At 36.4% G+C, this 56,849-nt stretch overlaps 4 protein-coding genes and 1 pseudogene across 4 annotated transcripts; 3 read left to right on the top strand and 2 right to left on the bottom strand.

The window, feature by feature from the left end:
• The first annotated feature begins 1,172 nt into the window (after positions 1-1,172).
• LOC131317848 (aspartic proteinase nepenthesin-1-like) lies at positions 1,173-2,687 on the top strand. The gene has a single exon (XM_058347519.1). It carries the CDS (start codon positions 1,195-1,197, stop codon positions 2,527-2,529), a length of 1,335 nt encoding a protein of 444 aa, XP_058203502.1. The 5' UTR covers positions 1,173-1,194; the 3' UTR covers positions 2,530-2,687.
• Positions 2,688-15,091: 12,404 nt separating this feature from the next.
• LOC131317847 (uncharacterized) lies at positions 15,092-16,366 on the bottom strand. The gene is made up of 2 exons (XM_058347518.1): positions 16,288-16,366; positions 15,092-16,092 (listed from the first exon to the last, which is right to left on the bottom strand). The coding sequence occupies exons 1-2, from the start codon at positions 16,324-16,326 to the stop codon at positions 15,511-15,513; spliced, it is 621 nt and encodes a 206-aa protein (XP_058203501.1). The 5' UTR covers positions 16,327-16,366; the 3' UTR covers positions 15,092-15,510.
• A 20,108-nt stretch (positions 16,367-36,474) lies between these two features.
• Positions 36,475-38,053, top strand: LOC131317846 (aspartic proteinase nepenthesin-1-like). The gene is made up of 2 exons (XM_058347517.1): positions 36,475-37,906; positions 37,939-38,053. The coding sequence occupies exon 1, from the start codon at positions 36,501-36,503 to the stop codon at positions 37,821-37,823; it is 1,323 nt and encodes a 440-aa protein (XP_058203500.1). The 5' UTR covers positions 36,475-36,500; the 3' UTR covers positions 37,824-37,906; positions 37,939-38,053.
• Positions 38,054-48,125: 10,072 nt separating this feature from the next.
• LOC131317555 (aspartic proteinase nepenthesin-1-like) lies at positions 48,126-54,739 on the top strand (annotated as a pseudogene).
• LOC131317845 (zinc finger BED domain-containing protein RICESLEEPER 1-like) lies at positions 50,303-52,592 on the bottom strand. The gene is made up of 3 exons (XM_058347516.1): positions 50,786-52,592; positions 50,569-50,689; positions 50,303-50,481 (listed from the first exon to the last, which is right to left on the bottom strand). Exon 1 carries the CDS (start codon positions 51,878-51,880, stop codon positions 50,987-50,989), a length of 894 nt encoding a protein of 297 aa, XP_058203499.1. The 5' UTR covers positions 51,881-52,592; the 3' UTR covers positions 50,303-50,481; positions 50,569-50,689; positions 50,786-50,986.
• Positions 54,740-56,849: the final 2,110 nt, after the last annotated feature.

Raw genomic sequence — 56,849 nt, 5'->3', positions numbered from 1 at the left:
ATAGGGATCCCGCCAGTGTCGTACTATGGTATAATGGATACCGGCAGCGACCAAATTAAAAATTTTGGGAAAAATACCAGACATTCTCGTCATTTAGAATGACTTTTTGGTTAATCTTGTTAAAAGTTTTATTTCAAAGAATATGAATTCTATGGTAATTAGATTTATAGAGTAACTTTGAGTATTATTCTTGTAGATGTTTGTACATCTGGTATTTAGTGGATTTTTTTAGTTTGTTTTCAAAATATATAGTCAGGATTAAAAATTGGGCTCAAAGAGTAGCTAGAATTGAAAAAATAGACAATTACAATGTGAGATGAACCAATCCTCTCGAGCTTCTACTCTCCTCTCACCTCCTGGCCGGTGTATCCGGCAACCCCCTAAGGGGCTATACACTTACCCTTTCTCCTTTTTCACACTCGGCACATGCTCCTTTTACACACCCGTGACATAAAAGCCCTTCAACTGCCAAAGAAGAATTTAGAGCCCAACAAATGTACCCTTTTTTTCGGAAAAATGACGGCTTAATACCTGACAAAGATATTTTTAGCATTAATAAATATTTTCTGCATGTCATTGACTGGTATTAATTATTAAAACACATCATTGATCGTCATTTTCCCTTTTTTCTCTTCCACCCAAAAGTCCAAAGCCCATGGCACAGCTGGCTTTTGCTTTCTTTTCTCCTTTTCACTAGATGTTCTCCTTTTCACATTGGGGCAAGAGGGATGCTACATACACTATCATCCATCCACTACATCTTCTGTGGGGCTCATCCTGTGTTCCAAAAAAATACAGAAAAATGTCCATAAATTTTAGAATAATATTTTATGTGATCCTGTAAAAAATCAGCTCCAACGAATATTGGTAAGTATTATTTCTTGATTTGTAGGGGCGAAACTGCTCAACTGTTCAATTTTGCCCCTATGAATTAAGAAATAATACTTATCGATATTTGTTGGAGCTAATTTTTTATATGATCCCATAATATATTATTTTAAAATTTATGAATATTTTTATGTATTTTTTTGGGACCCGAGGTGGACCCTACAAAAAATGTAGTAGATGGTGTAGTGGTTGGAGGTAGTGTACGTAGCCTTATTGTTGGGGGGGCCAAAACACAACAGATGTTCCATTTCATTCATTATAAATACTGATATGCCTATGTCTTACTTCTCACACCACTCATCATATATGGCTTCATCACCACCATCTCTATCCTCCCACCTCTTTCTTACCCTAGCTTTGATTCTCATATCTATTTCACCCGCATTTTCCACGTCACGTCAAGCTCTCGATGATCATCAGGATCAACTGATGAAAACTGGTTTCAAAATTACTCTAAATCACATTGATTCGGGTGGAAACTTCACTAACTCTGAACGTTTATATCGGGCAGTGAAGCGTTCCAGCCGCAGACTCCAAATGTTCAATGAAATGGTTTTGAGAGCTAAACATCCAAAACTCAGGACCACGGTTTATGCAGGAGAAGGCGAATACCTTATGAACTTTTCGATAGGAACCCCGCCAATGTCCTACTCCGGTATAATGGATACCGGCAGCGACCTCATATGGACTCAATGCCAGCCTTGTCTCAAGTGTGCTCCTCAGCCCGATCCGTTGTTTGATCCAAAGAAATCCTCCTCTTTTTCAAATGTGTCATGCACCAGCCAATTTTGCCGAGACCTGCCAGAGTCAGATTGCAACCCCTTCTACGGGTGCGTGTATAACTACACATACGGAACTGGGTTAACTTTAGGTTTTTTAGGCACCGAGACCTTAACTTTGGGGAAGGTCAAGGTGCCGAAAGTAACGTTTGGTTGTGGTCTATTTAATTTGGGATTCGGGACCGAGGGCCTGATAGGCTTCGGACGCGGACCCTTGTCGCTCGTCTCCCAGTTGGGTGAGCCCACGTTCTCATATTGCTTGACTTCCTGGACTGGAAGTAAACCCAGTACTCTTTTGATAGGCTCCCATGCAAGTGTGAATTCCTCAGGTGGTGGTGGGGAGATCAAAACCACCCCTTTGATTCAAAACCCAGATTTTTATTATCTTTCTCTCGAAGGAATCACGATTGGTAGCACTAGGTTGCCCGTAAACAAAACAACTTTTGCTCTCAATGCTGATGGGTCTGGGGGCCTGATCATAGACTCGGGCACGTCAATTACACGCTTGGCGGAAAGTGCTTATACTCATGTTAAGGAAGAGTTCAAACGTCAGGCAAAGCTTCCAGTAGTCGACGTTTTAGACTCCAACGGGCTTGAACTTTGCTTCGAGTTGCCATCCGATCCTTCTGATCATGTGGAGATACCCTCGCTGGTATTCCATTTTACGCATGCAGATTTAGATTTACCGACGGAAAACTATATGCTCCCGAACTCCAGTTTGGGGGTGACGTGTTTGGCCATGCTTGGTTCAGGTGATACTAGCTCCATATTTGGGAATATACAGCAGCAAAACTTCCTGGTGGTGCATGACTTATACAAAGAAACCCTGTCATTTATGCCAACGGAGTGTGACAAGTTTTGAGCTCTTCTATCACATGATAAACTTGGCAACGCAATAAACAACCATTGCCGGCCAAGTTTATCATATATTTTAAATAAACTCACTGTTTTCATCAGTGGTCTGGCTAATTGAATGAAATTTCAGTGATATGAATATTTAAAGCATCTTTTCTTCGACTACTTCAGAAAAGATTTCAACATCTTTACTTCTATTTGTTCTCTCGATCTCTGTTCCATTGTACTAGAACTATATATACTAAAAATTTTGTTTTTGAGTTACTTTTGGAGGGGAAAGCCATGAGACTGCCAAATGGCAATTCCGATTAGTACTGCAATTACAAGAAAAATAATACTATAGATATTGAGATTTTCAATATGGAGTAAATTTCACTGACCTCCCCTGAGGTTTCTGAAATGTCACTGACTTTCCTTAAGGTTTGCTGGCATTGTCAAGATTCCCCTTTCCGTTAATTTAACCTTAGGCGGCGTTAACTATTGTGACAAAATGACATATATGCCCTCTACTTGTATCTCCATTTGCCCTCTACTGAATAATTCTTCCCCTTTGTCGAAAAATCCAACGGAAATTGCCAATTTGGATGCCGGCATAAGCAAAAAATATAATGGGAGAGAAATAATTAAACCTCACTTGGGTGGATTTGGATTAAAAATTCAAAAGTGACTCTTTTTTTTTTTGGGAAAAATTCAAAATACCCCCCAACTTTTACACCAAAATTCAATTAGACTCCCAACCTTTTAAAAATTTCAATTTTACTCCCAACGTTATCTTCCGTTAATCAAATTGCCCCCTTCCATCCGAATAACTAACAGATTCCGTTAAAGGCTCCGTTAAATATCGTCCCAATCGAATTTTGATTATCCGAGCAGCTTAATGTGTTCAAAACATGATTTTAAGGTACCCTTGAAATCAGCAAAAAAAATGACCGGGAAGGGCTTCATCTGAAAAGTTTTTTATTGAAGCCCTTCCTGGTCATTTTTTTTGTAGATTTTTCGCCGGTACCCTTAAAATCACGTTCTAATCACATTGAGCGGCTCGGATCATCGAAATTCGATCAAAAAAGATGAGGTGCAGACCAAAGCAAAATCCAGACGTTCGGACTTGAACAAAATCTATATCAAGCAATATAGATTTTGTTTGATAGATCTCATTGAGATCTTTTGAACGATGCAAAAAAAATAAAAACAAAAAATTATTTTTTATTTACATTATTTTTAAATTTAAAAATGTAAAACAAGTTGCTTATTTTTTAAGAAGGTTTGTAGAGCGATGGCCAAAACCCAACTTTACAACCCCAAAGAAATAAAACAAACCCTAAAGCCCACAAATAAAATAAACCCTAATTGAAAAGGAGGGGAAAAAACAGCGCAGTAGAAGAACGTCGTTCTACAACGACTGCGGCGACGATTTTTTTTTTTGCCGGGTCCCGGACGTATCCCGCACTTGTGTTGTGTCATGTCGACAGGAGTACTTTGTCAAAACTCGCAGATCTGTGTATCCTAGTCTCCACCACCCCTTACCTCCACATCAGTCCTTCCATCAGTCCTGACTGGCAATTGGTATAATATTGAGGACCAAAATGGCACGAAGGAAATACTTTGGGGACCAAAGTGGCACGGCGGAAATACTTTGGGGACCAAAAAAAGAAAATAAAGCTATGGGGGTGGTGAAATACCAAATTTGCCCTTCATTTTGACGGAGGGAATGAACGGGGTGACCTCCAGGGACCATTTAAACACAAAATTGATACGTTGGGAATGCAATGTTTACAATTGGAATATTGGGGACTAAAGTGGCACGATGGAAATACTTTGGAGACCCAAAAAGTAAATAAGCCGATTTTAATTTCATAAACCTTTTTTTTTGTCGAGCGATAGAAGGATATACAAGTATGAGAATTACATGAAGCTGTAAACAATTCTACAATCACTATAAGTCTAACGGCAAGCAGAGGTCTACGACAAATGTCCGGAATGGCTGTGGACACGAGCACCAGGTCGGAGCTTTGCTGGCGATTTCTAGGCGGTGGCGGATGATGATTATTTATCGGTTTCCCATCGTCTAAGGATCTGGTGGTGTAGTCGTTCACGGCCGGGATTGGTGGTCAGATCTTGTGCATGGGTAATGGTTTGTTTTGTCTGGTGTGAAAGTCGGCGGCATGTGGTGGTGCGGTGGTTGCTGGATTTGTTTTAGTTTTGGGACGGGTTTTGGTGTTTTTTGCCGGTGATGCGAGGTGTGGCAGTCTGACGTGGATGCCTCTACGGCCGGCGATTCTCCTAGCGTTTTTGGGATCGGTGACATACGATGGGTTCACAGCGTTTTGACTCTTCGCGGCGGTGGCTTGGCGTCTGGATTCCAGATACGTGCATTAGGGTTTCTGTGTATTTGGGCTTAATTATTGGGCTTTGGCCTTCTCTTTGGGCATTTAGGTCTTTTTGGGGGTTGGGCTATGTTCCTTTTGCGCTTTATTATTTTATTCGGGCATTGAGGCCTCTTAGGTTTTGGACTCTGTCCTTTGGGGTGTCCCTTTGATTGGTACCTTGCCAATCAAAGGCTTAGGTCTCGGATGTGCATTTGTTGTCCTTTTCCTTCCTCCTTTTGGTCTTTATATTCACATTTAAAGATTAATAAAATTCTTTTTCGCCGTTCAAAAAATATATATTAGTCGCATTAGGGGGAGTAACAATCCCAAATAATTCCACAATCGTTATAAGCTCAATCCAACTACTAGCTACATTAGCAAGAGAAATATTCACAAAAAATACCAAGACAAGAACACCCACATGCAAATGTGAAGATTTGAGCTCCTGGTCTCATAGAGAAATACAAAAGTCATATCCAACTAATTGGTTTAATTTCATATACTGAGCGATAATGCCACAATTGAGTTTATTAACGCCACCACTGATTGCAACAGCATAATAACTTTACCCACCAACACCCCACCTCTTTCCCTCGCTCTCTCACTCTCCCTCTTTTTATATATATTTTTTATAACTAAGGTGTCTGGGCCATCTTACGCTTACCTCGTCTAATTCCAAGGGTCTATTCCCACTGCCCGCTAATCAAGAATCCAGCCACTATCGCTTGCCAAGGGAAAGGACAGCATGAGTGATCTTCGAATCCAGTACTAACCCCATCGTCAGGGTTCTTCAAATGAAGCAAGACTACCGTTGGGGATCTCCAATCAATAAATAATGCCATAGTTGTTGGGATGTTTTCTCCTTATTGTGATGCCTTTTTTCACGTGTTTTCTTTAATCTTTATAACTCTATTTTCAAAGATTAATAAAATTTCTTTTGCCTTTCAAAAAAAAAAAAAACGCCATAGTTTACCCTTGACTGAAACTCTTATTTTTGATACGTACATTCTGTTATTGAAGCTCAAACTCATTACGATCTCTTAGGAGCATACCCCAGCTATACAAAAACCAGCCAATCACTGGGGACAAAACAAAGAAAACCATACAATCAACCAATAGGACCAAAAATCTTCTCAGAAAGACCGAAACTGGAGTTTGGAGGTTGAAAATTTTATATTCATCTCAAAACTAATTGGCAATGAGTGGAAAGGTCTCAAAAGTAAATTAGTGATTACACATCCAAATCCCAAGTAATGTGGGACTATATTTTCCTTAACACTAAACACTGAAACTCGTTTTGTTTAATCTGTAGAGGTCTACCACATAAAGAGCGACTAATTTTGAAAAATAAACACAAAATATGGAGATAAAATGGACAAGAGACATAACCTAAATTTGGTTTTGATTGTTTTTCTTGGAGAAGAGAGAGATGGAAATAGATTGGACGCAACCACAGCGGGACATTATTTGAAGTATAAGATAAGAAAGAGGATCGGGCATTCGAGTTGGAAGAGGGGCATCCAAATATGACTACAACAAAAGCTGTACAGACAGCTGTACAGATCAATTCTAGACTTGTCTCGGATCCCACAAAGAAGGTTGGACCTGCTCATTTTGTTTTTCGTCCTAGTAAAAATCAACTCAATCCGATATCAGTAAGGGCGTTTACGTAACATCCAATTTTGCTTTAGAATTTGGCCTGAATTCTGAAGCAAAGTTGGATGTTTTGTAAATACTATTACAGATATCAGATTAAGCTAATTTTCCACACGAATTCTGGAAAAATATTTTAAACAAAATGAGCAGTTCTGATCAATTTTGTGAAACTCGAGACGGGTCTAAAGTTGATATGTACCCGCTATCTATACAGCCTTTGTTGTACCCAGAGAAAAAAAGAGTGACAAACCCAGGCAAAGCTATACCAATTTCTCAGTACAAAGAATCTCGGGTGTCAAAAGTCACCCCTCCCTTATATTCCCATGCATATAGATAGGGTTCAATTCCCATAAAAATCTCTCTCCAAATCCCGTAGGATCGATAGAGTAGGTTAAATTTAATGAATAATGGCAAAATAAAAAAAAAATGTTACCCCTCCCATGATTTGTGGTAACTAATTAATCGTTGAAATGGAAATGCGAATATGGTTAAAAAAAACTCACAAATCCAATATGTGGCACAGCAACTACTGTAAAGACAACGCGTACAACGTGTTTTTGGGCCTGCCTCAGGTCCAAAAAAGATAATCGGAGCCACTCATTTTGTTGAAAATATTTTGTTTAGAGTCTCCGTGAAAATCAGCTCTATCCGATATCGTTAAGGGTGTTTACGAAACGTTCATATTTGCTAGCCTAAATTTTGAAGCAAAATTGGACATTTCATAAATGCTGTTACCAATATCGAATGGAGTTGATTTTTTACACAGAGACCCTAAGTAAAATATTTTAAACAAAATGAGCAGTTCTAATTATCTTTTTTAGACTCTAGACGGGCTCAAAAGCATGTTGTGCGTATTGTCTGTACATCAGTTGTTGTTCTAGTAGCAATTCTTATATGGTACAAAGAATTTCGGGTGTCAATAGTCAACCCCTTGCGTTTTGGTAACTAATTAATAGGTTAAATGGAAATGCGAAGGGGGAATTACCAGACAGTGGGAGGTGGGGCAAACATTTTGCAACTCATGGACAAGTTTAATTTTCAAAAAATTACTCTAGAAATGAAAAGGGAAAAAGTAATTGAGAATACATGGAAAGAGCCAAGCAAAATGTCTAATATACCCCCACATGTATTCTCAATTAATCTACTTTCCAATCCAACACCCTCCAAATCTCTATTTGAGAGGATCAAATTAATCTATTTTATTTGAAAAGTAGATTTAGAGAATTGTACTATTTATCTCAACTCCAACCCAACATTCTATTTCTCAACTCCAACACATATTTGGAGGAGATCCTCTATTTTTTCCTTCATCCTCTATATTTAGAGAATCAAAGTTCATCCTTCCAAATGGATGAGAGTTTTAGAAGATGGGTTGGAGAATGTTTTTCCTTCAAAATGAAGAAATGGAGTATGGGTTGGAGATGCTCTAACCCAAATTAATCACTTCCTCCTCTTTTCCCCCTTTTCCCTCCTTGCCGCCAAACAGATCGAGAGGGTTGTGGCTGCTCTCTCTCTCTCTCTCTCTCTCTCTCAATTGCTATTACACTAACCAATTAACAAAACCCAAAAACAACTCCAGCATTTCCCACCTCCAATGGCATCCATGGCCGTTCTTTTCACCCAAACCCTATCTCTCTCCTCCCATAAAACCCACAAACCCCAATACACCAAACCCACCAAAATCTCCTTCTCTCCCAAGCCAGACACAAGAAAACACCAAAGAGGGCTCACAGTGAAGGAGCCCCACAGGTACGAGAAGAGGAGGAAAGCCCATTCCATGCCCAAGATTGAGCTAACCCGGATCGACATGGAGTGGGTCCACATGCCGAGCGAAGGGTGGGCTAGCCCGCTCCGTGAGTTCATGAGAAAGTCGAAGTTCCTCCAAACTCTTCATTTCAACTCGCTCCTGAGTTGAGGGCTTTTGGGCAGGGCTTTTGTGATTAATGCACAACTAACAATGTATTTTGGTTGTGAAAATGATAATGATGCTTGTGAACCTATGTTTTTCCGTGTAAGAATCTAAGTTGTCCCGTGTATGAACCTAAATTGTCTGGTATATGAACTTATGTTGTCCCGTATATAAACTTAAGTTATCCCGTGTATGAACCTAAATTGCCCCTGTATGAATCTAAATTGCCTCGTATATGAACTTAAGTTGCCCCTAAGTTGTCCCTTATATGAACCTAAGTTGCTCTATAGGTTGCCTTATGTATGAACCTAAGTTGCCCTTGATTCAAGATAAGAGGGAGGGGTATTTTTGTCTTCAAAATCATGTTATAGGAATTATTGTTTTTCTTCCCATGACTGGACAATTCCGAAAAAGTGGTCCATGAGTGAGGATTTTTTTGCCCCTCTTACCAATGAAATGCAATTCCCCCAAATGCGAATATGCTTAAATGGAATTAAAGTTAATTACTAGTATTTAATTTGCACCGTATCATCATACCATAAATGGCCGATTTCTTTTCTTTTTTATTTTTTGTAAATAATGACTGTAATTATTAAGTCAATCAAAGATTTACATCATCTCTTTCTTCAATTACACACATTATTTTTCTTTGTTCTGTTTTTGACCGGTTTTTATTTGTTCGTCAAAGTATATTATTTTATTTATAATGTATCCATCCACATTACCACAAACATGAGCAAATAATATTCGCTGATTTGGATGACCATACATATATCCGCTGATCTGGATGACCATACATATTTATTGACAATTGACAAAATAAGCTAGATAGAGTAACTGTCCGAGAAAAGAGTTGTGATCGCGTTGATCTACCATAAATATGAGCTATAATATCCGTTGATCTGGATCGATGAGCATACGTATTAATTGACAAAATAAGATTGAGTAACTTTCCAGGAAAAAAGCTGTGATCGCGTCGATCTATATAGGGTTGTTTGTTTTGACTGGTTTTATATTGTATTAATTTTTTAATTTTGTGATAAATGAACCTATCAAATTTAGTAGTAATTAGTATATATAGACCCCATGGTGTCATCACACACAAAATTTTTCCCAAAGTGTTAAAAAAAAACCCCGGACACACACATTCTCACTCTCTCTAAATAATCTAAGATACTCTAATTTGAGCTTATATTCGCTGGATAAAAGCTTGTTCGAGTCAGATAGTGACATAAACAAATCATGAATATTCAAAACCCTCAAGCTTTCAAACAAAATTTCACCTACATACTTGAGATTAGCTTGTAATTATTACCCCCGAAAGTTAGTTTGAGATCAAGGTGAGTCATTAACGACTCAAACTTGAAGCTATTAAAAAAAAAACGATGAGTCAAACTTGAAATTATCTTATTAAGATTCCAAATTGTGTTACTCATTCAACGATCGTTGGGTCACATATATTGAAAAGATCACGTTTTATGCTTTCAACAATGAGGTTATTATTTGAAATTTCCAAAACATGAAGTGCGCCTTGTCGAATACAATTGTAGAAGCTCATATAGTTAGTTATATGTTGTTTTTTTTTTGTGTGTGTGTAAAAAAATGGGAAATTTAGTTGAGCTTTTACTTTGTACGTAGTTTAGAGAAAATAATTAATCCATTTTTTCATTAGCATCGATAATGATTTTTCCTATTATAATTGGTATATTTTAAGTAAATGAACAATCCCGTGCTTACAAGTTTCTGGAGTCACCACTGTTTTTTGTTATAATTGCTAATATGCTAGTGATAGTAAATGACTAAATGTATACTCTGTTTCTTGATATTTTCAGTTTTCACTTGAGCTTTGGGACTCCACTGCCTTTCTTTTCTCCAGTGGGATATGCTTGGTCTCTCATCCTATCCGACTCGCACAATTTCTTCAAAGGTTATTAAGAACCTGTGTCACACACTTGACACCTATATGATAGTGGGATGATTTTTAAAATTTTTAATTTAGTTGGTCATTCACCCAGGAAGCATACTTAGTATAAAGATTACTGTAGAACCATGCCGAAAACTCTAAAATTTGTGCAGGAAATGGTCTATTAAATATCTTGGGTTATCTTTGGGAGCTAATCTTTGGAACAAAATTCCAAGGGATCCAGTGATAGAGACGGTGAAAAGGGATATATGTCCTTATGGCAAAGAAGATCGTTTTGCAGGTAGGATTACACTGATTAAATTCACTCTTACTATCATGCCAGTTCATGAGGCTAATGCTAAGATTCAAAGGAGCTTTTTATGAGGTTATGGAAACTTTATATCCATCTCAAAACCAATTGGCAATGAGTGGAGAGGTCCAAGATGTTATTAAGTGATCATCCATTCCACTCCCAAGCAATGTGGGATTCAATTCCTTAACAGTGACTTTGTCAATGGAAAGGTGCAAAACTTCGACAAAAAATTGATGAACTGTTGTGCAAATGTAAGGGTCATCATTTAGCCCGTCGGCTCGTGACCCGTCCGAAGCCCGCCCGGCTATTGTCCGGCCTGAGCCCGTCCAACGGGCTGGCTAGCCTAGCCCGAATTCTTCATGGGCTAGACTTAGGCCTAGAGATTTTTGCTTGACCCGCGCGCCCGCCTGCAATACCCACCCGATAGCCCAAAAATTACTCAAAACCCATTTTTTTAAGCAAACATGCACTGATGCACAGTATAATCTTCTTGGAGTCGTGGACAAGGCATTCATTTGTTTTCTGCCTACACCGCACAGTATGCACATGGCTCTATTTTTGTTTGTGTGTTGGGTTCTTGGGTGGATGTGGACAAGGCATGGCATGCATTTTTTCTTCATGTATAAAGATCATTTTTTGCTTATGTTTTGTAATTTACAAATTATAGGGGTTGAGTAGTGCACATGATTGACATGTGTTTAGGTGCTAACCTACTTGGGATGTACATATTTATAGTGATGCAATCCCTTGCCTCTCTCTTTGTGTAATAATTTATGCATTTTTTTCATCTTTTGATTAAAAAACATTCAATTCGATTGTGCAAATGCAATTATTAGTTATTTACTTTTTTCCATTTCTCTTTTGAACGTTGCTAACTGACTAACTGGTAGTATGGTAGAGCTTTTTTATTTGGTGCAACAGAAAATTTATGTTAGGGTTACTTTTACAAGTAGTCGTTTGCCCAACTACTGTAATGAGAATCTTATTATGAGATCAAAATTCTAGTCCAACTACTCTAATGAGATGAAAGCCCAACTATTGTAATGACATCAGTCGGTCTGCCCGGATTTTGGCCCGTCAGCCCGTCAATTGGGCTAGCCCGTGGGCGGGCTTGAGCTTCAATTTAAGGTATGTAGCCTGGCCTGAGAAAAAGAATAAGCCCGATCGATCGGCCCAGCCAGTGGATAGGCTTAGGTAGTGAGTTGGCCCGGTCCAGCCCGATGATGACCCTTATGCAAATGGCAATGGACATTTGGATCAACAAATCATCACTGCAAAAGGAAGTTACGCCATGTTAGGATCGTCACACACACACATACACGATTTACGAGTATAAAACAGTAAAGAATTAACACAGAGATATACGTGGTTTTCCAAAACCGAGTACGTCCACGGGAGCGAGAGCGGCTACTGTTCTTTATTATCACAGTATAAATTAGGGTTTACAACATAGAGTATTTATAACTACTCTATTCTAACTTTAACTAGATTTGGCTGTATCCAAAAAATACCCTTGTATGATACTGTACCATGCCACATCCCCTGCACCCCCCAATTACAGAGCGCTTGGGCCGAAGGCCTATTCTACTTTCACTGGATCATCGGCGATTGGCTAGATAACGTCGCTCCGCTCCACCATCTGGCCTTCTTTTTAGAACTCCTTAGTATCTCTTCATACTTAACATATGAGTTACAGTTCCAACACGCCAAAAATGATGTTCTGAATATTTTCGCCCACGTACACAACTAAACTGCAGGTTCTAAATAGTGCACTTTTTTTTTATTTTTTGCTAAGTAATAGTGTAAACAATATAGAAAGAAATTTATTTGCTTGGGAGGAGGAGCAACAGCAACAACAGCGCATGAACTTATTAAATCTTTTGAATGAAATCGATCTTTTGGAATCTGATTATGTTGGCAATGATATTGGATAGCTAAATGTTTACGTATGTTTTCCTATCAAGTCTCTTGTTTAATGTAACATGTACCAATTAAACATAGGGGGTGTTTGAGAGCTTATTTTTTGACTTTTTATTTTCAGTTTTTTGAATTATGGCCAGAATGTATTTTGAGTATGGTAGAAACTAGGGGTGTTATTCGGTCGGTTCGGTTTGGTTTGGGGTGAATTTACCGCACCCCGATCGGGTTCGGGGTACATCATCCGGATACCGATCCCGACCGTTTTAATTTCGGTTCGGTTCGGTTCGGGGTGAGTTCGGGGCAGTCGGGGACTTCAGTCCACCCCGAATGGGCCTAATGGGCCATTTGGGCCCATTTAAAAAACCTAAGTTTCTAATGACTGTTTGACCTTTTTCCACCCTCATTTGGGTCATTTTCAGCCATTTTAGGCTATTTTCACCTATTTTATGTGAGCTACTTTTGGGCATTTTTTTTACCTAGTTTTGGGCCTTTTTTATATGGGCAATTTTTTCCAAATCAAACAGTTTACATAAAAGAAAATTTACAGTGAAAAAAAGAAACCCTCCAACGTTTTACAAATTTGTAAAGGAAAAAAAAAAAACAGAACCACCTACTAACTGAACCACATATTCACAGAACCACATACTAACATTTTACCTATTCACATACATGAGAATGAAATTTTTTCCCAATCAAATAGTCCACCAACTAACAGATCAGGAAAGAAAAGAAAAAAACAAAGTTCAAAGAGTTCTCAAACAGTTCATACAGTAGCTTAAAGCCTTCAACCAGAAGCAACAACTTAGTACCAGTTAAACCTAAAATAGTCCTCAATAAAACAGTTAATACCAACTGTCCCCCCTTAGTAAAACAGATAATACAGTCATCCAAAATTCCAAATGTCCAGATAAACAGTTCAGGAGAAAAAAAAAATCCAGAGAATTTCCAAAATGTTGAGATTGTCACCCTTCCATATAGCTACTTAAAGCCTTCAACTCTTGCAAAAAGTTGTTCCACAGCTCTACATTGTCACAGAGTCAAAAAGCAACAAAATTAAGTCACTAAAAAACTACTCAATGACAAATTCCAACAAAAAATATGTAAACATTACAGATTTGTGTACCCATGATAGAACTCTTCAATCCAAGCACCAACCCCTTAGTTCTTGTCACTTGATTCCAAGACAACTAAACACATAAAGAAAAAAACAAAGAAAACATACAAGTAAGACATTCAACATAAAATATATTTAAGAACCATAAAATAATTGTCAATAAAAACCAAAAGTAAAATTAGTACCCGAATCTAATGCCTCTAATTCATCAAATTGTTCTCTTATATTGATCTTGTTTGGTTTCCTAATCCATTATTGTGTGCAAATTAGTGCTTCCATGGTCTTCGGAAAGAGAGAACTTCGATAAGGATCAATAACATCCACCTGTGCTAAAAGCAGACTCGGAGGCAACCGTGGACACGGGAATTGCTAGCACATCTCATGTCATTTGAGAGACAATTGGATACTTTGAAGAGTTTAACTTCCACCAACGAAGTACATCAAAATTATCACAATCATCCTCACTAGTTTCCGCAAGATACTTTTCCAATTCCGTTTTGCTTGCCATGTTGCCCTCCTTTTGTTTGTGCATTTTAAATTATGATTTCAAAGATTTATGATTACCAATGTTCGTTTCAAGTCCATCCAAATCTACGGTGTCCGATGATTCCCCAACCTCTTTGTTACGCACATTCACGCTACCATTATGCTTCTCAAACTATCCAAATAAACGGGTAATTTCACTTTTTAGCTTATCCATGAACTCACCAACTATTGCCTTATCATAACCCAAGGTATTTTGCAAGCAATACTCAAAAAATGCAACTTTGCATTGAGGATCAAGAACAACCGCAAACATCATCATTTGATTAATCTTATCAAAATTACCCCAATACTTGTCAAATTTGGTACGCATACTCATTGCCAAATCATACAAATCACTATCCTCGTTTTCACTCAACTTCATAATGTCTTGTTGAATCAACACCATTTCATCAAAAAAAACATTACAAGTGACGTGCAAAGAACCCAAAAATTTCAAAATTGTAACGTAAAACACTCAAAGAAACTTTACGTACAACTTAATCTTCTCCCAATCCTTTGAACTTGGAAGCCCAACGTACTCCTTCCGGCCTTCCCCCCCCCCCCCCCCCCCCCCCCCTTCGCTTTTTCTTTCTCTTCTCAATTTCAATTACCCTATTTATACCCTCAAAACTATCAACATCATCGAAATCCTCGTCCATCTCCTCCTCTATTACATTTAATTTAAAGCTCAGGTCATCACACAATCGATCAAAGGCCTTTTGATAAGTTAAAGCTCTCTCCAACATGAAATATGTATAGTTCCGCCGAATAGACACATCCAAACAAGATTTAAGCCTACATACAATTTTTTCCTTCTCAACACATGACCAAAACTCCGTCATTCTAGATGAAGAAGACCTCACATATCTCACCATATTGTGCACCCTTGCAATCGGGACATCAATCTCTTGCAATCCCTCACGTACAATTAGATTTAAAATGTGTGCCGAACATCTCACATGCAAGAACTCGTGATTTAAAATGGTGGTCTTCCTATCCTTGGTCTTTCTCTCCAAGTATTTAATCAAAAGATTATTTGAGGATGCATTATCAACCGTAACGGTTAGAAACTTGTCAATTCTCCAATCCAATAAGCATTCTTCAACCATCCTACCAAGAGTATCACCTTTGTGATTAGGAACAACACAAAAATTTAGAATTTTCTTTTGGTACCTCCAATTCTCATCAATAAAATGACCCGTAAGACACATGTAATTCAGATTTTGGACCGAAGTCCAAGTGTCCGTTGTAAGACAAACCCTTTGATGCTTGAGTGTATGTTTCAATGTTTTTTTCTCTTCCTCATACATGACCATGATTTGTTTTGCCATCGCAAGCCTATGAGGAGGATTCCACATTGGTTGAACAACACTAATAAAATCTTTGAATCCTTCACCTTCAACAAATGAAAAGACAACTTATCAATTATTATCATCCTCACTAGTGCCCTTTTACAAGCGTCAGCACTAAAGGCCACAGGAACAAGGCTTGCACTTGTTTCACCATTGTGTTTTTTCTTTTGAAAACTAAGGAGCTTTTGCCTAGAACCCATAAATTTCTTACTTGGTGGATATTTGGTACACTGATACGCTAGATGATGAGTTAGTGATTTAGTACCATTTAACTTCGAGTGACAAGCATAATCTGTCCCACACCAATTGCATGCAGCCTTAGGTTTTGGATGACCTTCCGGTGTAAGAAGTGTAAAATATTTCCAACATGGAGCCCTTTTTTTCAGATCAACAACCTTCTTTCTTTTAGACTCGTTATTAATTTCAGGCATGAGCTCATCATTTAGTTCGGCATTTTGAGGGATATCAAACTCAACACCTTTATCCATAATGTCATCATCCATTTCATCACTCTAACACAACAGAAAATTAAAAATAACATAATCACAATTTGATTTTCTTGTTGTTCGTGCACTAATCTAATTTTCAATCCATCAACTCAAAATTAGGTAGTATGTAAATTGCAAACACTAAATCCATTAAACTCATGCACTATATTCAATAAAGATCTTATTTTCAAGCCAATATAGGATTTTGAGATTGAATACCTCATGCTCATGGTCAGACATTTCGCCGGCATTGTCCATTCTGATAGTGATTTTCGCCCCTTCCTCACGCTAGCCTCTCTGCATACACATAAACAAACATTACAACAAATTACACCATTCCCGACTAACATTTTAGTCGCCAAATGTCCACTCTTTGGTCGGCAAAGGGTTTTCCCGACTAAAATTTGGTCGGCAATTTAGTCGGGGAATGAGAGTCGGCAAATGTAATTGCCGACTAAATATGGTTTAGTCGGCAAATGTAACGTTTTAGCGACTAACGATTTAGTCGCCAAATGTCTTTTTTACCGAATAAAAAACTTTGTCGCCAATTCTATTAGTCGCTGAATATACATTATTAGCGACCAAATCCTTTAGTTGCCAATAATAATTTTCATGTGACATCATCATTGGAAAAAGGATGTGCCACGTTGGCATAATGTAGCCCCCTGACCAGCCACGTGTAATTTAGAATTGCCCCTTTTTATCATCAAAGTGTCAGTCTTAGGAGTCAAAACCCCAACCTTGTGTTCACATGTCCAAGCCACTTGACCATTTAGCTAGCAACGCATATGTGCTCAAGAATGAAATTTTAATTTATATATTCTATACTACTTCAGTGAATGCATCAACACCATTTCTGATTGCGCGCTTTATACAAAAAATTAACTTTAAATGCTTTTCATTTTTAATTTGAATATCATTCTGATAATGTTTTATTCTAATTAATTTTTGTCTCCAGACTCTCAAGTATATAGTCGGCTAAATAAGTCAACTAGTTTGTTTTTTTGTCCTTATTCAATTTTTTTTGTATTTATTAGTTTTTAGTCAATCTTTTGGGGATTATTATATCGTCATGACGAGAAGAATCTAAAAAGTAAAAAATTATGATCGAAATCCAATTTTTTTGAATAAAGACAAAAAAATTTACTTTCAATCGGGAAAAAAATTGAACGGTTTCGATCGGGAAAGTTTCATCGTGTGATCAATGTCGTTGCAACAAATATTTCCTTTATTGAAATTTGGTTTAAAAGAAAGGAAAAATTAATATTCGCCGACCAAATGTAAATTTAGTCGGCAAATATTACTATTCCCTACTAAATTATTTTGTCGGAAATATTTTTCATTTATTAATTTTTTAAATTTTGGAAAAAATTGATATTTGCCGACTAAATATAATTTTAGTCGGAAAATATTGATATTCTCTACTAAATTATTTAGTCGGGAAATGTTTTCCATTTATTAATTTTTTTAAATTTCGGAAAAAATTGATATTCGCCGACTAAATCTAATTTTAGTCGGAAAATATAACTATTCCCTACTAAATTATTTATTCGGAAAATATTTTTCATTTATTAATTTTTTTAAATTTCGGAAAAAATTGATATTCGCCGACTAAATCTAATTTTTGTCGGAAAATATAACTATTCCGTACTAAATTATTTAGTCGGGAAATGTTTTTCATTTATTGGGTTTTAAATTAGTGGGAAAATTGATATTCGCCGACCAAATTTATTTATTAGTCGGAAAATATTATTATTTCCCGACTAAAATTTATTTTAGTCGACAAACATAATGATTTCCCGACGAAATAATTTTAGTCGGCAATTGTTCAATAATTGGCGACTAAAATAATTTTAGTCGGGAATTGTGTAATTTCTTGTAGTGAAGACAGAGATAAACCACATTCAGTTACACACAGACTACACAGTAATCAAGCAAAAAAAAAAAACAGTAAGAAATTATTTTACTAAAAAAAATGACATATACACTACAAATGGAATCATTATTTGTCAACGTAAGTAAATGGCCAGTCTGTTAGAAGGCCAAGGAATTGTTTTACTACAATGTTAACTTGTTTTTTTTTTGGAAAATGGAAGGAATTATTCCTTAAAGAACTACAATGTACAAATGCCCTGTTTGTTTTTTGGTACTGGTAAAAGGAAGGAATATTCAAAAGAAAGAAAGAAAGCTGATTTTTCAGCCCAATCTCTCTTTTCTTTTTCCTCTACATTTTTGTTTGTCATCTTTTGAAGTAGGCAATAGAGCAGGAAAAAAAAATTCACAGTCTACACCCTTAAAAACTAAACCACAGAAACTGAAAATAAAACTCAAAAAAGGGAAAAGAAATCAAGCAACCATTTTCATATGCACATCATTTTTGGATACGGAACCCTTTGACACAACACAAGCATCGAGTATTTTTGAATCAGTTCCCATTCCACTCCTCTTGAAAAAAATTCAAAATTCAAACTTCCAAAAAAAATACTACGCCATTACACACACACACACACACACACACACACCCACAGACAGAGAGAGAATAGATTTGAGGGCGGCAGCAGAATGGAGAGTAAAATCCGCTTACCGATGTGGTGGCGGACTGGGGATCGATTGCGGTGCCGATGTTGATAATTGGGGAGGGTGGACAAGGCGGCGGCCGCGGCGTACGTGGTGGGGGCGACGGAGGTGAGGACGGCGCTGGTGGAGGACGGCGGTGCAGATCGTTGAGGATTCGTGGAGTAACAGAGAGAAGGGAGACTGGGAGAGAACTGAGGGGAAAATGGAAATAGCGAATGGCTGCGTGTCTGGAGGAATGGGGAGAGTAAAAGACAGATAGGGTAGGGTTTAGGAGTGGACGGTCAAGATTAAAACACCAAATGGATTGACGGTCAAGATTAAAACGATTTATATAAATATATATAATATATGATTCGGTCGGTTCGGTCCAATTTCGGTTCAGTCAGTTCGGTGCGTAATCGGTTCGGTTCGGTCCGTATAAATTTTAGGAAAACCGAGACCGAACCGAACCTAGGTCGGTTCGGTTCGGGGTGGACCGAACCGCCAAAAACTGTCCGTGGACCGACCGAAGACCGAACATATCGGTCGGTTTTTTCGATTTTTTTCGGTCTGGTCGGATTCGTAACACCCCTAGTAGAAACGTTTGGGAGATATGTGCAGAATATATTTTGGAAACTATAGTAGTGTTTGGTAGATGAATGATGAAAATGAATTATGGATTGATTTTTACCAAGTTGCCCTTGATCTTTATTATTGTGTTAAAAGGTGTGTGTGTGTATATATATATATATATAAAAACGAAAGCATAGTTTTCGCCGAACGACGAAGTAGTTTTGATAAAAATGGTCGAGTTTTACGTGGATCTTTTCTAGATCTTCTTTCCCCAAACCTATGATCTACAGAAGGTTGTCGGGATTTCTGAGTGCGATTATAAGATCCTGTTAGGTATATATATTTTGTCTACGGAGGGAATCATACATTGTTGTAAAGAATCGTAATATTTTAATCCTCAACAAATAATATCTAATGTCTTGGTGGTGTTTAACTATTTCATTTCGTTTAGTTATTCTTTTAAATTTCCTTATTATATATATATATCTCGGGGCGGTTCCGGAGACCTCTAAAAAAACCCTCCAAATCTTAATTTCATAGTTTCCGATTAAATTTTGATGATCCGAGCAGCTCAATGTGTTCAAAACTTGATTTTAAGGGTGCCCACGAGAAATTGGCAAAAAATATAACCACGAGAGGCTTGATTTGAACAGTTTTTTATTGAACCGTTCAATAAAGTTCATTAAAAAATTGTTCGGATGAAACCCTTCCAGGTCATTTTTTTTTATTGATTTCTCTCGAGTACCCTTAAAATCACGTTCTAATTACATTGAGTGACTCGAATCATCAAAATTCGATCGAAAACTTTGAGGGGCGAGGGGGAGGGTTTAGAGGTATTTTTAGGGGTCTCCGGAACCGCCCTGTATATATATATTGTGTTTGGCCTTTATTATTGTGTTAAAAGATGTAAAAAAAAAAAAAAAAATTTGGTGTTCTCTCTCTCTTTGTACTGCGTCTGCTTTCACAGGTGAAGAAGTAGATAAGAAGTGTTAAAGGTAGGGCAAAAGTGATAAATAGATAATAATAGTATGGGTATTTTGGTAATTGTACGGAAAATGGCAAAATGGCAAACCATGAAAAGATCTCATGCCTTGATTCTCCGTTTTTTGCTTCTTCAAGGAGAATCTGAGAACGGGTTTTCAAAATGGGCTTGCCAAAATGGGAAAATGGAAAAATGGGGTTGCCAAACACCCCCATAACTTTTCTCCATTTTAGCTGGAAAGTATTCAACAAACTACACGATTTTCCTTTAGAGCTCTTGTAAAGCCACAAAAATTTGGGCCTCAAGCAATTTCTTCAAAGGCCTTAGCCCAGTGAATTTTCCGCTTGACCGAAAAAAAAAAAAAGGCCTTAGCCCAGTGCCTTGGGTTTCCGAAGCAAGGCCCATTAGAATCTCTTTGTTAGGGGTGTAAATTTGAACCCGGGCCCAAAATCTTCAGGATTGGGTCAGCCCAGTCCAGGTCATCGGGCTCCCTCCAAAATTTGTCCTCAGGCCAAGCCTATCTATGTCAACAAAATCTAGGCCCTTGTACAGCCCAATACCCTAACATATTCGGGCTTGGGCGCGACACTCATGGCTCATTGCCTTCTTTCTTGTACGCTAGTAAGATGAATGATATCCTTTGCCTTTTTTGCAACTTTTGGAGTCTACTTTTGGACGCTTGAATTAGTTCAATAAAAAGTTATTAAAAAATCTCTCAGTTGGGCTGTCTTTAAGCAAGCTCTTAACTTTCACTATAAAGATCACAAAAAAAGTTGAGTTTCTTAACTTTCACTATAAAGATCACAAAAAAAGTTGAGTTTCCGAATCAGGAAAAGAATTTCATTTAAAATTTACTAATGATTTCGTAGAATTTTTGCCAAAGGAAGAAATGAGGAAATTGCCATATAGGGCCCTTTTTTTTAGATGTACTTTTGGAGGAGTAAATTATATTTGCTAATATTTGAATATAAGTAGTTAGTTTAGTTACTATAAAAATGGAGAGACTATATATATATATATATATATATATATATATATATATATATATATATATATATATATATATATATATATATATATATATATATATATTTTAAATCTTCATGAATTGCATGAAGTGTTTTTATTGCATGACTCAAAGTGCCTAAAATATTATTGAAAATTGATGTAGGCAAAAAAAGTATTGACTAAAAATACTTTTTTTTGGGTGAAATTGACTAAAGTAGTACTTCTTCCTACGATATGCAAACCATGAATGTGTGCTACAAAATTTTGTACTTTTGACAAAAGAGTGAATAAATCATGTTTCACACATAAAATCACAGCCAAGCACTACTACAAGACGCTAAGTATGTTGGGCTTTTTGCTTTCAAAATTCAAATTTTGGACTTTACTTTAGATCTTCAACACAGAACAGTAGAGTTTGCATTTTAGATGAAACAAGCATATCTAGTTTGGACTTTGAACATACAAATTCATTATCTATAGACATATTACTGATGATTGGTATGGATCCGGCTTTGAAGGGATAAAATCTTAGGAAAATGACGGCCCAGGATGTATTTTGATAATTAATACCCGCCAAGAACATGCTGAGAACATTTGTTAATGCTGAAAATGTCCTTGGAGGGTATTAATTACCAAACATGTCATTGGCCGTCATTTTTCCTAAAATCTTCGGACTTGAGATCAGGTTAGTCGGTAGCTCAACGGGCCGAGCTTTGCGTAGGGCCAGGCTTCAAAACCTATAGCCCAAGTACCAACCATATGGATCAGGACTAAATTTCAACGGCCTTCGAGCAGGCTTTGGGCAAAATTTACACTCCTACTCTATGTAATTATACACTGTGCTTCATGCATTGTAAACTCCAAAATCAAGAAAATGCAGCCCCTCACTTTAAATTATTTGCATAGATTAGTATCATTTGCTCTAGGCCTTTGCTGTAATAGATTGATCATGAGTATGCAGCCCATCACGTTTGGGCTTTTGAATTGGCCTGATCAGATAATCTGATACACCAGTGCGATAGTCCCTGCAAATTCTGGCTCCGCCACCTAGCTAGCCTGGGTCTCACCATCATCAGTTAGTGAACTTTTCGGTTGGTGGGTACAACTTTGAGTTTGTCAAAAGCAAAAACAAAAAAATCTCATTTTGGAAGATATGCCATTGGGTGTGATTTCCTTCTCATTTTTGTGGCCAAAAGGGTATTTTAACATATTGCAAATCTGAATTCTTCTTTCCCATTTCCTCATATTCATTGGTGCCTGTCAAGTTTTGATTGAGACATGCTTCTTGATAATGTGAACAGACGAATATTGTTTAGCTTTTTGATGCATTTGCATCAATGCGGAGCATTTCTCCTCCGGACCACCGCACCACTATGCATCAATGATGCTCCAGACAATTAGAGTAACAAGTTGTAGTGATATGGTTCAATCATTCACGTTTGGTCTTAATCACAAAAAGTAAATTATCTTTTTTCTTGAAAGCATTCATTGGCATCCTTTTCATTGGAGTCCAATTCGAGATATTGGTTCAGGACGAGGTTCACATCCTAAAGAAAGTAAAATCAAGTGGATAAGCCCCTGTATAAAATCAGCTTTATGATTTTCCAAGTAATTCGAAAATTGTATTCAATTGCAGATTTGGGTTATGATATTGTAAAATTTGATATTTCCCAACTAAATCATGTCTTTTAATGAACCAAATTTTCTAGGCGTTAACATATTTATACACCCTCAATTAGCAGGAGCGTGGTTACAGTTGGGGCAAAAGCCCCGTATGAAGTGGTGCCACAAAAGTTAATTTATAACATCTAGTGTGGGGTTTCGAACACGAGACTTTACAAGGAGGCAAATTCCCAAAATCCCAAACTTGAAATGCCAGGTCAACCCCTTTGGATTTCTATGTAGATGTTTTAGGATATATACAAATTACTAGAGGTGGCAAATGAGCGGGTCTGGGAGGGTTGAAACGGGTTGCGGGTCAAATATGACCATGTTGAATACGGGTCAAATAGTAAGCGGGTTGAAATGGGTTGGATCGAATATGGGTCAAGTCAAACCCAAACCCCCCCCTCTCTCTCTCCCCTTAATAATCTTGCAGCACTTTTTTTTATTAATTTTTAACTTCATGCCGATTTCTATTCAAAGACTGTTTTCGGTTAATTTTTTTGTCGGGACGACTGATTCTTAAATAATTAAAGCAAAATTAACGAATAAAGAACATAAATAAACAGAAATAATAATTCGACTTAATTATTAAGTCAATAAAATGTAGTAAAGCCTATTTTGGCTTAATAAGTCAAATGGCTTATTTTTTCTGTTCTTATTCAAATTTTTTCGCATTTGTTAATTTATTGTTATTTTTTTATGGATTATTGCTTTGTTATGACAAGTGAAATCTAAAGAGCAAAAGATTAATATCGAAACCAAGTTTTTTTGAATAAAGATCAAAATAAGCCAAATATGCAGCTTTGTGCAGCAAGTACTATACATACGCCAAAAGACAGAATTTTTGACTTATTTTTTCCGTTATTTAAAATAATTCTGAATTTTGATCATAACTTTTTATTTTTCAATTCCTCTTAACTAGATGAATAAAAAAAATCCCAAAAAATTGACGTAAAATTAATAAATACTAATTATTTTTTATCTTTCATTAGGAAATGCGAAAGAATAACTGAATGTAAGTGTGTGTGCCTATGTGATTTGTAAAAGTTTTGCTTGTTCCATTTCGTTTGACAAAAAAAAAAAAGGGTTTGGCTAGTAAAAGTGTGGACCCCATTTTCTAAACGGGAAATGCCTTTCCTTTCCGTTCGGGGGCCGTACTACGTGAAAAGCCTACATACAGGATAGATTCTCTTTGAGTCTTAATTAGGGAGAAATTATTCGTTGCCCCAAGGGCAACACGTCATTCATGCCAGGTGGTGCCTTCTGCCAATCAAAGCCCGCCGTCTGGGAGAAATTATTGAAAAGGCTGTCACTGTTTGAGGCATCCCACTGACACATTTTTCACTCTCCACTACACAACCTTCTCTCTCTAAAATAGCAAATAGGCATGTAAATGAAAAAAAAAAATTTGAATTGCCCAAAATTGTGTAGACACAAAAAAAACTTTACACATTTTAGCACCTCATTTCCATTAACAAAAAAACACAAAAAATTTAAGGCATTTTACCAATTGGTTTCCAATAATAAAAAGAAGTTTCACTCACATACTCAGTAAAAAAAAAAATTACTACCGCAAATAATAAGACATTTTTCATCAACTTATTTACTACGAGAAACACCTAACAACTTTTCAACCACAATTAAAAATCTACAAAATTTTTACTAGTGGAAACACATTCTAAGAAGACCCGCTCTGTTACACTAAGATTTTTGAGTTTTTTCTTGTTTTGTCCTTAATAAAAAAATTTAAATTTTGCGACAAACTTTTGTGGATTATTGATTCGTCTCGACAAGAATAACAGAAGAAAAATTATGACTTTAATCCAAATATTTTTAAAAATATTCATCATAAAGCCCCAAAAATCAGCTTAAAGTAAAAATTATGACTTTTTTTTACCTTCAATATCTAAGATAAAGCCTCTCGGATATTACAACAAAAATATTAGGGTAAAAGTAAAAAGTTTGTTAACAAAACATTTTTATTAAGAACAAAATAAGAAGAAGCTCAAAAATCTTAGCGTAACAGGGCGGGTCTTCTTAGAGTGTGTTTTTGCAAGTAGAAATTTTATAGATTTTTAATTGTGGTTGAAAAGTTGTTAGGTGTTTCTCGTAGTACTTGTTCTTTTAAATGAGCCAAAGTGGATTATTTTTTGTCCTTATTCAAATTTTTTTTACATTTGTTAGTTTCTCGTCAATTTTTTGAGAATTATTGCTTCTTTATGATGAGAGAAATCTAAAAAGTAAAAAATTTCGATCAAAATCTAATTTTTTCAATAAAGATAAAAAAAAAAGCCAATAAGTCAATTTTTTCGTCTTTATTAAAAAAATTGGATTTCGATCGAATTTTTTTACTTTTTAGATTTCCTCTCATCATGACGAAGCAATAATCCCTAAAAAAATTGACGAGAAACTAACAAATGCAAAAAAAAAAATTGAATAAGGACAAAAAATAAGCCAAAGCCACTTTGGCTTATCTAAAAGAACAAAACCTAAATAAGTTGATAAAAAATGTCAAGTTATTATTTGCGGTAGTATTTTTTTTTTTATTGGGTGTGTGAGTGAAACTTCTTTTTATTATTGGAAACCAATTGGTAAAATGCTTTAAATTTTTTGTGTTTTTTTGTTAATGGAAACAAGGTGCTAAAATGTGTTAAGTTTTTTTGTGTCTACACAATTTTGGGCAATTCAAATTTTTTTTTTAGAGAGAGAAGGTTGTATAGTGGAGAGTGAAAAATGTGTCATTGGGATGTCTCAATCAAAGTGACAGACTTTCCAATATTTTCTCCCAGACGGCAGGCTTTGATTGGTGGGAGGCACCACCAGGCATGGATGACGTGTTGCCCATGGGGCAACGAATAATTTCTCGCTTAATTAGGAGTCTAAATTATGGACCCTCAAGGGGGCTGTAGATACAGCTGGAGATTAGCTTACTCTTGAAATCTAAATTAAGGTCTAACTAACTAGTGAAAGAAATATTACTGTACTAGCTTTTTGACATAAAAGTAGAATCAGATATTAGCTAGCTATAGCCAGTTTGAATTAGGTTTGAGAAGTTCTATTTCTAGTCTTCTTGTACTCCTTGTTTATGGTCGGATTGGAAATTTAAGAATTCTTTGCCTTGTGGAATTTATGAAGAAAAAGTAGTATCGTATGTACATGGAATTTTCAACTAGAATAATTATAAAAAAAAAACCGACTTCAAATTATACATGTTGGAATATTTTTAATAAAATAAATATTAGTATTAACTCCTCACCTTTAGTGTTTTACCGTTACAATATTAATGTAGTATTGAAATATTGATTACAAAATAAAGAGTATTTATGCTCTATCATTATCTCTATATTAATGGTTATTACTCCTATATATATGTGTATCTCATATAAGGGAATTAAGAAAAAAAAATAGAAAAGACAAAAACTCATGTTCTTAGAGATGTACAAAAAGAGAGATACAAATATGTTTGTGTGAAAGTTCACATTCTATTTTCTATATTTTCTATGTTGATTGGACAACTCGGTTCGTGACTCGTTCAAACCTCTCGGTGGTCGTGAACATCAGATGAGGAATGCTTGTGAGCGCTTGGGTTTAATCTTGGGGCTAGTACACTCCGGTGGAACCTTCACGAGGGGAGGAATATTAGCCTTAAGACAGTGACTACACGACTCTCAATCTCACAGGCAACATCTTTCCTACTTTCACTATTTTCGTACTCTCATGTTTTTCTTATTTGTGTCTTTGCGATCATGTAGTCCAATGATTCTTGTTATAAAATGATATTTGTGAACCAAAGTTCTAACAATTTAAGGCTAATATTATATTTACCCTCGATGAATTAGGAAATTGATATTGTGTATCTATTGAGCTTAACGTCCTTAACCAAATAGCCAAATGAAATATTGTATCTATTGTTATATCTATTTGCTTAAAAGCTCGATCAAATGGTTGTTCTTGCAAAATTTTACTTTAAGGACACGGTGGTGGAATCTTATAATACACATGTCCATTGTGTAGCCATTAAAGATATGAATCCATTGTTATTATTAACCTCAATTCATGACCAAATATTCTAAGCCACTAGAATTCGGTGCCTCTCTTTATTTATTGGGAGTAGTAAATTTGTGATTAATAGCTATAGGCACCGAGATGATAATCAACTCACTTAAGTTTCGGTTACTACAGTGAAAGTTAAGGTCTAGGCTCTTGAATAGTTATAATGACTTCCGTTTTGTTTAGAACATGATTTACAGTTATTGCACTACTACAACTCATTGTTTGGACAGTTACTTTTTGACAATTCTTGACATGTGCTTTATGGTACATTTATGAGACATTCATACATTCTAATCAATTTTTGCATGTGAGCAAAGGTGATTCACATTCACATGATATTTGCTAATGGCATTATCTCATTGTTGCATATACTGTGGTGATCCATTTAGTGTGAAAAAAAAAAATGACAACTTATTAATACAAGAGTTTGGTTGGTTTCATTTTTGCATTATACTATTTCATCGATATCCTAAGGGTGGAACAAAAGGAAAATAAAACAGAGATATTTGTTTTTCCTTTCCTTGGATGGAAAAAAGCTTTGTTGGAAACTAAACGGTTAATAAGCTCAGTTTGTATATTGTTAACAGTATCTTCTTCACAAAGTTATATTGAGAACGCTACTTTGTTATTACTAGTATAATCAGATAGTTCTAGTGGGAAAGTTGGATTTTCACATTTAAAAAAGAACGGAGGATTTTGTCTTCTCTAGTACAATACCAACTTTTTAAACAAAGTTTGAGAGTAAATAAAAGGTGGCCTAATAATGTTTCGAGAAAAAAAAAACCTCGGAATAGTTTTGGATTCCACTTGATTTCCGTGGAAGAAGAAACATTGGTTCTACTTTTCCAGTAGACAGATTTATTTAGAAGTGTTGCTAAAACCCTAGAAAATTTGACAAGTTTCTTGTCTTTGTTCAAACACATTGGTTATAGTTACAGCATTTATTTTGGGATTGCAATATAATTTGTGTATGTAGTGCATGATTGAAGTTGGTTCATACTTAATAGGAGAGGAAAACGTTTCACCTGAAATGTCTAAGTGTGATTTTGTTAATAAATTTTGACACCTTCAATATCAACATATATACATAAGAGTAACTGACAAGAACTCTTTTATATATTATAAATGAATGCGGTGATAATTGGCGTATAAGTATTGCATATTGTGACAGTTACAAACATAAGATTGATGATCGTAAAATGCATGATTAATGCTATGTGATTGGATTTTCTTGGAAAAAAGGAGAAAAAAAAAAATAGCTTGTGTATTTTGTTTTATTAAAAAAAAAGAGAGGTTCAATTCCTTAGATCTAGATTTGGACTTATTTTTTGTTGGTGGAAGTATTTGGTGATTGATTTTACAGGTTGGAGCCGTGAAATTACTGTTTGATATCATTTAGAGTGTGATTATTTTGTAGCTCATGGGTTATCATGGTTGTAAGTAAAAGATTTTGTGTACTTTATATTGCAAGTATCTATGCATACACCATGAGATTTTGATTGGCTTTGTACGGAGAAATGATTGGCTATTCATTTTCCCGTGTAGTAACTGCCCTATTTAATTGTCTTAATGGTCACCATTGTTTTTAAGGGATTTACAAGTGTCATTGTGGGAGTACTAGTAACTGTTAGTGGCTTTGAAAGGAAAAAAAAAAGCCCACTTAATTCGGCTCTTCTTATAAGGAAGACAAAAGGTTTTATTCTAAAAGATCACGTAAATTGCACGGTTAAAGGTTAGCGTAACAATTTTGCATATGGGTTGTGAATACTTAAGTGGCATTCTTTGGGATTTTATCACTTTAGTGCCCAGTTTCTAACAATAGTCTTCACAGTTAGAACCCAATGGGGGGAAATTATTATGGTGGTTACTTGTAGAAGTATGGCCAAGGTTTTTGTGTTCAATCGCCATCAATGGGTTAAAACTATTGCTTTGTGTATGGTTGTTTGAAATCCACATTGTAATAAGCATATGTACGCGGTTATTTTTCCAAGTCTTGTGCTGGATTTGGTTTTCCAATTCGGTGGAAAAGATTTATGTCTATAGATGATCTCTTTACGGAAAAAATAAATGTCATGTTCAATTTTTTCGTTATCAAGTCTATTGTCATATTTCATGACCCTTTTGTTGCCATGAGTAATGTGTTTTGTTTGGGTAGATATTTGTAAACTTGGTTTTTCAAAAGGTTTTTGTTTTGGAATAGGTGACTAGTTTTCAAATATTGTTTTGTAGAAAGGCAAAATAAATTACAACCATGGCTATCAGGATTAAGCTTTGTTAATAGATGATTGATTTTGGTTGCTACCTCAATAATGATTTTGGTTGCTACCTCAATAATGAGATTTTAAACCATGGTTATAAATGCTCGTATTATTTTGTGACCGTTTGTGAGCATATGTTTAAATTGCTTTTTAATAAGGCAGTGTATTTTCTATCATATTTACTAGTATGAGTCTCATTGGTTCATTGGAGTTTTGAAACTTGTGGGGGATGGTCAAACTTAATTATTTTGTGTAAGTTTCAAAACTTATTATATGAATTTATTGATTCTTAAAACCATTGTATACGTTCTCGAAATAATATTTCAGTATTCAAGTTTTCCCTTTAACAAAAGCTAGTTGCATACCTATGAATGGAAATGTGGGGGTTATTTATAAATAAAAATGGGTTCTGTATTCTTGGTGAATTTGTGTAATGTTATAAAGCTCTCAACAATGTTTGGGCATTTGAGGGGAAAAAAAAAGGGGGGGAAGAAATAAAGGGAATAAAGGGATTTTTATCTTTGAAAATGTTTTTAATGTCCTAGGTGGAGAATTGATCAAGGGTTTTTATCACTTAAAAGGTTTCAAATGTTTTAGTTTTGAGGCTTTAAAAAAGGTTTTCCTTGGACAATATTTATGTAATGATTTGGGAACATGCATTTTCAAGATTTATAACATCAAGAAGAGTCATATCTCTTTCGATTAAGTTGAGTTTTACTCACCATCTATGGAGGAGTACTCTGAGTAACGTGCGTCAAAATCCTTTTGTTGATGATGCATATTTTTGTAATAAAATAAGTGGTTAGTTAATCCAATTTCATTTGTGAAATAAGAAATTTCCAGTTGCATAGGATACAACTCCTATGAGAGTTTTATTGGAGGTGTATTGACCAAATTCTTTAAAGGTACGCAATACTCTCTTTAATATGCATGCTACATGGGTATTAAAATTATAAGTATATTGCTAGTGTTTTGTGGGGGCATATTAATTTTGATAGACTGTGAATTTTGTTTATAAGATTAGCAACCAGTTTGATTGCTCATATCAACTTGCCCTTGCTTTATTCCTTTTAAGGAAAATAGATAATGCATGTGGGGTTTCTAATTTTTGTGAATATTGGTTGGATATTTCTTACTGAGAAATTCATAATACTAATTTTTGTGTTGGCGAGTTGTGTTTGAAATTTATACAGGTGCGTTTTGTAAGCCAACAAGACGAAGTTTGAAATTTGCACCATTATAAGGAGAATAAAGGCTTGAGAAGCCAAAGCATGCATGCAAAGTAAAATAAAAATTGAGGCATTTATTGAACTCCCAAGAGGAGTTGTTGCCTCTGGACTAGCACGAGGCTAGATCCTAAAAATTGTCGAGGGGAATGAGCAAAGCCTATAGGAAGTCACCTAGGGAGGTAACCCAATCTCTGTGACTGGAGATCCCATGAAGGAGATTCAATGGGTAAAAACAATCCATATTGCGTGACTTGATATCAGCACTAAAAAAAGTATGAGACACCATATAGAGTTGTTCTCTTGCTCATTCCTAAGGCACAGTGCTAAAGAAGTGAGAGGTTGAGGATGAGTTTTAACTCTTAATGAATCCAAGGCGAGGATTCTTTCGCAAGGTACATTCCGTCACTGTACCCTTGGAGGATTCACCTAAGTGGGAGTTGTCGTGAGGCCGCGACTATGAGGCTTGGGCTAGCCTATAGAAATTCCCATGAGAATCAAGATCGAGTGCATGGCCATTAATAGCACTAACCCGCGAATGAAAGTCCAATACCGGTACTGTGTGTGTGATATGTTGAACTCTGACTCAAAGGGTCTAGTTCAAGACATAGTTCACTATGATCCTTCAGAGGTAAACTATTAACACTAAGTGAGGTTCAAGTCCGGAAGACACCTTCACCTATTGCACAGTATATAGTTGCCCAATTTTGTGTTTAGTATGTATTTTCAAAGTCATGTGATTTTAAAAGTCAAACTATATAATATTTATTTTATTAAAAGTGGGGGATTGTTGGAATATTTTTAATAAAATAAATATTAGTATTAACTCCTCACCTTTAGTGTTTTACCGTTACAATATTAATGTAGTATTGAAATATTGATTACAAAATAAAGAGTATTTATGCTCTATCATTATCTCTATATTAATGGTTATTACTCCTATATATATGTGTATCTCATATAAGAGAATTAAGAAAAAAAAAATAGAAAAGACAAAAACTCATGTTCTTAGAGATGTACAAAAAGAGAGATACAAATATGTTTGTGTGAAAGTTCACATTCTATTTTCTATATTTTCTATGTTGATTGGGCAACTCGGTTCGTGACTCGTTCAAACCTCTCGGTGGTCGTGAACATCGGATGAGGAATGCTTGTGAGCGCTTGGGTTTAATCTTGGGGCTAGTACACTCCGGTGGAACCTTCACGAGGGGAGGAATATTAGCCTTAAGACAGTGACTACACGACTCTCAATCTCACAGGCAACATCTTTCCTACTTTCACTATTTTCGTACTCTCATGTTTTTCTTATTTGTGTCTTTGCGATCATGTAGTCCAATGATTCTTGTTATAAAATGATATTTGTGAACCAAAGTTCTAACAATACGGAGACTAAATATTTCAATTTTGGGTCCATTAAAGGGTTTGTATGCGTCTTGACAATGCACGCAAACTAAGATAATGGTGTGGACACTGGGAATGTACTAAAAAGTTGATTATGCTTTTGGAGTCCGACAAAATCATTACGGGCCACTCCATAATAAGCTTCAATTATAGGATGCCTCTTTGACGTCCTACCCCACTAAAATGTCAATGATTTCCCTTCTGGAAGGAAAAAATGGTATCTCACTTGTAGTGGTGTAATGCCACGAATAGTAATGTGGTCCTTAGGCTTGTCGAAACATTGTTAGCCCCACTTGCAGACGAGGATCCTTTAGCCCCTGATCGTTCCCATTCTGTTTTGGTCGAAATTAAGACGGTGCGTACTCCACCTGCTAACAGACGAGATTCGGGCCGTTTCGGCGTTATTGTAGTTGGGTTTCATTTGTGCTCAGGTGTTTTTGTGTTTGCATTCGACCTTTAGTTGGATTCTCCTCCCCTCCCCGAACTTGATGTTCCCGTTATTAAGTTTCTTAATAATATACTTTTTGCCTTTTCAAAAAACTGTTGTTGCTGCATGTTCTAAAAAAAAAAAACATTATTGTTGCGAATATAACTTTATTTAAATTTAGTTCGCATCAAGGGCTCATGCCAGGCTTCTCAGTTTATTAATCCGAACAATTAGTTTTGTTTGGCACATCGAGTTTCTCGTCCCTGCAAAAAGTTAAATTGATTGTACATCGCTATTCGTAGAAATAAAAATGTTTTGTTTCAATAAATTAATGGCTATGATTTTAAGAATAAACTTCAAAAAAAAGGTTTTTTGCTCATGTAGCTATCGATATCGGATCAATATTAATTTTGGCATGGACAACAAACCCGATGGGTGAAACAACATAAATGGTTTGTATTGGTTCCTGATGAGTTCCGAAAGAAGGCACAACACGCTGTTGTGCCTTGAGGTCAGAGTAGGAATCTCGTGTTAGAGAGAGAACCACTTGTAAGGACCAAATTTTGTAGTCTTAATTGTATTGGCATTTCCGTAAGACAAAATACATATTTTATATCGAGTTGTAATTACATTATTTTTAATAGGCTAATAAGTATGTATAGGATTAAAGTGGAAGAAATCTTTATTTGTAATTCCGAGTGACCGTATTAGATAAAAAAAAGGAGGTCGACTATAGCGAGATGGATTTTGGCGAAGACGGGTCAATCGGGGTATCAATTAGCACCTTCTGTCATTTAAATGAACGTGACAAAAGAAAAGGGGTGGGACAAGCCATATCCTAATTTTTAACAGTTTAAACTACTAAATCTGCTCTAAGATCTGTTTAGCAAACGGGTAGGCATTGCTTTTTGTCATGCTCACTCGTACGCTGTACGGTCGCGGCGCTTGTTTTCTCAATGATTGCATGTGATGTTTTCTCATAATCTTACTTCATTATGAGAGTGCATTGTCTGCCTTTTCAGGGAATTAATTACCCATTTGTTAATACTATAAATTAACCCATGCACTAACCATATCCAATTGTCGTTTGGTACGGTGTTAATAATAAATTATCGTTAATTGAGTTGTTTATCGATGTTGTTGCGCAGTGTGTGAAAAGTAATTAATTGGCCATTATTATTTTGATTAACTAATTCATTGCAGCTGATTTGAACCCACTCCAAACCTTGCTGTCATTTTCATCTTTCTTGGTAACGCTCTTGGTGGTGTGAAAGAGAAAAAGGGAAAATGGATGTGGTTATAGTTATCCTCATCTTTCTTGGTAACGCTTTAATTTCAGTTTAGTTATCCTCATGATTTGTCTTTTATAAATTAACCTAGGATTTGATTTGTTTAGTGTACTTGCTTCTTAGTTACAACCATCTCATAAAGTCATCACGATAGTGTTTATGAATGATAAAATCAATAACTGTGGGATCATCTTCATATAGTATGTGGCACTACAACACATTATACTTGTGACAAAGTAGAGTTATAGCGTGCATTTGAAAATGCTATCTATTGTGATGAATATATAGCGCTTGGTTTTGTAGTTAATTGTGTTTCTAATAGCTTGTGTGTTCATTTCAATAATTTATATTTTTTTGAAACAATGTTTATGCAAAACATGGCTCACAATGGTATAATCAAACTTAGCAACATTCTTAGAAATAATCAAATTTTAGGTTTTGGATAACCAAAACTAGCAACATTTTTCAATAATCAAAACTTGTCAACCTCATATCACATAAGTTAACTAGTTCCAAAATTTGTAAGCACGCATGTTTCAATTGGTATTTTCTTCTTCTCTTCTTCACCAACTCTATATTTTCTCCACTTTACCCACAAATTATTTATCTTTCTTTCTCTCAAAAAATGAAGTTCATATTTCTCGATCATCTACTATTCAACCCATCGTCACAAGATTAAGGTATTTCGTTCTTCTTTCCCGTTTCAACCACACCCCCCCCCCCCCCAAATATATAAATATATATAAATTCATAATAGGAGAGAAAGAAGTCACCGATTTTTCTCTAAAATTAAGGGAGGGAATTTATATAATTTTTGCCCAAGAAAACATAAATGAAGAGAAGTGAATGGCAGAAAACAAAGGGAGAGAGAGAGTGAAATTATTGTGGACCCTTTATTTTGGTTATGGACTAGAAACGACCACTGTGAACTTTTAAATAAATAATCAAAAGCTGATGTGTCAACTGTTGATTATCCATTTTTTATTATACGTCTGTGGATGGCCTAAGGGGCTATACACTCACCCTTTCTCCTTGTTTACACTCGGCACACGCTCCTTTTATACACCCAGGCCATTACATAAAAGCCCTTCAACTGCCAAAGAAGAATCTGGAGCCCAATAAGTATACCTTTTTTTCTCGGAAAAATGACATAGTTTGTTAATTAATACCCGTCAAAGACATTTTTAGTATTAATATTCTAAGCATGTCTTTGGCGGATATTAATAATCAAAATACATTATCGGCCATCATTTTCCCTTTTTCTCTTCCACCCAAAAGCCCAAAGCCCACGGCACAGCTGGCTTTTGCTTTCTTTTTCTCCTTTTCACATCAGAAATGCTACACGCACAGCAAATGTGCACAAATTTTTTGTGGGGCCCACTACGGGTCCCACACAAATAATCCGAGCCGTTCATTAAATGTAAAACATTTTTTCAAGGGCCTCCGCAAAAAATCAGCTCCATCCGATATCTATAAGTGTTTGATTCAATCATTTAACTTTTCATTATCCTGAGATTCGAATGAAAAGTTAAATGATTGAATCAAGCATCTATGAGTATCGGATTGAGCTGATTTTTTGCAGGGGCCCTTGAAAAAATGTTTTACATTTAATGAACAACTCGGATTATTTGTGTGGGACCCGTAGTGGGCCCCACAAAAAAATTTGTGCACAAAATCTGTGCACATTTGTTGTGCGTGTAGCATTACTGTTTTCACATTGGGGCAAAACCCCCCAACAGATGTTCTATTTCATTCATTTAAAAGCAAATGCTAACCGGTGCTATTGTGCACCAATTATGTGGGTTCGGAAACCACTTTACACATGCAGCTTTTGTAGAGGATATCAGTCCATGTTGGATTGTAATATAGGTCAAGTTGTTAAACCCAAATAACAAAAATGCCATTGTCTTACTTTTTTCGTATCTTTTTCTTTTACACTAGTTAATTGTTTACCCATTTTTCTTATCTTAAAAATTGAACTCTAGTACTTCCACTAACACTTTAGAACCTTTAGACAAAGTGCGCATTCTGAAACGGTCTTTACTGATATTAAATTGAGCAATTTTTTTTAGGAATCCAAAAAATATATTTTAAGAATAATTTGCGATTTGAATCATTTTTGTAGAGTCCGTAATGGGCCACTAAAAAATAAGTACTTATTTTAGTTAATGGAACACACCCTAATAAGGGCTTAGGGTGGGTTTGGATAAACTAGATTAGTACAACTTTTTTTTTTATCTTTATTCAATTTTTTTTTTTGCATTTGTTAGTTTTAAGTCAAACTTTTTTGACTTATTAATTCGTCTCTGCAAGATGAATTGATAAGGTTTAATTTTTTTTTATTGAAACTCATAAATTTTTTTCAAAAAGACAAAAAAATGAGTGAAAAAGTGACATGTCTAGCATATTTTTTTCACAGTAGTTACTATAACTGACTCCATTGAGTTTGTAGCAAAATGAGACAGAAGGACTTTTATTAATGGGAGATACTATGCTTTTTTCCTTCATGCGTAGGTCATGACTTTTTCGCTTATTTTTTGTCTTTTTGAAAAAAATTAAGAGTTTTGATAGAAGATTTATATATTTTTTCGACTCCTCTTGCTGAGACGAATCACTAAATTACAAAAAAAATTGATGTAAAATTAACAAATGCGAAAAAAAAATTAATGAAAGACAAAAAAAAAAAAAAAAGGCATTCTAATCTACTCAATCCAAACCCGCCCATTTAAGGTCACTCATGCGGCAAGGGAAAGATCGATGAGGTAATGACGTGGTTGGAACGTGTATCTAAAATACAACAGGTGAGAATCTAAAAAGCAACAAAAGAGAAGGTTATATTCGCCATTCAAGCTAAAGTGAGTGACAACAAGAAAATGATTAGAAAGGGAAACATCATACATTACTCTCTCCTATCCCACACCATATTGCACCGGTTAGCACAACCGCATTATAAATACCTGATATACATGTGTCTTATTTCTCACACCACTCATCATGGCTTCATTACCACCCTCTCTATCCTCCCTCCTCTTTCTTACCCTAGCTTTGATTCTCATTTCTATTTCACCCTCACTTTCTACACCACGTCAACCTCTTGATGATCATCAAGATCAACAGATGAAAACTGGTTTCAAAATTACTCTAAACCACATTGATTCAGGTGGAAACTTCACTAACTCCGAACGTTTATATCGGGCAGTAAAGCGTTCCAACCGAAGGCTCCAAATGTTTTTAACAGCTAAACATCCAAAACTCAAGACCACGGTTTATGCTCCTGCTGGAGAGGCCGAATACCTTATGAACTTTTCGATAGGTACCCCGCCAAAGTCATACTACGGTACAATGGATACCGGCAGCGACCTCATATGGACTCAATGCCGGCCTTGTCTAGAGTGTTTTTCTCAGCCCGACCCGATATTTGATCCCAAAAAATCCTCCTCTTTTTCAAATGTGTCGTGCTCCAATAACCTTTGCCAGGTGCTGCCAAAATCACAATGCAACGCGTACAATGGGTGCGTGTATTTGTATGATTATGGAGATGGTAGTTTCACGGCAGGTTATTTAGCCACCGAAACCTTTACTTTCAAGAAGGTCTCGGTACCGAACGTAGCGTTCGGTTGTGGTATATTTCAATTCGGACCGGAATCCGGCGATGGCCTGGTAGGCCTCGGACGCGGACCCTTGTCGCTCGTCTCCCAGTTGGGTGAACCCACGTTCTCATATTGCTTAACTTCCTGGCTTGGAAGTAAACACAGTACCCTTTTGATAGGCTCCCATGCAAGTGTGAATGGGAAGATCAAAACCACCCCGTTGATTCAAAACCCATTAATGCCCACTTATTACTATCTTTCTCTCGAAGGAATCACAATTGGTAGCACTAGGTTGCCCGTAAACAAAACAACTTTTGCTCTCAATGCTGATGGGTCTGGGGGCCTCATCATAGACTCGGGCACGCCGGTTACACGTTTGGCGGAAAGTGCTTATACTCTTGTCAAGGAAGTGTTCATCTCTCAAGTAAAGCTTCCGCAATTCAATGGACGTAACTCCTTCGACCTTGATCTTTGCTTCAAGTTGCCATCCGATCCTTCTGATCGTGTGGAGATACCCCCACTGGTATTCCATTTTATGGATGCAGATTTAGATTTACCGACGGAAAACTATATGATCTTTGATTCAGGTATCATGTGTTTGCTCATGCTTGGTTCAGGTGATACTTCCTCCACATTTGGGAGTATACAGCAGCAAAACATCCTGGTGGTGTATGACATATACAAGGAAATCCTATCATTTATACCAACGGAGTGTGACAAGTTTTGAGCTCTTCTATTAGTTGAGCTAAAAACTTGTATGGCAATGGTTGTTTGTAGCGTTGCCAAGTTTATCATGTGTTTGGCCATGGTCATGTTGTGTTTGGCCATGGCCATGTTGTGGTAGTTTGTAGCGTTGCCAATTCTCTCTCTGTATTAATGTGGTGTGGTCAGTGTGTGCGATGGCGGGTTTCTCCCTGGAACCTATATATTTTAAATAAACTCACTGTTTTCATAAAAGATTCCAGCATCTCTTACTTTTGTTTGTTGAGTTCTCTCTCTGTTTCATCGTAGAACTATGCTAAATCGAGTGTTTCTAGAGATTCTGGCCAACTCAATCGAGTGTTTCTAGAGATTCTGTTAACTCCTTTTGTTTTCATACTGAAGAGAAAAAATCTCTGATGAGCCTCGTACGTACTCGTGCCAAGCAACGTCCAACTCCTCAGCATTTGATTATAATACTTACAATACGAACTATACATGTCTCAGATATATCATACAGCAAAGTGTACAATGTAGGATATTACTGGATATGTAGTAGTACTAATTCGATCATTACTAATCTGATAGAATGGCAAAAATAATATATTCATACACTATTAATCTTGACAAACAAACAAGCCCTTGAGTAGAATGGTGACACAACAAAAAGTGGAAACCGGAGGTGCTCTAATTTCTCGTCGCTCTCTAGCTTTACATCATTGAGAGAGATGTGCATATTGGCGGGGAACACCGTACCAAAAACTTTTGTCACTTCGGCATAATTAGTCACCAAAGATTGTTTTCTAGGTTGACTTGCACATGAACAGATCATTAGGACTGTTATTATCATGATTCCTCATGACCTTTCATTTGCCTCACTGATGGTGCGTGCTTGAGTGGATTGGCCCAGGAACATATCTCCACCCATTCTTTCTCGTACTCTGCTAGTGTTTGGGCGGGGTCCCCCTTTTTTTTTTGTAATGAAGAGAGTCCCGATGAACTGTGACTAATTTCTCCAACCCTTTTCACGTGTGTCTTCGTGAGGCCAAGTGGCCCCAAGGACAGATCTCTGCTCAAGGGAATCGATCACAAGCTCTCTCTAGCTGCAGTCGTATATAATATCCGGTGCGATAGGAATAGAAAGGTTTTTTCAAAAACAGTCGCTTAGCTCTATGCTATGGAGATCATTTCCTGTAGCCTATGTGTGTGGATTTCCCACATGATTGTTGATGGATGTGTAAAATTGTGCATGTAAATGGGCCTGGTCGTAGAATTTTTTTTATTGTGAGATAGCTTTTTGTCAATCTACACACCTCAAAGGACCTTTATAAATTCATTTAAATATAGATTTCAAGTATTTTTTTGCTAGAAATTCGACATTCGGCTCACTGAACCGACTAATTCAAGAGTCTAATCTCATTGTCCCGTAACAAGACCCCAATTTAATGTCTGGATAAAGTTTCATAAGGATTGGCCAATTAATACAGGAATAATCGATGGCATATCGAATTTCAAACTAAAGGCTTTCTAGTTCCTACCAAGCCACTACAGTTGCACTAACCCAGGGTGATTTCATTGATACGTCTCCTTAATTGTTTTTTCTTTAAGGGAATGTATTGAGGCCCTGTTCCGCTAAGATTTTTGAATTTTTCTTTGTTTTCTTCTTATTCAAAAATTTTCATGTTTTTTAGTTTTGCACTTAATTTTTGCAGATTATTAATTTGTCTCGTCAAGACGAATCAGAAAAGTAAAAAATTATAACTTTTACCCATATACTTTTTGGGCTTTATCTTAGATATTTCAAAATTTTTGGTAGAATTTATAATTTTTTATTTTTTTAATTCGTCTTGACGAGATGAATCAATAATCCATAAAAGTTAAGCACAAAACTAACAAATGCGGAAAAAATTTGAATAAGGACAAAACAAGAAAAAATTCAAAAATCTTAAAATGCCCTTAGCAAAGCTTAACCAATTAATGTAGGTGTGCGCAACATGCCCTTAAATTTCGGTTTAAAAGCCCGGATCAAGGGAGCGCTAGCGGGACTAGCGCTCAATTCAGAGTCGCCTCTTGGGTTTGAAGGTCCAACATCCAAGGAACCGAATTTGAAACGCTTTCTACGATGTTTGATTTGAAAAAGTGAAGGCACCAGTCCTTCATAACCATATCTGGGTTTGGGAGCCAAGTTATGAGAGGGGAAGAGTTTTAAGGCACCCCTCTCGCCTAATCCGCATATCGGTCTTTACTTAGACATTTTGTGAAAACATTTGAGATTCTTCTTTATTAATCTACTTTTAACCAATTAGGGCAAGGAACAGTTTAAGGGGATTAAAACTGTAATAATTTGCAGGATGTGATAGATAGAACGGATTTATGATACAATAAGCAATAAATGATAGAAAAGCCAAAATACTACTGAAAAGCCAAAACAGTGCAAAAGCCAAAACAGTGCACTAACTGGAAGTTGGCATGAATAGGGAAAACTTGAATGCAATGATCCATGTGCATGCAAGAAGATCTGCGCTAGCGAACCCCAGACCAGCGTGTGTGAGTTTGCTTGCCTTACTTTTATATCTAGCAGTGAAGCGTTCCAGTCACAAGCTCTAAATGTTCAATGAAACGGTTTTGACAGCTAAACATTCAAAAACTCCAAACCGCAGTATATGTAGGACATGGCGAATACCATATGAACTTTTCGATGGGGATCCCGCTAATATCCTACTACGGTATAATGGATATCGGCAGCGACCAAATTAAAAATTTTGGGAAAAATACCAAACATTCTCGTCATTTAGAATGACTTTTTATTTAATCTTGTTAAAAGTTTTATTTCAAAGAATATGAATTCTATGGTAATTAGATTTATAGAGTAACTTTGAGTATTATTCTTGCAGATGTTTGTATATTTGGTGTTTAGTGGATTTTTTTAGTTTGTTGTCAAAATATATATTTAGGATTAAAAATTGGGCTCAAAGAGTAGCTAGAATTGAAAAAAGCATAAAAATATAAATTGAGTTAAACTGACTGTAAACAAGACTAAAAATTTTGTCCATTTTTAGTCAATTATTCTTAGTTTTTGATGTTAATATTATTTTTGTTTTCTGATATATCTCTCAGGATAAATACTAACTGATTTCTAAAAAATTCGACTTGAATGTAAGAAAAAACTGAAAAAATGACAAATAAAAATAAAATTATTGGTTCAAGGAAGACTCACTTGAAATCGCATCGGGAATTTTCATGCATTAAAGTGAACCTAAATGGCAAAACACATAAAGAAAAATAAGTGAACGAGATTAAAAGTAATGGGGCTATCAAAAAAAAAAATTAAAGTAATGACAAAGACTTCCATGTAAAACAAAAAAAAAAATTGACCAAGACCCTTTTTTTTTTTTTTTGATAAGCAAATTGACCAAGACTTACATGTGAAAGAAAGGAAAAAACAAATAAATTGACCAAGACTTTGTGACAAATACGTTGTGCTAATCCAAAAGAAGGAAAAGCAGATGCAACCAATAAAAATTTTAGTCTCCGTCACTGACTAGGGGACTTTCCTTACTCATATTCTTATATACATAATAATAAATATACATTACCTTAATCTTAATCGTTTAAGTTTTTTTTTTTTTTCTCGGCAAAACGAAACTTTTATAACAACCTCGAAAAACGTTACATCGAGGGGCTCGAACACGGAGAACACACATGCTTGAGCAAAACAATAATAAAAAGGACCAAAAACAAAAAACCCTCCAACAGAAAATTGGATGGCAAAGCACCTTACCACCTAAACCAACTTACAATTTCAACACCCTAACTCCATCCAGAAAAATCCTAAAATCCTCCACCGAATACACCTTTATGTCGAATTTTGCCTTTACCCACATTGCAACTCTAGTTTTAATCAAATCAACCACTTCCCTAGAACTTGTTGTAGCTTTATTGAAAACATACGAATTTCTAACCGGCCACAATGACCACAAAGTTGCGTAAAAAGTGGCTTCCCACAGGTGTTTCTTCAAATTTCTGAAACTACTATCATCCCACCAAATAAATAGATCTTCCACAGATACAGGGCATACCCACTTTACATGCCACCAATCCAAAATCCTCGACCAAACGACCCAAGAAAAATGGCAATGCAAGAATAAATGACGAGGTGATTCCAAGTACAGCGAGCAAAATGGGCATAGCACATATTGCCCCTCCGGTAGCAGATTTCGACCCAATAATACGGTTCTAGTAGCCACCTTGGATTGGATAGCCATTCAAGCGAAAATTTCCACCTTTGGGGGGCATACATTCTTCCAAATGGCTTCCATCACCGGACTCCTAGTATGACCACCGTTCTCCCATTGATTATACACATATTTTACCGAGAATCGATTATCCGATGATCATTTCCAAAGCACTGAATCTGGCCTAGCCAAATCTAGTATTACAAGTTGCAATCTCCGTTTTAGATCCTCCACTTGAATGTTTTCCCAATCACGTAAACTTCTGGTAAATGTCAGATTCCAGCAACCTTCATTGGCTCCACCCCGCATCACATTAATCATGGCATCTTTTTGGGAAGAAATTAAGTATAGCCGTGGGTACTCCTCTCTAAGAGTTGTATCCCCTAACCATACATGATTCCAAAAAGAAATCTCCATGCCCGAATGGACCTGTAATCTGAAACCCTCTTGGATGATATTACCAATATAAGAAGAAACATCCCCAAGAGTGCAAATGTCTTTCCAAATTTGAGAAGTCCTTCCAGAGGCCGGCAAACGAGGAAACCAACAACCATGATCCAAGTTCTTAATCGTTTAAGTTGATTAGGTGATTTACTTCCCCCAGAAAAATAGAACACGTTTTCCCCCAAAACAAAAGATTGTCTATTATTCTTTTTTATACAGTATGAGTAATAAAAAGGGGTGGACGACCACTCTGTTTTTTTATGCGTGAGAGTTTTTCTCTCTTATAAAAACAAAAGAAACGGTTGCACGACTTTTTGGTTTTTCGGTGAAGGCGAGTTTGATAAGTTTGTAGCAGCCCACGTTCTTGCATCTTCCAACATTTTATTTTGAGTTGCTTAGATCACGCTTCACATCATATTATTCATCAATTCACTGTTCATGATTTTTGGTGTTGTTTGTTGCTGTGGCTGAATCTTTGGAAAATTGAGTCGAAGCCGGTTAGTATCCAAATCACTTAGAGGCATAACCAAACCATTAAGAGGCTTAACCAAATACTTCATTCAATTGTTATACCTATTTTGTAAAATATTATGCTTCTCAATGGTTTGGTTATGCCTCTCAATGATTTGGTTACACCTCTCAATGATTTGGTTATACGGTGCATATGGGCAGGGCCGGCTTTGAGATTTTGGAGGCCTAAGACGATCTTCGAAAATGAGGCCCTTAATAATTGTAAACGAAAATCAAATAAAAAGTCAATCACACTGAATAATTTTGATTTGGATATAGTATTTGTTTGTAATGAGAAGTACCGGAGTAGTAGCATTTAAGGGGACAAAAAGATGCATCCATACACCCACCACACTGAATAATTTTGAAGGGCCCCATAGATTTTCGGCGATCCCATGACCTTTTACTCCTCCTTTTTGTTTGTTTTTTAGAAAATTAGAAGCTAATCCTCTTTTTTAGGATTGGTTTGATGCCAACCCTAAATATTATTTTCGAACCTAAATAGGCTCGGATATATTGTGTAATGACTTTTATAGCCGGTTCCAACTAAAACTGATCTCCAGAAACCCAATAAATCACTCCCCATTAAAAATCACGGCGGGCCCATTCACTCTCGTCGCCGACTTCTGTTACGGCATCCACGTTCTCATAATGCCCTTCAACGTTGTCGCCCTGAGATTGGCGGCGGAGCAGCTTGAGCGGACGGAGGGCGATGGCGACGCGGCCGACGAGAACCTAGGGCAGATGGCGGAGGCGTACTTCCACTAAGCGATCTCCCTCGGCAGAGTACACGTTGATTGGATTCCAATCGTGCCTGCTGCTACTGCCGGAGGTGGAGACGACGACGGCTCTCGCCAGCAGGTGCGTTGAGGCATTGAGTGTGTTTATGCGCCAGCGCTGGAGGAAGCGACAGAAAAAGCCAGTGTCGGCAAGGTGCTCTGGCGACTTGACTGGGACCGTGAAGGGGATCTTGGGACCTGCGTTTGGTTAGGTGTACGGTGGACAGTAAGAACCATTTGCAACATGAGATTGCTGATGGCGATGTCAAGGTCCTTGTTTTTTTAATAATATAGTTTTTGAAGTGTGGTTCTGGTATTTATTTTTGGGAAAACTAGAGGTGTTTGGAATTTGTTCATCGTTATGTTACATAAATGGTTCTGGTATTTGTTTTTTTAGCTATGAGAACTGGTGGGTTGATTCTCCGTGCGAGTGCATGGAGTTGTGTAAACTGTATATTTTAGTGTGTATTTTGGCTATGTAAATTATGTGGTGGGTTACGTGAATTGTGTTTGGAAATTGGAATTTGCATTGGAGAGAAAGTTATCGTGTTTGTTGTGAATTTTATTTGTGTGTGTATTTTTTATGAGAAATATATATTTTTTTATGAGAATTGTGTATTTTCTTTGAGAATTATATATTTTTCTATGAGAACTGTGTATTTTTTATAAGAACTGTGTGTTTTAGCGTGTAGTATAACTATGTGAACTGTGTATTTTCTATGAGAACTGTCTATAAAAACTATGTATTTTCCATAAAAACTGTGTATTTTCCATAAAAAATGTGTATTTTCTATAATAATTGTCTATTTTCTACGAAAACTGTCTATGAAAATTGTGTATTTTTTATAAGAATTGTGATTTTCTCTATTTTCTTTTCTTTTAAATATTTTATTTTTCAGCCTTCCTTTTTTATTGTTACTACTACACTTGGTTAGATTTTAGTTGAGTGCTACGAATTTGTTTAATTTTTGTTCAATTTTTTGGTACTTTAAAAAATTGTTCAATTTTTGTTCATGTGTGTATTTTCTATGAAAACTATGTTTTTTCCTATGAAAATTGTGTATTTTCTATGACATTTGTGTATTTGTCCATGAGAACTGTCTATAAGAACTATGTATTTTCCATGAAAACAGTGCATTTTCTATAAGAATTGTATATTTTATGCGAGAACTGTTTATGAGAATTGTGTATTTTAGATGAGAACTATGTATTTTCTACGGGAATATTGTATTTTCCTATGAGAACTGTCTATAAGAACTGTGTATTTTTCTATGAGAACTGTGCATTTTTTATGAGAACTGTGTATGAGTCCATGACAACTATCTATGAGAACTGTATATTTTCTATAAGAATTGAGTATTGTCCATGAGAACTGTGTATTTTTTATTACAACTACATATTTTCTATGATAATTGTGTATTTTAGTATGTGGTGAGGCTATTTGAACTGTGTATTTTTCAATTCACATAATCATTTCACATAGTTCTCATAGAACTGATTATGAGAATTGACTATGAGAATTGTCAGTTCTCATAATCAGTTCACATATCTAATGGTATTTTTGTTTGAAACAGTTCTCATAAAAACAGTTCTCATAGAAATAGTGTGTGGTATAACTATGTGAACTATATATTTTTTATGAGAACTGTGCCTAGTTTTCATAGACACAGTTCTCATAGTAAACCTAGACTTTAGAGGGGGAAAGTGGCAATCCTCCTAAACTATGACGACTTATGTGTAAATGTAATGCTTAAAAATGGCTTTTGCATTAGCCTAATTTGATTAAACTAATAGAAAATTAGAGGCCGGTCCTCTAATTATACATGAGAATTGTGAACTGTGTAAATTATGAGACCGGTCCTCTAAAGTAGCTTTTGCATTGGCCTAACTTGATTAAACTATGATAACTGTGTATTTTTCACGGGAACATTGTATTTTTTTATAAGAACTATGTATTTTTCTAAGAGAACTGTGTATTTTTTATGAAAACTGTGTATTGTCCATGATAACTATCTATGAGAACTGTGTATTTTCTATGAGAATTGAGTATTGTCCATGAGAACTGTATATTTTCTATGACAACTACGTAGTTTCTATAAGAACTGTGTATTTTAGTGTATAGTGAGACTATTTGAACTGTGTATTTTTTAGTTTACATAGCCAATTCACAGAGTCAATGGTATTTTTGTCCGAAACAGTTCTCATAGAGACAATTCTCATAAAAATAATTTTCATAAAAACAGTTCTCATAGAAAATTCTCATAGCAAAGGGTATTTTTTTAATCTTACATAATTTCATATTCAATATGGATCTTGTTTAATAGATATCGTCGAGTAGGTTCCAAAAATATAATTTTTTTAAAAAATGAATATCTACAACAAACGAAATGACTTTTTGAAATTTAAACAATGTTTTAATGGTGCACCAATACTCATGGAGCACTGGATAATTTTTCTATACTAGATGATTTCTAGTTCCGTGTGCTGATTGATGCGCATGAAGGGATATAGTTGGAATAAAAAATACAAATAATTGTGTAGTACTAAAGTAAATCCGAACCTAATTTTTAGGGCCGGCCTAAAAATTTCCCTTTGTTTTTTCCTACATTTTGTGTTCCATTTTGCCATTGGAGCTTAAGTATAAAATGTCTTATTGGGTTTAAATTGGTCCCTAAAACAACACATATATACTAAGTCCTAAAAATAAGTGGGGCCCTATTTTTTGACATTTTTGGGAGACTTAGGGCCCACGCCTCTTGGGCCTTAGACCAAAGCCGGCAGTGCATATGGGAGAAACTTTTTTGTATGATTATGATTTGGCTACACCTCCCAATTTTGTTTTTTTTGCAATTTTTACATGTACCGATCATGTATCTACTAAAGTCTGATGAACACAATTTTTTGCATGATTATGATTCTCACCAAACTCTACAAAATAAACGGAGCCGATCATCCAAGTGTGATCAGAAAATGGCCGAAAAATTAAAAACGGACCAAAGGGGATACCACCACCCTTGGTATCCCCAGTATACAAAAAAGTTTCTCATGTGGATGGTACGGGGTGTGTACCGTAGCATTTTCCTTCAAGGTCATTAGTCAATTGTCAAAAATGATTTCCTCTTTCTCTTTAATGTGCAGGAATATATCTTTTCGAGTCTTCGTCTTTACCTTTCTCCCGTCTTCCCCGTTTGCTAGGAAAATGTTGGTTGATTTTTCTGTAATGTGCAAGCTCAATGTATATTACATAGTTCTTAACTAAAAGAACCAAAAACAAAAACACTTTTAGAACTTTTTCTTCTAAAAGTGTTTTATTATTTTGTATCTTTTTCTTTTCCACTAGTTAACTGTTTACCCATTTTTCTTATTTTAAAAATTGAACTCAAGTACTTCCACTAACACTTTCTGAAACAGTCATTACCGATATTAGATTGAGCTAATTTTTTGAGGAAACCAAAAAAAAATATTTTAAGAATAATTTACAGTTTGAATCATTTTTTTAGAACCCGTAATGGGCCACTAAAAAATAAGTATTTATTTTAGTTAACGGAACACACTTTAAGAAGGGCTTAGGATGGGTTTGGATAAACTAGACAAGTACAACTTTTTTTTTTATCTTTATTCAATTTTTTTTTGCATTTGTTAGTTTTACGTCAAACTTTTGTGATTTATTGATTCGTCTCGGCGAGATGAATTGATAAAGTTTGATTTTTTTTTTATCGAAACTCATAAATTATTTTCAAAAAGACAAAAAAAAAATGAGTGAAAAAATGACGCTTCTAGCATATATTTTTTTCATAGTAGTCACTATAACTGATCGACTTCATTGAGTTCACAGCAAAATGTGACGGAAGGACTTCTATTAGTGGGAGATGCTATGTTTTTTTCCTTCATGCATAGGTCATGACTTTTTCACTTATTTTTTTGTCTTTGTGAAAAATTTTATGAGTTTCAATAGCAGATTTATATATTTTTTCGATTCCTCTCGCCAAGACAAACCACTAAGTCACAAAAAAAATAGACGTAAAATTAATAAATGTGAAAAAAATTTAATTAAAGAAAAAAAAAAGCATACTAATCTACTCAATCCAAACCCACCCGTTTAAGGTCACTTGTGCGGCAAGGGAAAGATCGATGAGGTAATGATGTGGTTGGAACGTGCATCTAAAATACAACAGGTGAGAATCTAAAGAGCAACAAAAGAGAAGGTTATATTCGTCATTCAAGCTAAAGTGGGTGACAACCAGAAAATGATTAGAAAGGGAAACATCATATTTTATTCTCTCCTATCCCATGCCATATTGCACCGGTTAGTACAACCGCATTATAAATACCTGATATATATGTGTCTTGTTTCTCACACCACTCATCATGGCTTCATTACCACCATCTCTATCCTCCCTCCTCTTTCTTACCCTAGCTTTGATTCTCATATCTATTTCACCTGCATTTTCCACGCTACGTCAAGCTCTTGATGATCATCAAGATCAACTGATGAAAACTGGTTTCAAAATTACTCTAAACCACATTGATTCGGGTGAAAACTTCATTAACTCCGAACGTTTATATCGGGCAGTGAAGTGTTCCAGCCGCAAGCTCCAAATATTTTTAATAGTTAAACATCCAAAACTCAGGACCACGGTTTATGCTCCTGCTGGAGCGGCCGAATACCTTATGAACTTTTCGATAGGTACCCCACCAAAGTCATACTACGATACAATGGATACCGGCAGCGACCTCACATGGACTCAATGCCTGCCTTGTGTGGAGTGTTTTTCTCACCAACTACAAGAAAAATTGCATTGGGCGACGAATGAAAATTGTCATAAATTGCATATTTTTTGTCGCAAATAATATAGGTGACGAATAAAAATTGTCGACTAAAGGTTGTCGAGAATTCCTACCTGATGACGAAATCTATTTTTCGTCACTTATAGTGCGTCTTGGCGACGAAAATTTTCATCACCGAAAAATAACTTGGTGACAAAAATTTCTTCGTCACCTATTGGGTTTTTTGACGATAAAAAATTTTGTCACAAATTATTCCCTTTGGCTCGTCAAAAGTGACCCATCGGTGACGGAATTTTTCGTCGCCAATAAATTTTCATCGTAAAAGACAGTCTCATATGTGAAAAAAAAACCCCACTTTTCTTGGTCCTTTTCGCACCCGAGTCTCCTAGGTTTTGCATGCAAGCTTTAACCAACTACACAACACACATTTTTCAGCATATGTTTGAAAAATATAATATATAACACATACATTTAACTTTAAAATTTATTTTTAACGGCATTTTGAACCATTAACATTAAAGTTAGCAATTTTGATAAACATGAAAGTCGTAGCTCTTTACATTATTTTTCAATCCCAATTTAAATTATCTCAGTTGGAGTTCTGAGCAAAGAGTTATGCTCGAAATATATTTGATGACAAAGTGTAATTCATAAATTTCGTCACCAAAAATATCAATTTGGCGACGAAATATTTTTTTCGTCACCTAATAGTTATCTTTGGCGACAAAAAATAATTTCGTCTCCTTTTTTACTCTTTTGGCGACGAAAATTTTATTTCGTCGCCAAATAGGGACCTTTGGTGATGAAAATATCTTTTTCGTCGCTAAATAGTTATAATTGGCGACGAAATAATTTTGTCGCGAAAGTTGTCAAAACAGTGACAAATTTACTTTTTCATCACCAAATATACTCATTTAGCAACGAAATTAAATTTTGTCACCACTTTTTCATCACTGAACATACTTTTACTTGTAGTGGCCCGACCCAAAGTTGATCCCAAAAAATCCTCCTCTTTTTCAAATGTGTCATGCTCCAACAACCTTTGTCATAGGGCTACAAATGAGCCGAGCCTCAGCGTGTTCAAGCTCGGCTCGTTCATTTATAGAGAGGCTCGAGCTCGAATCGAGTTGGAAAATATGGGCTCGAGCTCGGCTCGTCAATCGTTAGCAAAGCTCGAGCTCAGCTCGTCTAAACTCGGTAGTATATGAACGAGTCAGCTCGAGCTCGTTAAAAGGTTTCACATTCATTTTTTTAAATCCAACTTTCACATTCGATTAAAACCACCACCTAATTCCATCAGTCCATCATTTTAAGAACCAAACCAAAGTAAGAACATACATGAAGCACCATTCACAAAAACAATGGTGCAAGCCTGGAACAAATAAGATCCCCTAATATATCAAAGTTCACCAAAATATGGGATCTTACAAAAAATAAATAAAACAGTCAGTCAGCCACCAAATGTCTTTGCTTCCAATCTCTAAACATATAACTACATATCAGTATATATTCAATAGCATCACAAAATAGAAAAATCCTTCTCAAAACCCCAATTGCAAAATGTCTTGAGTCAATAACGCGCCAAAAATGATTGTCCATTTCCATGTTACTTCCAAAACAGCCACCACCTGATGCATTAAACAAGTGAAATAAGAATTAGTATGATAGTATCTAGTATCTACTATCCATTAATCCATCAAAACAACTAAACTCACATACTCATATATACCAAATGTCTTTGCTTCCTCACATACTCATATATACCAAATGTCTTTGCTTCCAATCTCTAAACATATAACTACATATCAGTATTCAATAGCATCACAAAATAGAACAATCCATCAAAAAACCCCAATGCCAAAATGTCTTGAGTCGATAACGCGCCAAAAGTGATTGTCCATTTCCATGTTACTTGCAAAACAGCCACCATCTGCTGCATTAAACAAGTGAAATAAGAATTAGTATGATAGTATCTAGTATTTACTATCCATTAATCCATCAAAACAACTAAACTCACATATTCATATATATCGATACTGTGGTCATGAAACAACTAGTCTGGTTCCTACATACTTGCATTTTCTAAAAGGACACACCACATCCTTCCATTATGGTAGAATGAACTCCTTGTGAGATGACTCTTTTCCCTATCAAAATAAGTACAAAAAATTAATCTCAATATATGCATACATATATTTCACACAAATGATCGAGCAAAAAATAAACTAACAAACTTCACTTAAATCGAATTCCTTCTTTAGTCCATGATATGCACATACCCAGTCAGCCCCACAAAGTAGCATTTCAACAGTTTCTATAGCCAATGATGCACGATATGGATCGATAACCCTACTTCCCGCACTAAATGTGGACTCCGAAGCCACTGAGGTAATAGGAATAGATAATATATCACGTGCCATCTTGGAGAGTATACACTACTTGAGACTATTTGCTTTCCACCACTCCAATGCATCAAATTGGGAATCCATGCCTTGCTGACATATATAGACACCTTCTTCCAAGTAAATGTCCAAATCTTTCACCGGTTGAATGCTATCAGACTGCCTAACGAAAGACTCGTATTTGGATCTACCTATAACAACTTTTCTACCGAGCAAAGCACTATTGAGAGAACCAGCTCCTGTTAATGTGCTTTGTTGAGAAATCAGTTCATTGTATGCTCGGGAGTGCATAACAACATACTCATTGTAAAGCTCATAAAGATTGTCCTTCAACTGAGAAACCTTTTGAAGAGGATCATTGTCTATCACAGGAAAACAAAACCCAGGTAGAACCATTTTGTATCTTGGATCCAATATTGTACCGAGACCCATCAATAGATTACTCTCACCCCAATACTTGTCGAATTTCAACTTCATCCTTATCGCCATCAATCGAACGCAATCGTCACTATCCTCTATACTTTTATCCAAGATTTCTTTTATCCTCCAAACCTCGGTGAGAAACAAATTAGAAGTTGGATACTCACTTCCCGAGATAATATTTGTGACATCATTAAAAATCTCCAAAAATTGACACACCCTCTCAACTTTCTCCCATTCTTCATAGCTAGGCATATAGGCAAAACCTAAATCCCTTTCACTGTACCTAGGAAAAACATCCTTGAACTCCAAGGCAGCAGACAACATCAAATAAGCTGAATTCCATCGGGTAGGGCAATCCAATATTAGTTTTTTCGAAGGCAATTGCAACTGTTTAGCAATCTCACTAAATTGAATAAGGCTAGGTTCAGATGCAACTAAGTACTTCACCGCTTCCCAGACACATTCAATAACTCCCCCAATTACACTAAGTCTATCTTGCACCATGAGATTAAGTATGTGCGCACAACAATGCACATGAAAAAGCTTACCGTCAAAGAGTAACTTTTTCTTCCACAACTTGAATGTCCCTTGCAAGTTCTTCAAAGCAAGATCATTGTATGAAGCATTATTCACTGTTATGCTAGCCACCTTATTTTCGATGCCCCAACCAGTTATACACTTGTAAAGAGCATCAACAATTACTACCCCAGAATGTGGAGGTGGCACATAGCAAAAGTTGAGTACACATTTTGGAGCTTCCAATTATCATCGATAAAATGACCAGTCACATCCATATAATGGATCTTTTGTCCCGACTTCCATAAGTCTATTGTGATGCTAATTCTATTAACAGACTTCAACGTCGTCACCAACTTCTTCTTTTGTAAATTGTAAGTCATGAGGCCATCATTTTTTGCAGTGGTTCAACTAATCTTTTGCCAATATGGACTGACAGCCCTCATGAACTTGTTAAATAAAACATGTTCCATATGGATAAAAGGATACTCATGGCAAAGTAACATATGCGAAGCAGCTTCTCTCACTTTTGCATGGTCATACTTAAAGGTCGTAAGATTTACACTATCAGATTCAATGGTCTCAAATGATAACGTCTTTTGCTTTTTCTCTACGTTTCCAAGAGCAAGTTTACGTTGCACACAATTATTTAAATGTCTAATCAGTTGAGCAGTAGGACCAAAAATTTGAGTGCAATATGTTTGTTTGCAAACTTACACTGAGACTTTTTGCTTCCATCTGGAAGAGTCATGGTATCAAAGTCATCCCAAACACGTGACATTTTTTTTCTGGCCTTCTTCTCAAATGGGTTCCTCTCTTCTTCATGAATAACTTTAATTTGGATCTTCAGCTTGCTTATCATTGCCCTCTGTGCCCACTTGAATACTTGGTTGATTTACATCTGCTTTACCAGAACAGTCCTTGAGATTTAACAATAAAATTTTAGCGGATTAAGCAATTATTTTTGAGACCTAAGTTATTCTAAGTCTCTGATAATAACCTATCATTTTTTCCCCAAATCAATTTGTTGAAATTAGGGCTAGAAAATAAGAAACACACATTATAATATATATTTTTGGTGTTGGTTGTCACAAACTCACAAATAGTACTTTAGAGAATAAAATATGCTAACCAAACACCACTATGAACTACAGATTAAAAAACACCACATGCAGAATGTCGAGGACTTTGAGCTACTGTTAAAAAACGACTTTGAGCCACTATTCTTATAATAACCACGTAGTCAGCCACACATCGAAAATCACAATAACATTCACAAAAGATTAAAAATATGCAGGCAAATAGGCAATAACTCTAATCCCCAGATTCGAGTCAGAGAAAGAAGTTCCCATCCATTAAAGAAGAGGAAAGGCAAGTTCGAGCCTGATCAAATGGAATAAGCCAAAAAAAAAAGGGGAGGCAAGAGTTTTTTCTTCCTATTTTTTCGTCAACAAAGGGTATTTTTAATAAGTATACCAGGCCAAAAAACCCGTGCAACCACTGAAAGCTAGGAGTCAGTTAGAGAGGTTGAGGCAGAGAAAAAGGCAACAACTAGAAATTGGCTCTCACGGCATGTTTGTGCGGAGAAAAAGGTTGAGAGTTCGATCTTGCAGAGAAAGAGGTTGAGAGGTCGAGATCGAGAGAGAGAGAGAGAGAGAGAGAGAGAGAGAGATCACCCGTGCAGAGAAGGAGGAGGTCTAGGAAGATCGGCGATCGGCGGTGGAAGATCGGCGACGGTTTCGTTGATTTGGGTGGTGCGATCGTCGACCTTGGGGCGGGGTTGTAACGTTTTCCGTCGCATACTTGTTTACTGCAGAGTGGAAACAGAAAGCCCTAAGCATATGAAAAAAACCTAAATTTTAAGTATATATAGACACACACACATACCCGGCTCGCACGCCGAGCTCATTGCAACTCGAGCTCGGCTCGTTTATGAAACTAGCTTATAAAACCGGCTCGAGCTCGTTCGTTCACCTTCCGAGCCGAGCATGAACGAACAACGCATACGATGGGTGCGTGTATTTCTATGATTATGGAGATGATAGTTTTTCACTGCAGGTTATTTAGCCACCGAAACCTTTACTTTGGAGAAGGTCTCGGTACCGAACGTAGCATTCGGTTGTGGTATATTTCAATTCGGACCGGAATTCGGCGATGGCCTGGTAGGCCTCGGACGCGGACCCTTGTCACTCGTCTCCCAGTTGGGTGAGCCCACGTACCCTTCTGATAGGCTCCCATGCAAGTGTGAATTCCTCAGGTGGCGGTGGGGAGATCAAAACCACCCCTTTGATTCAAAACTCAAAACTACCCACTTTGTACTATCTTTCTCTCGAAGGAATCACGATTGGTAGCACTAGGTTGCCCGTAAACAAAACAACTTTTGCTCTCCATGCTGATGGGCTGGGGGCCTGATCATAGACTCTGGCCACGACGATTACACACTTGGCGAAAAGAGCTTATAATCTTGTTCGGAAAGAGTTCAAATCTCAGGTAAAGCTTCCGCTAATCGACGCCTTCAATCACACCGGGCTTAAGCTTTGCTTCAAATTGCCATCCGATCCTTCTCGTGTCGAGATACCCTCGCTGGTGTTCCATTTTACGGATGCAAATTTAGATTTATCGACGGAAAAACATCCTGGAGTTTATATGATCACGAACTCCAGTTTGGGGGTGACGTGCTTGGCCATTGGAGTTTCGGGTGATACTCCCTCCATATTTGGGAATATACAACAGCAAAACATCCTGGTGGTGTATGATTTATACAAAGAAACCCTGTCATTTATGCCAACGGAGTGTGACAAGTTTTGAGCTCTTCGCCCTTCTATTTAGTTGAGCTCAAAACTTGCGTTGCCAAGTTTATTATGTGTTTTGCCATGGTCATGTGTTTGCATGACCATGGTTGTTTGTAGCGTTTGTCAGTTCTCTCTTTGTATTGTGGCGTGGTCAGTCGTCAATGTAAGCGACGGCGGATTTCTCCTTGGAGTTGTAGCCCATTTTAAATAAACTCCGTGATATTAACATTTAAAGCATCTTTTCTTCCACTACTTCAGAAAAGATTTCAACTATATATACTAAATTTTGTACTAGAACTATATATACTAAATTTTGTTTTTGAGTTACTTTTGGAAGGGAGAGCCATGAGAGTGCCAAATGGCAATTACGATTAGTACTGCAATTACAACAAAAATAATACTATAGATATTGAGATTTTCAATATATCATTTAAAAGAAGCCATATCTATTATATCTAAGGGAAAATGACGGTCAAAGACGTGTTTTGATAATTAATACCCGTCAAGGGCATTTTCAGTATTAACAAATATTCTGAGCATGTTCTTGACGGGTATTAATTATCAAAACACGTCCTGAGCCGTCATTTTCCCTTTTAATTAATTTCATAAACTTTTTTTTTGCCAAGCGGTAGGAGGATATACAAGTATGAGAATTACAAGAAACTATAAACAACTCTACAATCACTATAAAGTCCAACAGCAAGCGGAGGTCTTCGGTAGATGTCCGGAATGGCCGTGGACACGAGCACCTGCTCGGAGCTTTGCTGGGCGATTAATTTCTAGGCGGTGGCGGATGGTGATTATTTGTCGGTTTCCCAATCTTCTGGGGGTCTGGTGGTGTAGTCGTTCACGGCTGGGATTGGTGGTCCGATCTTGTGGGTAGTGGTTTGTTTTGTCTGGTGTGGAGGTCAGCGGCATGCGATGGTGCGGTGGTTGCTGGATCTGTTTTAGTTTTGGGACGGGTTTTGGTATTTTTTGCAAGTGAAGCGAGGTGTGGCGGTCTGACGTGGTTGCATCTGGAGCTGGCGATTTTCCAAGCGTTTTTGGGATCCGCTAAATGCGACGGATTCACGCCGTTTTATTCTTCGCGGCGGCGGCTTGGCGTCCGGATTCCAGATATGTGCATTAGGGTTTCTGTGTATTTAGGCTTAATTATTGGGCTTTGGCCTTGTCTTTGGGCATTTAGGCCTTTTTAGGTGTTGGGCTGTGTTCCTTTTGCGCTTTATTGTTTTGTTCGGGCATTAAGGCCTCTTAAATGTTGGACTCTGTCCTTTGAGGTGTCTCTTTGATTGGTACCATGCCAATCAAAGGCTTGGGTCTCAGATGTGCATTTGTTGCCCTTCTCTTTCCTCTTTTTGGTCTTTGTATTCACATTCAAAGATAAATAAAATTCTTTTTTGCCGTTCAAAAAAAATATTAGTTGCATTAGGCCGGGGGAGTAACAATCCCAAATAATTCTACAATCATTATAAGCTCAATCCAACTACTAGCTACATTAGCAAGAGAAATCATTCCAAAAGATATCAAGACAAGAACACCCACGTGCAAATGTGAAGATTTGAGCTCCTGGTCTCATAGAGAAATGCAAAAGTCATATCCAACTAATTTAGTCACAGTTGGTTTAATTTCATAAACTGAGCGATTATGCCACGATTGAGTTTATTAATGCCACTTTGTTTGCAACAGCCTAACAACTTTACCCTCACGTCCTCACTTGTGAGAGTCGGGCCTCGTTCCAAAGACCTTCTTAAAAAATATATAAGCAGCTTATTTCATATTTTCAAACTTAAAAATAATGTAAATGAAAAATATTTTTTCAATTTTTTTTGCATCATATAAAAAGATTTCATCGAGATCTTTCAAACAAGATCTATATTGCATATTTTTAAATTTCAATAAGCCCATAATTTTTGAGTTTGAAATTGTCTTCTTAAAAAATAAGGACTTTAAAATCCGTTCTGGATGGGACCGCAAACCCACCAACACCCCACCTCTTCCCCTCGCTCTGTCACTCTCCCCCTCTTTTATCTAGTTTTTTTATAACTAAGGTGTCTGGGCCAACTTACGCGTATCTCGTCTAATCCTGGGAATTCATTCCACTACCCGCTAATCCAAAATTCAGCCACCGCTTGCCAAGGGAAAGGACACCATGGGTGATCTTCAAA

This window comes from Rhododendron vialii, chromosome 2a (genome assembly GCF_030253575.1).
Source record: "Rhododendron vialii isolate Sample 1 chromosome 2a, ASM3025357v1".
Taxonomy (NCBI): Eukaryota; Viridiplantae; Streptophyta; class Magnoliopsida; order Ericales; family Ericaceae; genus Rhododendron; species Rhododendron vialii.
Note: the sequence above shows the minus strand (reverse complement) of the source record. Positions and strands in the feature narration are given on the sequence as shown.

Excerpts from the sequence above, each read along its gene's own strand:
- LOC131317848 (XM_058347519.1), top strand. The coding sequence starts at position 1,195 with ATGGCTTCATCACCACCATCTCTATCCTCCCACCTCTTTCTTACCCTA.
- LOC131317847 (XM_058347518.1), bottom strand. The coding sequence starts at position 16,326 with ATGGACAATGCCGGCGAAATGTCTGACCATGAGCATGAG. Across the intron at positions 16,093-16,287 it reads TGTCTGACCATGAGCATGAG|AGTGATGAAATGGATGATGA; the intron begins GTATTCAATCTC and ends CTGTTGTGTTAG.
- LOC131317846 (XM_058347517.1), top strand. The coding sequence starts at position 36,501 with ATGGCTTCATTACCACCCTCTCTATCCTCCCTCCTCTTTCTTACCCTA.
- LOC131317845 (XM_058347516.1), bottom strand. The coding sequence starts at position 51,880 with ATGGTGCAAGATAGACTTAGTGTAATTGGGGGAGTTATTGAATGTGTC.